This window comes from Dendrobates tinctorius, unplaced genomic scaffold (assembly GCF_039654945.1).
Source record: "Dendrobates tinctorius isolate UK_male_01 unplaced genomic scaffold, ASM3965494v1 ptg000032l, whole genome shotgun sequence".
NCBI lineage: Eukaryota > Metazoa > Chordata > Amphibia > Anura > Dendrobatidae > Dendrobates > Dendrobates tinctorius.
Genome location: NW_027361700.1, coordinates 7,572,472 through 7,644,560, shown reverse-complemented (window position 1 = coordinate 7,644,560; position 72,089 = coordinate 7,572,472). Strand labels below are relative to the sequence as shown.

Below are 72,089 nucleotides of genomic sequence, written 5' to 3'. Positions count from 1 at the left end.
TATACTCATGTATACGCCAAGATGTTACGCCCATTTTTGGGGCTTAAAGTCCCCCTCTTGGCTTATACACGGGTCATCTCCCTGTGGGTCAGAGGGGGAGCAGGGGTGTCACAGATCATCCTGCTGTCATATCTGTAGCCTTGCTCGCTTCTCCACTGTCTCCCTTCCTGTCTTCAGTGGTAACGCTACCATTCCTGAATCTGTGCGTTGCAAGCATAGTGATATCCACCTTTCCTAGGTCCATTGCTGCTCACTGCGGTCTCTGCTGCATCCTCAGTGGGTGCATTGATGTGATAAGTGCGTGTCCCCCTCTGCTGGATGAACAGTCACTGACACAAGAAGTGGCAGACAGGGGCGATGGACCCATAATAGGTTTTTTTCTTTTTTTTTGGCATCATATGGGGGCATATTCTATGGAACAGCATATGGGGCCATAGTGTATGGATTACACACTGGGCTTATACTATAAGTGTTCCCATTTTTTGGGCCGGGGCGGCTTATACACGAGTATATACATAGTAATTTTGCGATGGTTTGTTGTCCAAGCTGCATTTTATAGGGTGGTGAGAGTGGAATTCAGAAAAATCTTATTTTTTACTATTTTTGTTGTTTTGTTTGATTGTAAGAATAAATGTTGCACACAACACAAATCTAAACTACATCGTGCTTTTTTCATGCAGGAACTTGTCCAGAACACTACTGCCAAATCCTAATTTGCAACCCATATTGTAAGTATACAGGCCTGAAAGCTTTGAATATGGTTAGTGTTGTAGGTAACAATTGTTTTCAATTACAGAATTTCAGCCAGACATGTCTTCTTCTGGAAGCCCTCCTTCACATCACCAGCGAAATGAGGTTTTTTTGTTTTTTTTTGCCAGAACATTCTTGGTACACATAACCCTATATATGCATTTTTGTTTAATAGGAAGCTGAACCAGAGGGTCTCTCAGAAGGAGACGGACACAGCGGAGAAATGCCTGGAGTGGGCTCCCCGCATGTAAGTATCTTTGCATTAATTGCACTAAAACATGTTCTTACACATCACTGGACCTAAAAACAAGATCAACATAACAGCATTTAATTTTCCTTTTCTTCTTTTTTTTCATTATAGGCTTCTGAATCTGTGGCTCGTCCGAGAGTTCCTCAAAGTGCCTCCCAGAGTCGTCGGCAACCACGCCGGGGCGGTCGCCATAGAGTAAGGATTTTTTTTTAGGACTTTTATAAGGTTTGTACTTAATGCTGTGATTGTTATGTTTACCTTTTTTGTCTTTAAACAGGCTTCAGAGCGTGCTCACGATTCCGACAGTGAGGATGTAGCTATAGATGTGGACCTCTTAATTGATATGGTGAGAGATCGTGAGCCGCTCTGGAATATGGCGGACTGCTTCCATGCAGATGCTAGTGTTACTAGACGACTCTGGGAGGAAGTGTGCCATGCTGTGGTATCTAACTGGGAGGAACTCCATTCTCGGGCACAGAAAGAACAGCGTAAGTATTCACATTTCAGTAATGTTTCTGGATGTATTGTGCTTGATCCTAACCATTTTGTGTTTTCAATTTTCAGGGGAAAGAGTTCAGTTGCGGTGGCGGTCAATGCGGGATCGCTTCAAGAAGGAGTTCAACAAAGAGATGCAGGCTCCCAGCGGATCAAAAGGACGCAGGAGCCGCTATAAGTATTCTGAGGCCCTGTCATTCCTGAGATCAACTATGGTGACAAGAAGGTAAACATTCCTACCAGAAGTGACTAAATAAAAAATGGTCAAATGTGTAATCTTTTTTTTTGCAGCCAGGGCTAATGAATATCATGATATTAATGTCTATTTTTTTCTACTTTTTCAACAGCACCTTCAGCAGCACGCGGGAGCCTGCATTGAACCCTTCTGGAGCGATCCCCCAGGAGGCCGCCACCATGGACCACAACATACCCAACCCCTCTGCACCCTCCCTGCCTTCCCTTGTGTGTGATCCCTCAGCCCCATCCACCTCTGCTGGAGCATCTGTGCAGGCTTCATTACATGAAGCTGCTGTTGACGAGGTAGGCTTTCCTTTACCTCACCCCTCTGACACAGCTGCCCTCCATAGAACACCTTTGAGTTCTGGGCGGCTGCGTCCGCGGGGTCAGGAAAGGCAGTTTGCTGCAGAGTTTTTAAATCTACATGCATCCTTTCAAAACGCTACGAAAGTAATGACCCAGCAAATGTCTGCTGGGTTCAATCTTGTTAGTAGAGAGGTGCTTGATTTAGGCACGCGTGTTGAAAGGATGCATCTAGATGCAACTAAAGCGCCGCATCATTCTTTTTTCAAAGCTGTAACTGAGCGGCTGGACAACCTAACTCCTGAACAGCAGCTGCATGTAATGCAAGCCTGCCAGGTGGCCTTAGCACAGGTGACATCAGCAGCTCCTCCAACCGGCCCAGTAGTTGCTCCAGGCCTGGTCCTTCCTACCCCTCCTGTACCATACCATTTTCCCCAGTACCAACCTCCTGCCCCTTTCCAGTCTGCTTCCCCGTACCAGTTCCCAAACTGCATCCGTGCCTCCACTCCCTTCCCAACCTACACTCCCTTCCCAACCTACACTCCCTTCCCAACCTACACTCCCTTCCCAATACATCCAGTCTCCTTCCACATCCCAAATTCAACCGTCCTTCACCCACAGTTTAGTTTCCCCCCCGTCTATTGTTTTCTCCACCCCTTCATCAGCTTTATCCACCCCTTCACCTTCTTTCTCCATTCCTATACCTTGTCCTTTGCTATCTGACCCCTCACAAACTACATCCTCCCACAACACCCCTGTTGAAGTGGTCCAAACTGAGAGCCCCTCCAATACTATTTCCGCTACATATTACACCAATCTTTAATGTGTTTTGTTGTTACCAATAAAAAAGTTTTATTACAAAAATATAAAAGAAAAAATTTCAGCTAAAGCTGATAAAAAATAATTTTTTTTTTCAGTCAATCAAATGTTTTTGTTTCTTTTACTGTTAATATAACATGTCGATGTATAAAACTCAATGAGTGCGTGTGTGTGAGTATGTGAGTGTGTGAGTGATTGTGTGAGAGTAGGTGTGTGTGAGTATGTGAATGTATGGGAGTGTGTGTACAAGAACATGTATGAGTAACGTACGTGTATGGCGGTGGGGGGAGGCCTGCTGGTGGGCAGTACTGTGGAAGGTCCTTGGATACCGCTTTATAGCCCCTATATTATTTTCTACACACCACACTACATGATTTAGTAGAAAGTTTTTTACTAAATGATAATTTTTGTTCAATTTTAAAAGAGCTTTGTCAGGAATTTACAAATTGTGAATATTTTGGTACAAAAAAAAGGTAGTAAAACAATATAGAATACTGATACAAAGGTACTAATACTTTACCAAAATTGAAGCTAACAAGGTACAGTAACTAAAACCACAGAAATGATTTGGTACAACAAGGTAAAAAATTGATTTTAACATCTGTATACTATGATTTATTTTGAATGGTTTCAACACTCCAATTAATTAATACCAACTATTGATATAGTTTCAATCAGTTATACTCAGCTCTTTGAACGTTCCTAGAAGGTCATTGAAACTTGTTTCAACGAGATGGTCAAATTGTCCAAGCAGAGCAAATAACTGGCTTACACTTATCTACCAACAAAGGACCTTCGTTGCCATAATTAGATTGGGTGTGTTAACTTTCCCCATGGATTGTCAACTGGTGAAATCTCATCTATTTGGCCTCAGGGGGTCGTCTCACTGGCATCCAAGGATAGATATTGTTTAAAGCCCCCGTTACACACTGCGATATCGCTAGCAATATCGCTGTAAAGTCACCGATTTTGTGACATTGCAGCGATATTACTAGCGATATCGCTGCATGTGATACTTACCTCCGACCGGCTACCCCGCTGGTTATCGCTGATCGCGCGAGAAGCTGCTGGACCATTTCTCGTCGTCAGCTTCCTGTGGAGCTTCCTGCTGTGAGGACGAGCGACGCGTGGAGCCGGGCGGGAGGACGCAGGATCGCCGCGTCTGACAGGTAAGTAGCGATCCCCGTCCCCAGCGATGTCGCTGGTGAGATCTGCCTATGTGGCAGCTCACTAGCGACCACCCAGCGATTCACCAGCGATCCTGACAGCGTCATATCGCTGGTCGGGATCGCTGGTGAGTCGCTAGGTGTAACGGTACCCTAAGTCTCACATTTACTTTGGGACATCAAAGGCTTTGGAGAAGTTTTTACATATAAAAGGAGGGTACTGATTAGCAGGGGAGGAGAGACACAGAGAAAGAGATGGGACAGACCAGAGAGGACACGATGACATGGAGATGAGACTATCTGAATAATGTAACGTATGAATAATGCTTGTTTCTGATTAATGCATATGTATTTATAGTTTTATACTGTTTATTATTTGATCTTATCACTTAAGTAAATCAATTTAGTAAATTCAATTCTTGTGTGAGCATTTTCTTATTCATCACAATCCATTGGAACCCTTACAATACAACATCTCAAACCATGTCATCCTGCCATTCAACTCTACCTTCAGGTGACATAAAGTACTCGGCAAATGTGTCCCTCATTCTGGACACTGCTAGAGTACTTTGCACATTAACACTGCGATAATCATGCAATGTGGTTTCAACATCATTGTCTTCTATAGCAATCTGTTCCTTAGTAATAACCAAATTGTGTAGCACAACACATGCTTTTACCACCTCATCCACATTTTCTGTTTTCAAGTTAATTGCAGTCAACAGTACTCTCCATTTAGCGGTAAGAATTCCAAACGAACACTCCACCATCATCTGTGCTCGTGTCAGGCGATAGTTGAACACTCTTTTTGTTGGTGTCAAGTCTCTGCTTGTGTACGGCTTGAGCAGGTGTTCTGACAGTTGAAATGCTTCATCACCTACACAGACAAATGGTAGTGGTGGCCCAGAAGTTTGAGGAAGTGGTCTTGGAGGTGGGAATTGGAATGTGTTTCCGTACAAATTACGTCGCATTGCTGAAATTTTAAAAACTTGTGAGTCATTGGAACATCCATAGGCCCCAATATCCACCGCAATGAATTTGTACTTGGCGTCTGCAATCGCCATCAGGACTATTGAGAAATATTTTTTATAATTAAAAAACTCAGATCCCGATCCTGCTAGTTTAGTGATCCTGATGTGCTTGCCATCAACTGCACCCAGGCAATTCGGAAACTGACAGATGCTGTAAAATTGGTCAGCTATTTCGAGCCACCTCTCTGTTGTGGGCTGTGGGATAAACTCTTCATGTAGACTGTCCCACAATGTGCGGCATGTGTACTGTGTACTTGATAATACCTGATAATGTTGAAATCCCAATCCTATACTGGTACTGTAGCGACGAAAGGGATTCGCCTGTTGCAAGGAATCTGTGTAAAAAGTAAAAAAAAATAATTAATGCAAAATAACTGCAACAACAGGATCAGACACATTTCCAGTATACTGAAGTCTGCTTTGAAGGATAAAGAATAACAATTGCCTTACCGGAGAGTGACCTTCAAACGCTCCGGTGGTGAGATGGAGAAGCAGCAGTAGGTGTCACGTCTCCGGATCAGTTCTCCAACCCTGTCCAGCAAAAAATCAAAAGTTTCCACTTTCATCCTCGTATAATGAAAAAACTTCTCTGGATTTCCTCGCAACGACAGATATAACGTTGCAAACACTCCCAGTGTCAGCCTCTGTGCAGTTATAGGGTGAATCCAGAAACGACGTCGGCGCAGACGCATGATACGCTGCCTTTGTCACTCCTTCGCCATGGACAATTGCTGCCAAAGAATTGGCCTCAAAAGTGAAATCAATGTAAGCCTGAGCGATGTTCCCAATAATGGCTTCCATCTTGCTCCAAAACAACAACCTCTCAACAGGGTGTATACTAAGGTATATATAGGATTTTCTGTAAATACCAGTAGCCAATGGTGGCTTTTGGGCGTTTTTTAAAAAACGGATCCGGCAAAAAAACGGACAAAACTGATGAAAAACTGATGCACCGGTTCCGTTTTTTTGCCGGATCCGGCATAATCTGTTGGCCGGATCCGGCAAAAAACCGGAACCGGTGCATCAGTTTTTTCACATGTTATGCCGGATCGGCAATGCGGCACGGCGCCGCATCGCGCCTGATGCACAAAAACTGATGTGTGAAAGTAGCCTAAGATATACATTTTCTCCATTACTAGATACTTTATGGGGATTAATGATTAGCGGTGGGCTCATATTTTGTTACATTTATTTCACAGATCAGATCATGGCATCACTATTATTAGTGATAAGGATTCTAAAAGTGGAGAAATGAATAAAAGTAAGTAATAACTTATAGATAACATTTAGGTTAATGTTATTGTAGAGAGAACAATTCTCAGTTTTTCGGGCTGTCTCAGGTCATGGACACTTCCATATTGGCAGATCAATTGACAGTCATGTTGACTTATGGTCCCTTTGGCTTTGCAGAATGTCTTACAGCAGTGCAATAAATTTGCTTGAGTTTTGCTGTAAATCCCATAGACACCAATAGAGACTTTAATAGTTTCATGAAAAAACACCCCATTTATATAAGTAAAGTAAAAACATACAAGTATATCACTACACGGATGGGTATTACAGTGGACATAATAGGACAATCGCAAATTTATATATGAAAAATATGTGAGAAAAAAATCACGAAAAAGGTCCCATACAACAATCTTTACAAAATTACCAAAATGATTTTATTAGGATATAACAGGAATACAGGAAAAAGGTGACCATAAATAGCACAAATAAGAGAAACATGGGGTACACCATAGGTAATGGACAAAGGGATATAGATAATTTTATCAATGCATAGTACAAGAATTAAATATTCAATTTTATCCCATATTGATAAAGAACAACCAGTCGAGGTATACTAGATAAAAGCACAAATATGGCCGTCACAATTGGTGGAACCTGCCACCAATGAGGATGAATACAAGAAATAGTAGTCACACCATATAAGTTCACTGCATAATGTTACCTTTAGATTGGTCGATAGTAAGAGTCCACCTAGGAGTACCGATTGGTCGATAGTAGAAGTCCACCAACTCCACCTACTCCTGTAGGGGAGGGTACTCCTAGGTTTCTTGCCCATGTGCTATTTATGGTCACAATTGATTCTTATACCACCTTTTTCCTGTATTCCTGTTATATCCTAATAAAATCATTTTGGTAATTTTGTAAAGATTGTTGTGTGGGACCTTTTTCGTGATTTTTTTCTCACATATTTTTCACCAATAGAGACTTGTACAAATCATTTTTAGAATGGTTGAGATTGTTGAGGGCCCACACTCCGGCAACGTATGACATGTTCACTTCTAATGTACTGAACACATACATCACATCATTAATAAGGACAGTGTTACTGAGCAGCAGATGGGGTAGATGCCTGCTAAAACCCCTGGGTCCTGTTGTGTTTGGGCCTCATTATAATGTCAGATCCCAATGTAGGATCCTGTGGATCTCTGGTAGATGATGTATTCTCTAGTTTGAACCTATATTTGTAGCTTTATTGACTCTCCAGGCTCCATGTTTCTAGACCCCTCTCTATTGTGGACCTGCATACTGACATGCCTTATCAGCAAAATCATCAGTTTTGAACCTCAAAAATAAAATCTTTTCACTTTTCCATATTTCTGTGCAGATAATGAACCATCTAATATTGAGGAGAGCCCAGACAACCAGGAGAGGTGAGTTGTGTTGTACATAAATATCTTATCTCTATATAAAACCATGAACTAGGTAAGAAATGTTTCCAGTGAATTTACAGATGATTCCTATTTTTTCCCAGTATGTCAATGTGCAAAATCCCTGGATGTTTTCTTGAAGACATTATATCACCAAGTTCCATCTACCTGACAAACTTCCAGGAGAATAAAGAGGAGCTAGCGAAACGTCTGTATCAGCTGTAATCAAACCATCTTCAAGAATCAGGTATTCTATCATCAGTATCTGGGTTATACATCACAAATCCATCCTCTCCCTCCTCCCTCAATTATTTTGAAGAAAAGCAGCTTTAGCTTTCTGGAGAGCACCCGAACACGTTTGTCACTATTTGGTAATTTGGTTATTGAAAATCCCAGGAAAGTCATCATCTTATCTGTTGAATGAGTGGAAACCTTACACGAGCGCCATAGACACAGAGGTTCTCAAACTTTTCCTTGACAATCAAAGGATTTTTACATTTATTAATGAAGCCATCTAGTTGACATTTGGACATTTTATAATCAGCTTATTTCTGTTGTTGCTCTCACAACTTGCCCCATAGAAGGAGACCAGCAATGTACATTACAGATCAGAGTTGGGTACTTTGTTAGATTGGGATCGAAGAGTTTACAGGTTAATGGAATTTGTTTTCTCTTTTTAGCTTCCTGATGAAATGAAAATTGTTTGGAAAATGATGCCTCCCCAATAGCCGGTATATCCTATACCTTGAGAAGGAAAACACAACGTTACTGCAAGATAGAACTTTCAGATAATGTCGTAACTTCTGCCGGTAAGTTTCTCATCACTTCCAGCAGCTTTATACAATAACGTGTATTCATGGGAGCAAGCTGCTACCTGGGTTGTAATACATCTTATATACTCGAACATTCAATCATGAGAAGAACTAAGTACACCCTCATTGAATTCTATGGATTTACATATCAGAACAAAATTAAAAAGAAGCATTTGGTCCTTAGAATGTCTTAAAATTTGCTAAATACAATCTGAGGAAACAACAATTCATGATAAATGTCTCTGTATCATTACCTATTTGACAAAAACTAGGCCAACACGGAAAAGCAATGTGTGAAAAATTAAGTACACATCTGCTGCTTTCATAGGAAATAACAGGGCAGTAGCAGCCATGTGCTGTTAATAATATGGACCTAAAGGAAGCCTGTCTGGTCCAATAATGCTATTAACCTGCAGATATAGTGTTAATGTGCAGGTTACTAGCGTTATGAAGGTAGTACTGAAAGTGCAGCACCCAGGAGAAAATAAACTTTATCCAGGAGCTGCCGGCTTTCAGTGATGCAGTTGTGACCCAAGCAATTAGAGTCACCGGTCACTGAGAGTGATGACTGCAAGCACTCCCCGGCACTGACTGACAGCCAGCTCAACAGTGCACAGTTCAGTGTGGCTCTCAGTCAGCTTCGGGGCATTTTTACAGCCACCGCTTTCAGTGTGCTAAATGGTGACTGTAATTTCTCCCATTACGCCTGTATTTCCCTTACTTGAAGACCTTCTAATGACCATATTTTTTTTTCTTATGTCCTGATATGTAAAGCAAAAATATTCAGATTATACCTATGTCATCTCATGCCTGTATAAATTATTTTATTTTCATAGGGATTACGATCCACACTTGCACACGAGATGTACCATGCTGCCTGCTGGTTAATCAATGCAGAGAGAGTCAATCATGGACCGTTATGGCAGGCTTATGCAAAAGGCGTCACTTCTACCTATGATGAGCTGCCAGAGGTGAAGAAATATAACTATTATAGATCATGAAATAACTTCTACTATCGATGTACTTTATGGATAACAAGTAAGTAAATCTCATGACTCAATGCTTCATGAAACACAATCAGTGTGGAACGACACCAGTGTGGTTCTGTTGGGATTATGCTTTTATATTTTAGTACTATCAGAGTAGACTGACGTCTTGAAGCTGTAGGGCTAAGGATGCTACATATTATATTTTGTCCTCTACAGACAGTTCTTCATATATTGGTTATAATTTGTTCTTTTTCATGCAATCCATGGTACTAACCAACATTCATGCCAGTCTGTTTACCAATATTCCTTCTATCTTTGTAGATTCGGGCCTTTTAGAAAAGTAGCCAAGAATAAATGGTATTGCCGCTGGTGTGGAGGCCGATTACATCAACTGGCACCACGAAAGCCAACAAGAGCAACTCAGGGTGAAGAGACAAGGCGGACAGCTCCTTAAAGGATAGGTTGGTCCGCAGCCATTTTTCCCCGAAGGGGGTTGACAGCTCCACATGGTTGGGCACCCAGCCAAAAGGTTGCTTCAAATGTGGTTGCTGTAAATACTGTACCTCAATTGAAAAAAGCAAAGAATTTTGTAGCAACGTCGCAGGAAAAATTTACCCCATTCAACAGTTTATCAACTGTAGATGAGTAGGGATAGTCTACAAGATGACATGCAGATGTGGTCTAGAAAATGTTGGCAAGACCAAGAGAGCTTAGGGTAAGGGTAAGAGAGCATCATAGAGATACCATCAACAAACGCGATACCCCAATAGCCAATCATATTAACCAGGTCCATAAGGGGGATCTCAAGGCGGCCAGCTTCGTAGGCATTGAAAAAGTCCCTAGGAATCAGAGAGGAGGGGATTGTAATTCATCTGGACCTGGAGACTTGAATTCATTTAGGTTAGCTAAGTGTTTCCTCACTATCTTTCTGTTTATAGATATCCTGGATTCTTCTATTCCCTTAATAGGACAGTGAATAACAGTTGATGTTACATTTCCTTTCTGAGAGAAAACAGATGCAAAATAGGAATTTAGTTCAGCCTTCTCAACATCCTGTCTTACCATTTCATCATTTTCATCCTGTAAAAATCCTATAGCATCTTTGACTTTTCTTTTACTTTTGACATATCCCCAAAATCCTTTATTATTGCTTTTGAGATCTCTTGCAAGCCTCAATTCATTTTCAGCTTTAGTAATCTGATTTGTGCCCTGCAGGTTCTGCAGACAGCATTATATTCTTCTTTAGATATGCCTCCCTCTTTCCATTTTATAAACATTTTTTTTCTTCCTTTTTAGCATGTGCTTAAGTTCTGTGTTCATCCATCCTGGTTTCCTTAAATGCTTCCTATTCTTCCCTCTTTTTGGAATTGTTAACAACTGTGCTTTGAGAATTTCATTTTTCAAGATTTCCCATCCCTCCTGGACATTTTTGTCTTTAAGGATATCCAGCCATTGGATCCCTCCAATTCTCTTTCTGAATCCCTTAAAATCTGCCTTTCTGAAATCTAACCTTGACGTCTGAGTCTTCACAGGTCTTCCGCCTCTAGTTATCCAAAATTCTAAAATAGCATGGTCGCTACCTCCTAAGGTCCCAGCCACTTTTACCTCCTCAACCATTTCCTCCCTGTTTATAAGGATTAGATCCAAGGTAGCAGTTCCCCTTGTTTTCTCCCTTACCTTTTGGAAGATAAAGTTGTCAGCAAGAGAGGATAAGAATTTCCTTGACCTGTTAGTTTTGCCTGAGAGAGATTCCCAACAAATGTCTGGATAGTTGAAATCTCCCATCACAACTATGTCATATTTTTTGGAGAACTTGGCCATTTGATGCATAAAGAGTTGATCCATATCTTCAGCTTGCACAGGCGGCCTGTAGTAAATGCCTACAATGGTGTCCTTTCCATTGTTCTGTCCTTGTATTCTTACCCAAACAGTTTCCACAGAACTCCCAGTCTCTGAAGCTTCAATCTCTGTGCAGATATACGCGTTTCTAACATACAATGCGACACCCCCTCCTCGTTTATCAAGTCTGTTTCTTGCAAATAAGTTGTATCCTTCTAGTCTTGTATTCCAATCATGTGTAGCGTCCCACCAAGTTTCAGTGATTCCAATGACATCATATTTCTTTTCCTGTGTTAGTAGTTCCAATTCTCCTTGTTTGTTGCCCATGCTTTTTGCATTAGTATAGAAACACTTTAGTTTGTGATTGGTTTCTCTTTCTCCAATATTGTTATTAATTAGATTCTTTCGTCTTTGTTCTACCTTTCCACTTCTAATAGCAGAGTTCTTAATAGCATTTGTCAGGTGTATGGCTTTTTCTGGTCTTTTGCTTCCCTTCCCATGTTGTTCTAGTTTAAAGCTCTCCTTACAAGTGTAGCAAGGCGACTTCCAAATACATGCTTTCCAGTCTTCGTAAGGTGCACCCCATCTCTAGCAAGTAGTCCATCGTAAAGGTAACTCACTCCGTGATCCAGAAATCCAAATCGTTGCTGACGGCACCATCGACATAGCCAGTTGTTCACCTGCAGAATCTTATTCCACCTCCTTGTTCCATGGCCATCCACTGGGAGGATGGAAGAGAAGACCACCTGCGCTCCCAGTTCTTTCACTTTCTTGCCTAAGTCTTCAAAGTCTCTGCAGATGTTTTCCAGGTCGTTTCTTGCGGTGTCATTTGTCCCCACATGTAGTAGCAGGAATGGGTAGTCATCTGTAGGTCTGAAGAGTCCTGGTATCCTGTCAGACACATCTTTAAATTTTGCAAATTAACTAAATAATGTACTTTCCTTTTCTTCCTTCTTATAGGGAGGAGAAAATAGGGTTTGTTAATATAGGGAGAGCCGTCGACGAGTGGGGGCGCCACTTGCGCAGGTTTTTAGGGTGCCAACCTCCGCGTGAGGCAGGAAGCAGATAGTGAGGGAATAACGGGGAGAGACCTAGTGAGCACCCTTTCTATCCTTCCAAATATTAAGAAGATCCGTGGTGCCCCTACCAAACATGCAATAATTTAACAGATGATATAGGAAATTGATATCCCCGGCTCCCAAGAAATATGCAATAACACACCAGGTGGTCTGGGAATTTGAGATCCCCGAGTGAAAGTCGCTATGCTGACGTCTTTTTTGTCTTTTTTCCATTTTGGATATGGTTTTTTATAATAAAATAGATATGGAATCCATGCAAAGGTCCAAGTATATGGGTTACTCAGCAAGTTAATTTGTCTGAACTAGCTGAGCTCTACTGATTTTGTTGTACAAGCTTCCGTTAACATAAATAATGAATTTACAGTGATATATGAGGAGTAAGTAAACATTTGCTGAAGCCCGATATGTCTGTTTTGTGCAAGCTTATAGATATGTGGGCAAAGCATAATACAACGTCGGGTTGTCATGGATACATCAGGTCATGTGAGCAGTGCGGTGACGCTGTACTGCAGGGACCGGATGTGACGTTGTCGGTCCTAAGCCGAACCCAGGAAGTGGGGCAAGTAGATAGAGAAGGACCACTGCATATGGAGAAACCGGAAACGCAGTAATCGGCGTCCGGAAACTGACAGGATGATGCTCTGTGCTCATCTATATTTAAGGCAAGTAAAGGTGGAACCTGCGCGCTATGTCTCTAAATGAACTCCATAAACTCCCCTGATGAGTCCTGAATAGATGAAACGCGTTGGGAGATACGGTTTGGGAATAAAGCCATCCAGATGTTTGCAGGCATGAGAATATGCTGAGACTGGGGGCCCCCTTTCAGGAGCGCATACACAGGCATCGGTGTAGAGGACTAATACAATGACATGCTGATGTATCACCATGAGGGCATCAATTATACAGTAATAAGATTGGATGATAATATATCCTGACTTACTGGGCTCCATAGGTGTTTTGCATGTTTCATTAGACCTGTGAATATGTATATTTAGCTTGAGTATCTTGGTGTGGAGTACTAGATACTCATATCTGATTCGCCTTGTCTAAAGAAAAGTAAAGGTAATATATGAAAGAAAAACTTGAGGAATAACCTGTGAATTCCCAAAGAGGACAGTGTAATATCTCTAACAGATTGGGAGAATGTGTAGCTAGCCTACCTGTTTTTTATCAGGGCACATGAATACTCAGTTTGTAAAAGAAAAGATAGTCTTCTTTAATAAGACAATATAAGGCATCTCAGCACGGGTTGCTGTTTTTATTGGCACTATTGCACGGGCACTTTCTTGGCACTATTTGACACTTTATAATTTTTTAATATATTTGAATAAAAGTTAAGTTCTATCTATACCTAAACCAATAGGCTACTTATATTTTGGATTGTATTGGTAAAGTAGACCCTTGCTTATCTTATACTTTTAGAAAAGTAGCCAAGAATAAATGGTATTGCCGCTGGTGTGGAGGCCGATTACAAAAACTGGCACCGCGAAAGACAACAAGAGCAACTCAGGGTGAAGAGACAAGGCGGACAGCTCTCCACGCTACACAAGGCTGAAGAAGCGATGGATGAATCTGCTGTAATAGAAACAACTTGTCTGGTTTTAGTTTGGTAGTTTGGGGCAGCACGGCAGCTCAGTGGTTAGCACTGCAGCCTTGCAGCACTGGGGTCCTGGGCTCCAATCCCAAGGACAACATTTGCAAGGAGTTTGTATGTTCTCCCCGTGTTTGCGTGGGTTTCCTCCGGGTTCTCCGGTTTCCTCCCACACTATAAAAACATATGGATAATAAGTTTAGATTTTGAGCCACAACAACATCAATAATTAGATGGTGAGCCATAACAGTAATTCAAAAACATAATAAAATGTAACTTCTGAGCTGAATAAAGTATTAAATTACCTGATTTATTGCGATCCCACCCATCTCATGATGATTAGAGCTCACCAGCTCCAGATAATAGGTGACAAACAAGAAAACGTATCATTCACAAGTTTCCAAGAAAACAATTTTGTTTTTTTTTTCTGAAAAGGAGAAATGGCCAAAATGAAAAAAAAAACCCAGTGCTTTCAGACCTCAAATAATGCAAAGACAACAAGTTCATAATCATTTAGAAACAACAATACTAATGTTTTTACTCGGGAAGAGTTCAGAAATCAATATTTTGTGGAATAACCATGATTTTTAATCACAGCTTTCATGCGTCTTGGCATGCTTTCCTCCAGTCTTTCACACTGCTTCTGGCGCAAAAATGTAAGCAGTTCTTCTTTGTTTGATGGCTTGTGACTATCCATCATCCTCTTCATTACATTCCAGAGGTTTTCAGTGGGGTTCAGGTCTGGAGAATGGGCTGCTCATGACAGGGTTTTAATGTAATGGTCTCTTAATCTTTGCCAGAGCTGTATATACTGCTCAAAAAAAAATAAAGGGAGCACTAAAAGTTGTAATTTGATTTTGAGTATCATTTCAAATCCAGACCTCCATGGGATATTAATTTTGATTTACATTGATCATTTTTAAGTTTAATCGTTCTCAACACATTCCACTATGTAATGAATAAAGATTTGCAAATGGAATATTTAATTCAGTATTTTTGGTATTTTAGTGTTCCCTTTATTTTTTTGAGCAGTGTATATACTGTATATATATATATATATATAAATCTATATATAGTGTCTTGCGAAAGTATTCGCCCCCCTGAAACTTTTCAACCTTTTCCCATGTATCACGCTTCAAACATAAAGATACCAAATGTCAATTTTTGGTGAAGAATCAGCAACAAGTGGTACACAATTGTGAAGTTGAATGAAATGTGGTATTGGTTATTTTAAATTTTTGTGGAAACACAAAAACTGAAAAGTGGGGCGTGCAATATTTTTCGGCCCCTTTACTTTCAGTGCAGCAAACTCACTCCAGAAGTTCATTGTGGATCTTTGAATGATCCAATGTTGTCCTAAATGACTGATGATAAATATAATCCACCTGAGTGTAATCAAATCTCCGTATAAATGCACCTGCTCTGTGATAGTCTCAGGGTTCTGTTTGAAGCACAGAGAGCATCATGAAGACCAAGGAACACAACAGACAGGTCTGTGATACTGTTGTGGAGAAGTTTAAAGCTGGATTTGGATGCAAAATGATTTCCAAAACTTTAAACATCCCAAGGAGCACTGTGCAAGCGATCATATTGAGATGGAAGGAGTATCATACCACTGCAAATCTACCGAGACCCGGCCATCCCTCTAAACTTTCATCTCAAACAAGAAGACTGATCAGAGATGCAGCCAAGAGGCCCATGATGAACTGCAGTGATCTACAGATGAGGTGGGACAGTCTGTCCATAGGGCAACAATCAGTCATACACTGCACAAATCTGGCCCTTATGGAAGAGTGGCAAGAAGAAAGCCATTTCTCAACGATATCCATAAAAAGTGTCATATAAAGTTTGCAACAAGCGACCTGGGAGACACACCAAACATGTGGAAGAAGGTGCTCTGGTCAGATGAAACCAAAATCAAACTTTTTGGCAACAATTCCAAACAATATGTTTGGCGTAAAGGCAACACAGCTCATCACCCTGAACACATCATCCCCACTGTCAAACATGGTGGTGGCAGCATCATGGTTTGGGCCTGCTTTTCTTCAGCAGGGACAGGGAAGATGGTTAAAATTGATGGGAAGATGGATGGAGCCAAATACAGGACCATTCTTGAAGAAAACCTGTTGAGTCTGCAAAAGACCTGAGACTGGGACGGAGATTTGTCTTCCAACAAGACAATGATCCCAAACATAAAGCAAAATCTACAATGGAATGGTTCACAAATAAACGTATCCAGGTGTTAGAATGGCCAAGTCAAAGTCCAGACCTGAATCCAATCGAGAATCTGTGGAAAGAGCTGAAAACTGCTGTTCACAAACGATCTCCTCAAACCTCACTGAGCGCGAGCTGTTTGCCAAGGAAGAATGGGCAAGAATTTCAGTCTCTCGATGTAAAAAACTGATAGAGACATACCCCAAGCGACTTGCAGCTGTAATTGCAGCAAAAGGTGGTGCAACAAAGTATTAAGTTAAAGGGGCCGAATAATATTGCACTTCCCACTTTTCAGTTTTTGTATTTCCACAAAAATTTAAAATAACCAATAAATTTCGTTCAACTTCACAATTGTGTCCCACTTGTTGTTTATTCTTCACCAAAAATTTACATTTCGTATCTTTATGTTTGAAGCATGATATGTGGGAAAAGGTTGAAAAGTTCCAGGGGGCCGAATACTTTCACAAGGCACTGTATCTCCCTACTGTGGGCAATTGTCTCACTGATATTCAGCGCATGTGAGTAAGGTCGCTTCCTACAGCTGAAAGAATACTAAGGCCTCTTTCACACTTCAGTTTTTTGCATCAGTCATAATCCGCCAAAAGGACGGATGGCGGATCCGTTGTAGTACTGATGACAACGGATGCCACCCGTCCGTTTTTTTGACGGATCCAACAAATGAAGAATTTTAAAGGAATCGCGGCCTGGAAAAGGAGAGAGAGAGATCCGCAAAAAAAACGGATGCAACGGACAGCAATCCGTCACAATCCGCCCATAATGCAAGTCAATGGGGAAAAAAAAATTGCAGATCAGTTTCTTTCAAAACCTGGCGGATTGTGACTGATTGTAAAAAACTGAAGTGTGAAAGAGGCCTAAGCAGGGCCGGGAACGGACAGCGCACATGCAAGACTTCAGCACCTGTCAGAATGATGGAAGCATCAGTCATGGACAAAGAGGATAAATTATAAAACCGCAAACAAGTAACAAGTTGGGTTTCAGATGGGACTAGTTACAGATACTTTCTGCAGCAATATGTTATTAATCTATTGACCAGTCACAAAAAAGTGAAATGTTGGGACAAGAGGTCACAAATTGGCACTTTTCCTTCAAGAAAGGTATTTTGTCACTGTACGTTCAGGAAAGTATCGCTTTGTACTTGTAGTCTTGAAGTGTTCTTTAGGAATCACTCCTTATATGAGGCTAACCTCAATAAATGATTATGATTCCGGTCTCAAGGTGTCCTAGATGCAATGACATTTCTGTTATGTCTTCGGTTTTCTGCCTCAGCATTGGAAAGGAAGAAGAATAAGAGCTTCCATGTGCTGTCTACTTCATGGGTGGAGTCTTTATACCCTGTACTCTTCATGGGTGGAGTCTTTATACCCTGTACTCTTCATGGGTGGAGTCTTTATACCCTGTACTCTTCATGGGTGGAGTCTTTATACCCTGTACTCTTCATGGGTGGAGTCTTTATACCCTGTACTCTTCATGGGTGGAGTCTTTATACCCTGTACTCTTCATGGGTGGAGTCTTTATACCCTGTACTCTTCATGGGTGGAGTCTTTATACCCTGTACTCTTCATGGGTGGAGTCTTTATACCCTGTACTCTTCATGGGTGGAACTGGCAAGGTTCTCTCCTTGGGCATCTCGAGTTATTGTCTGAGACCAGGAAGATTAGATTTTTGAGTAGCCTAAACTGTGAAATTACTGAGCCAGGAAGAGATATCATGTGCTTGATAGCTGCCAACAGAAGGACATCATTTGTAGTGGAAGGGGTCATCACACAGGAAAATGACTGCAATCATACTACAAGTCAGATTACATCAGTAACATTGTGTTCTCACTGACTTCAGGCTTTAAGATAGTTACTAAACAGCTGAGCAAAATGGTATTACTTATTATTAAAGAGGACTTTTCCAGATTTCCAGAATAGCCGTTCTGCAGTCCACCTCTCCTAACCTTCTACTGCATGGTGGATGCGTCAGTGCACTAGACACAGTACTCGTATACTTGTATTTAGTAAGAGATAAATATTATATGAATGTACAACCAGCAATGTCACTTACTAACCTCCAATGTGTACTTAGTACCATCTACGTTCTATAACATTCACTGTATACAGCTCTACTAGTTCGGGTAAGACTGCTCTAGATCATGCTTGCAGATATTAGCCCTTTCTCTTACATACTGTATGTACCACGTTCCATGTGGAATATGGAATAGAATACGCAATATAATTTAAAGTGAAGCTTTGGAACCATTTTATTACGTTAGAAAATCCAGTTTTTAGCAATTACTTACTATCCGAATAGCTCCCTTTACCAGCTGGTGTGGAGCGTGTTGGTTTCACATTAGCGTTTCAGGGCGCAGCGACGGCCTGCGCACGGCCGCCGCTAAGCCCCGCCGCGCCTCCTCCCGTAGCTCCGCCTACCGGTGCATGACGCTGCATGCGTTCTGCATCCCCTATCTTTATCACTGGGGACGACCGCCGCTAAGCCCCGCCCCCTGTTCGGCCTCCTCCCGTAGCTCCGCCTACCGGCGCATGCGTCCTGCGCCCCCTATCTTTATCACTGGGTACGCAGGCCGTGCGCAGTATGCGTTTGGCGGCGCATGCGTCCTTTTGACTGTGCGCCGAGCGCAACCAAATTGCAACAGGTTGCGTTTGGTGCTGGTCAGCGCTCCGTCAAAAGGACGCATACGACGCCAAACGCATACTGCGCACGGCCTGCGTACCCAGTGATAAAGATAGGGGGCGCAGGACGCATGCAGCGTCATGCGCCGGTAGGCGGAGCTGCGGGAGGAGGCGCGACAGGGGGCCGTGCGAAGGCCGTCGCTGCGCTCTGAAACGCTAATGTGAAACCACCCCCTAACTGCACATTTTTGCTATTCAGAGACAGGGCGAGCTGCATTCAGCACTTCTAGCTGTGAGAGCCTATACAGAACAGATTGGGCAATGTGGCCATTACATGGGACGCACAGGCACGCGCAAGGATGGAGCGCGCATGCGCACCGTACACAGCTCATTAGCGCCTTCTATGTGGTGTCTTCTCAGAATTACAGCGAGTACTAACCCCGCCCCTCCTCTTGAACTGCCAGTTTCCGATTGGCTAACAGTAATGCATTGCTAGGTAACGTGTACGCTGCTACCAACATGTACAAACAACAGCAGATTTCTGAGCACAGGACCCGGTGGCGGCGGCGGCGGCGGCAGCAGCAGCATGGCGGAGGAGGCGGAAGGAGAGCAGGGACCACCGCGCAGCAACTTCACCATCTACATGGCGGAGGGGGAGCAGCTCTACCAGAAGGGGGAGTACGACAAAGCCAAAGAGAGCTTCAGTAATGTAAGAAGGGGCATCGGGAAGTACAGGAATACCAGAGAACTGCACAAATGGTAATCCCATAATGTAATGATGGCACAGGAGCATTGAAAGAGCCTGGTAGAACAGAAGCACCATAAACAGCAGCCTCAAATCAGCAGCAGCCTGCACTCTGCGGATATCGCATGTCAGTGGCGGCCTGCACTCTGTGGATGTCAAACATCAGCGGTGACCTGCACACTGTGGATGTCACCCATTAGCGGTAGCCTGCACTCTGTGGATGTCTCAAATCATCAGTGGCCCTCACTCTGTGGATGTCGCCCATCAGTGGCGGCCTGCACTCTGTGTAAGTCGCCCATCAGTGGCGGCCTGCACTCTGTGGATGTCGCGCATCAGGGGCGGCCTGCACTCTGTGGATGTCGCGCATCAGGGGCGGCCTGCACTCTGTGGATGTCGCGCATCAGGGGCGGCCTGCACTCTGTGGATGTCGCGCATCAGGGGCGGCCTGCACTCTGTGGATGTCGCGCATCAGGGGCGGCCTGCACTCTGTGGATGTCGCGCATCAGGGGCGGCCTGCACTCTGTGGATGTCGCGCATCAGGGGCGGCCTGCACTCTGTGGATGTCGCGCATCAGGGGCGGCCTGCACTCTGTGGATGTCGCGCATCAGGGGCGGCCTGCACTCTGTGGATGTCGCGCATCAGGGGCGGCCTGCACTCTGTGGATGTCGCGCATCAGGGGCGGCCTGCACTCTGTGGATGTCGCGCATCAGGGGCGGCCTGCACTCTGTGGATGTCGCGCATCAGGGGCGGCCTGCACTCTGTGGATGTCGCGCATCAGGGGCGGCCTGCACTCTGTGGATGTCGCGCATCAGGGGCGGCCTGCACTCTGTGGATGTCGCGCATCAGGGGCGGCCTGCACTCTGTGGATGTCGCGCATCAGGGGCGGCCTGCACTCTGTGGATGTCGCGCATCAGGGGCGGCCTGCACTCTGTGGATGTCGCGCATCAGGGGCGGCCTGCACTCTGTGGATGTCGCGCATCAGGGGCGGCCTGCACTCTGTGGATGTCGCGCATCAGGGGCGGCCTGCACTCTGTGGATGTCGCGCATCAGGGGCGGCCTGCACTCTGTGGATGTCGCGCATCAGGGGCGGCCTGCACTCTGTGGATGTCGCGCATCAGGGGCGGCCTGCACTCTGTGGATGTCGCGCATCAGGGGCGGCCTGCACTCTGTGGATGTCGCGCTTCAGGGGCGGCCTGCACTCTGTGGATGTCGCGCATCAGGGGCGGCCTGCACTCTGTGGATGTCGCGCATCAGGGGCGGCCTGCACTCTGTGGATGTCGCGCATCAGGGGCGGCCTGCACTCTGTGGATGTCGCGCATCAGGGGCGGCCTGCACTCTGTGGATGTCGCGCATCAGGGGCGGCCTGCACTCTGTGGATGTCGCGCATCAGGGGCGGCCTGCACTCTGTGGATGTCGCGCATCAGGGGCGGCCTGCACTCTGTGGATGTCGCGCATCAGGGGCGGCCTGCACTCTGTGGATGTCGCGCATCAGGGGCGGCCTGCACTCTGTGGATGTCGCGCATCAGGGGCGGCCTGCACTCTGTGGATGTCGCGCATCAGGGGCGGCCTGCACTCTGTGGATGTCGCGCATCAGGGGCGGCCTGCACTCTGTGGATGTCGCGCATCAGGGGCGGCCTGCACTCTGTGGATGTCGCGCATCAGGGGCGGCCTGCACTCTGTGGATGTCGCGCATCAGGGGCGGCCTGCACTCTGTGGATGTCGCGCATCAGGGGCGGCCTGCACTCTGTGGATGTCGCGCATCAGGGGCGGCCTGCACTCTGTGGATGTCGCGCATCAGGGGCGGCCTGCACTCTGTGGATGTCGCGCATCAGGGGCGGCCTGCACTCTGTGGATGTCGCGCATCAGGGGCGGCCTGCACTCTGTGGATGTCGCGCATCAGGGGCGGCCTGCACTCTGTGGATGTCGCGCATCAGGGGCGGCCTGCACTCTGTGGATGTCGCGCATCAGGGGCGGCCTGCACTCTGTGGATGTCGCGCATCAGGGGCGGCCTGCACTCTGTGGATGTCGCGCATCAGGGGCGGCCTGCACTCTGTGGATGTCGCGCATCAGGGGCGGCCTGCACTCTGTGGATGTCGCGCATCAGGGGCGGCCTGCACTCTGTGGATGTCGCGCATCAGGGGCGGCCTGCACTCTGTGGATGTCGCGCATCAGGGGCGGCCTGCACTCTGTGGATGTCGCGCATCAGGGGCGGCCTGCACTCTGTGGATGTCGCGCATCAGGGGCGGCCTGCACTCTGTGGATGTCGCGCATCAGGGGCGGCCTGCACTCTGTGGATGTCGCGCATCAGGGGCGGCCTGCACTCTGTGGATGTCGCGCATCAGGGGCGGCCTGCACTCTGTGGATGTCGCGCATCAGGGGCGGCCTGCACTCTGTGGATGTCGCGCATCAGGGGCGGCCTGCACTCTGTGGATGTCGCGCATCAGGGGCGGCCTGCACTCTGTGGATGTCGCGCATCAGGGGCGGCCTGCACTCTGTGGATGTCGCGCATCAGGGGCGGCCTGCACTCTGTGGATGTCGCGCATCAGGGGCGGCCTGCACTCTGTGGATGTCGCGCATCAGGGGCGGCCTGCACTCTGTGGATGTCGCGCATCAGGGGCGGCCTGCACTCTGTGGATGTCGCGCATCAGGGGCGGCCTGCACTCTGTGGATGTCGCGCATCAGGGGCGGCCTGCACTCTGTGGATGTCGCGCATCAGGGGCGGCCTGCACTCTGTGGATGTCGCGCATCAGGGGCGGCCTGCACTCTGTGGATGTCGCGCATCAGGGGCGGCCTGCACTCTGTGGATGTCGCGCATCAGGGGCGGCCTGCACTCTGTGGATGTCGCGCATCAGGGGCGGCCTGCACTCTGTGGATGTCGCGCATCAGGGGCGGCCTGCACTCTGTGGATGTCGCGCATCAGGGGCGGCCTGCACTCTGTGGATGTCGCGCATCAGGGGCGGCCTGCACTCTGTGGATGTCGCCCATCAGGGGCGGCCTGCACTCTGTGGATGTCGCCCATCAGGGGCGGCCTGCACTCTGTGGATGTCGCCCATCAGGGGCGGCCTGCACTCTGTGGATGTCGCCCATCAGGGGCGGCCTGCACTCTGTGGATGTCGCCCATCAGGGGCGGCCTGCACTCTGTGGATGTCGCCCATCAGGGGCGGCCTGCACTCTGTGGATGTCGCCCATCAGGGGCGGCCTGCACTCTGTGGATGTCGCCCATCAGGGGCGGCCTGCACTCTGTGGATGTCGCCCATCAGGGGCGGCCTGCACTCTGTGGATGTCGCCCATCAGGGGCGGCCTGCACTCTGTGGATGTCGCCCATCAGGGGCGGCCTGCACTCTGTGGATGTCGCCCATCAGGGGCGGCCTGCACTCTGTGGATGTCGCCCATCAGGGGCGGCCTGCACTCTGTGGATGTCGCCCATCAGGGGCGGCCTGCACTCTGTGGATGTCGCCCATCAGTGGCGGCCTGCACTCTGTGGATGTCGCCCATCAGTGGCGGCCTGCACTCTGTGGATGTCGCCCATCAGTGGCGGCCTGCACTCTGTGGATGTCGCCCATCAGTGGCGGCCTGCACTCTGTGGATGTCGCCCATCAGTGGCGGCCTGCACTCTGTGGATGTCGCCCATCAGTGGCGGCCTGCACTCTGTGGATGTCGCCCATCAGTGGCGGCCTGCACTCTGTGGATGTCGCCCATCAGTGGCGGCCTGCACTCTGTGGATGTCGCCCATCAGTGGCGGCCTGCACTCTGTGGATGTCGCCCATCAGTGGCGGCCTGCACTCTGTGGATGTCGCACATCAGTGGCGGCCTGCACTCTGTGGATGTCGCACATCAGTGGCGGCCTGCACTCTGTGGATGTCGCACATCAGTGGCGGCCTGCACTCTGTGGATGTCGCCCATCAGTGGCGGCCTGCACTCTGTGGATGTAGCCCATCAGTGGCGGCCTGCACTCTGTGGATGTCGCACATCAGTGGCGGCCTGCACTCTGTGGATGTCGCACATCAGTGGCGGCCTGCACTCTGTGGATGTCGCACATCAGTGGCGGCCTGCACTCTGTGGATGTCGCACATCAGTGGTGGCCTGCACTCTGTGGATGTTGCACATTATACAGGACAGTGTAAACTTTGAGGTCGTTACCATAACGCAACCATGGAGGACGGTGGTAATTCCTGCCATTAGGCCATGTATTGTACACACTGCCTTATAAGGCTGTGTTCATATGTAGCAAAAAAAACTGCAGGTTTTCTACTACGTATTGGCTTGCAGAAAATCCATTGCCTTTTATAGTCCTAGTATAATGCATGAGAATTCAGGAAATCTCATGATGTTAATAATATTTGCAGCATAAATTGATAAGAACTCCACAGTGTGTCCAGTTATACTGCGGATGTTTGCTATACAGAGTGCAATGTGCGGCTACAGCTCCTTTTTCAAATGCAGTACATACATTACTAGGGAACGTAGCATTAACGGCAATTTTTCAGCAGGTATTGTTATGTATTCTGACAGTAGGGGCAGAGACCATGATTCCAGTGAAGTGTGGTGCAGTTTTGTTAAAATTCCTGATTTCTCTATGACTGCTGAGCTGTGTATACCCCCACTCACAGCCTTGATTGACAGCTTCCTGTGTACACTATACATGGTCAGCAAGCTTCAAATCAGTGGTGGGGCGGGGTTATACTGAGTAGCTGACTGCTGTGCACATGACATCTAGTCCTGCAATGATAATCTCTTGCTGATAAAACACTGATTGTATTAAAACGGCATGCTGCTGAGCAGGTGACACATCCCTGCAATCAGGATCTCTGCCCCTGCATTATGGTGCTCTCCAAATAAATAATAAGAACCTGCTGACAGATTCTCTTTAAGGTTGCATACTGTTCAGATCTATAATATAGCCACGTGCCATGCGGTTGGCATGTATTGTGCCTTTGTGTGCCCTTCATTCTGCCGTAATACCTAGACTTTCTCTTTGGGAATGGCAGATTTGATGTGGATTATCTACTGCAAAATCTGCATTCGTCATATGTGGATCTTGTTGCAGATGTCCTCTGGATTTTAGTCTCTGAGTCGCAAAAGATGAAATCCACAATGAATATCTGCAGGATTTCTGCAATGTTTTGATGAGATTTTTAAAATCTAGTTAGCTGCGGATTTTCCGCCTGCGAATCTGCACCAAATACGGTGTTTTGTGCTTTTACCCTAAAGCTGTGATGAAGAAAAACAGACTCTGTCGTCCTTCTGAAATTTGGGGCTCGGTGAGGTGCAGTCTAGGCCTACACTATGAGCAGCCACTTTCGTACCTCACAAATCTATAATGCCATATGAGCCAATATTATGTCCAGAAGAAAAGGCTGAGGTGAAATTTGGTCACTTATTACTTTCCTTATTAATCCCTTTTGCAGGCTCTGGACCTACAACCGGCTGAGAAGCATTGCCTGGTAGCCCGGTCTAAGTGTTTCCTAAAGCTTGGGGACCCGGGTGCAGCTTTAAGGGATGCAGAGGCCTCTCTACAGGAAGAGAAGGATTTCTTTAGGGTAATTTTATGTTCCAGCTGCACTGTCATATATGATTATATCACTATGTCCTATATGGGGTGGCTTCCCGGCTACAGGTGACGGTCACCATGCCGGATTGGTTTGCTCTTGTATGGTAAATATGTCACCTAAATGGTGGTAGTCTTCCTCTGTATTTTGCAGGGAAAGGTAGTAACCAGCCCTGATGAAACATATTACCAGAAATGAAGTGTAGAGCACGGCCTTGGAAGCACCTCAGTGTCCCTCCTCACCCCAACGCACGTTTCACACCCAGAAGCTCCCGGAAGAAGCTGAATGTGAAACGTGCGTCGGAGTGAGGAGGGACACTGAGGTGCTTCCAGGGCCGTGCTCTACACTTCTATTTCTGGTAATATGTTTCATTTACGTTTATTAACCTTTACAGTACTTTTGCCTTTATTCTACTGAGTAATTCACATTTTTTTTACACTATACCCTTAAGTGATCACTGATATGAATACTGGTTATTATACTATCTTATGGCTTTTGTGCAATTATCCTCTCAGTATTAACTATTGCATAGCAGCACAGCACAGTGTCCCCCCTGGTTAGGGCCCTCAGGATTTTTGTTATATGCACATCTTTTACTTTTTTTGAACTTTTTACTATGTATTAATAAAGTACAGGGTGGGCCTTTTATATGGATACATCTAAATAAAATGGGAATGGTTGGTGATACCAGCTTCCTGTTTGCAGCACATTAGTATATGGGAGGGGGAAAACTTTTCAAGATTGGTGGTGACCATGGCGGCCATTTTGAAGTCGACCATTTTGGATCCAACTTTATAAATGGCCCACCCTGGTGTATCCATATAAATGGCCCACCCTGTATAATAATGTTAGCTTACCATTCTGGTTCTTTTCATTCGGCCCTTCATTTTGATAAGTCTGGAATTTTGTTCCTCCACCCATTTTAGTTGAGCTGAGAGAAGATGCTAAAAGTCTCAAAATTTGAGATGTGCAAAAATTTGGGGATTTTTCAGGGCTAATTACTGCAGAATTCTGGTGAAATTGATTTGATGAATTGTGACCATTCTGTCTGGTTTCCTTAAATGTTATAGGTGATCTGGATCTGGATGCCTTAGCATCAACTAATTTCTTCTGGAGGTTTCAAAGTAGACAGCTCTTTTTAATATTTTTTTATCAGTGTGATGTTAGAGCCAATCTAGTGAAAGGTGTATGGGTGGCTTTCTTTCTAGCGAAGCATCAATCCTCACAACTTCTACAGCAATTTAATTCATTATGGGGCAGAGGGGTCTACATAGTATGCATTTGAGGCTATTCAGGTTAATAGGAGCATAGCGTAAGTGTTAACTCTAGGATTGGCACACTATTACACACTGAAGGCTAATTAAAGGGGTTGTCCACTTTCTTATAGCAAATATATTGGGGACAGGATTCTGTATATATCCATATTTCATAAATTCCTCCCTTTGTGTGTTCTTCTCAGAGGCAGCACAGCTCTGCTGTTCTCATAATGACCGCTGGTGGAGGAGAAGGTGAGCAGATCTGTCCATCAGTCTCCTCCAAATGAAAAACTGCACATGGAAAAGCTGCTTGTCTATTATTGGAGGCTGATGGCCCGGTCTGGCCACATGCTCCTCCACCATCTGCCATTATGAGAACAGCAGAGGAATAGGACATGTAATACCTACACTGTATTACTGTAAGTGTCACAAAATCAGGTCCTCAACCCATCTGTTAAATTAAACATTTAGTAGTCAACCCCTTTAAATGCAGTTGTTAGATTCCTAACTGCTGCTTCCCATCAAGTTAGATATAATGAGAGTTGCACTTGGGGGTCATACTAGTATTATGTTACTGCTTAGGACCAGTACAGTAATCTCCAATATGCCTTTCTTCTCCTTATCTCCTTACAGGGTCTTTACCAGAAAGCAGAAGCCCTCTATGGTATGGGTGACTTTGAATTTGCCCTTGTGTTCTATCATAGAGGGTACAAATTACGCCCTGAACTCCAGGAATTTCGTTTAGGAATCCAGAAGGCTCAAGAAGCTATTGAAAACTCAGTGGGAAGTGAGTATCTTGGTTTTAAGTTGTAGTTGTGTATGTCAAGTGGATTATTGTGTTGTAAGGGCCTCCAGGACACCAATAGAGGAGCACAGCTATTTAAAGGGAATCTGTCAGTAGGATCATCCCTCCTAAGCCGTCTATATGGGCATGAAGGGCACAGGAAGCTGAATAAAATGATACCTTGATATCTATGATCCGATATTTTATTCCAAAGAAATCCACGTTTATCTTATATGTAAATGGGCTGTTCAGGACTATGGGCCAGACACTGATTTGTATGAGAATCTGCCTCCAGAGATTATTGTACCTAAGAGGAGGCATTATCGGTGTGATGTGTAATGACTGACAGTCTACGCTCCTGATCTCATTGGCGAGCTCTGTGCGATTATAGCTGACACTCATGTTCCTCTCATCTTCCATGTCACAGGCAGACAGGGTTGCAATGTTGTTGCAGTACACCAGAGCTGTGAGAGCTGCAGCTGCTAACGTGTTTGTAAGGAGACAAAATTCAGTTCTACTGTTCTGTGTTAGTTACTTGTCTCACACTGGTAACTTCCTTTATATTGAGGCAGATCCTCATGCAGATCAGTGTTCCGCCCATAGTCCTGAATGGCTCATTTGCATGTAAGAAAAATGTGGATTTCTCTGGAATAAGACATTTGATCGCAGATATCATTTTATTCAGCGTCCTATGACTTACATGTCCATATAGACGGCTTAGGAGGGTTTATCCAACTGACAGTCCCTTTAATGTGGTGATACATTTAGGTGGTCTATGGAGCACTATAAAGCTTTACCCATCCCCAGACTTCTTCTAAACATATCATGTAAATTTACCTTTGTATTTGTGTTCAAGGGATGGTGACTTTTCCTGTCAAGTTATTTTTCACACGTATAGGATATTTATCACAATCATTTCTCTATCCTGGTATTGTAGCAATATGATTAAACATTTGAAAGTGATGAAGATTTGGTAGCTAATATAATACGGTCTGCGCATGTTTTTACTTTAGCTCCAGCCTCTGTAAAGCTAGAGAACAAAGAAGGTATGGCGTTTCTTAGCAAGCAAGAGGAGGTGAGTACCTGGGATATTACTTGGTCGGTATGTTGCTCATATGCCTACAAGCAATCTGCTTCTTTTTCCACTTATGAGCCTCTTCTTTCACTGCTGCCTGAACTCAGAATCTACTCTGGAAAAAATCCCAGATCTTATCCCTTTTAGTCAAAGCAAGCCAGACTTCTACCAGAGTAAGGTGTAAGGCTATACAGCATATTAAATTCAATACAGGCGCACGCACTCAGCACCCTGAGAAACCAAGAAGACTCAGGCACATCATGCTGCAGGTTTCATCAAATATATTTCAACTCAGTGCTGGATTTACAGTCACACAGTTCAGTACTGCTGTATAATGTCTTCCTTACTGCTGCTTCTGTCTGTGTGCTGCAGACGAAGAAGAGCGGGCATCCCTTCTTTCTGGTACTGTGTATGTAAGATGACATAGCAGCTTGTCTCTTCTCACTAGCTCAGAGAGAACTGAGACTTAGGAAAAGTCTTTAGAGGGGATAGCTGGTGAGCAGTGTAGGATACAAGTCATATATTAGCCAGTCGAAGTGTTATTCCTTATGTACGCACAAGACTACGGTGGTCTGATTCACTATTTGTTTGCAAGAAGCGTAATCAATGATGGTAAAAAGCCTGTGAAACTATTGCCACCCCCCAACATGTTTCACTGGCAGATCAGCTTCTTCAGGGGCAGAATGGCAATAACCATACAGTATAACGCCCATCAGCGATGATATGTGCTTCCTGGTTGTCATGTTACAAGAGTGGAGGTAAGCTGTCATATAATTAAAGAAAAATATAGAAATCCAATAAAGGGGTCCTTTAAAATAACATCTGTATTGCGTTTCTGACACAACATCCTTCATCATTGCATAATTTGATATCAGGTCTGCAATGATTAAGGACGCTGTGTCAGAAACATTTATGCTATTCCACGACGGATCGTCAATAAAGATTTTATTTTAAAGGACCCCTTTGCTGGATTTTTCCTTTTTTCCTGCAATTGAACTCTTGTCGTCCTACAAAGCTTTATCTGCTCATCAGGGAAGCTTGTTCCGTTAGTGAGTTGATTAATCCCCAGTGCTGAATAATAACCCTTCTAGTATTATTCCATATTTGACATTTATGAACTCTGTAAAACCTCTAATTTTATGCTCAAAAGTTACGAGTCTCCTTTTGTTCTAGACCTGTACTCTGCTTTTGACACAGTTGACCACTGCCTCCTACTACAGATCCTCTCCTCCTTTGGCATCAAAGACCTCGCCCTATCCTGGATCTCCTCATACCTTTCCAACCTCACATTCAGCGTCTCACACTACCTCCTCATCCCACCCTCTCTCTGTTGGAGTCCCCCAAGGCTCTGTTCTAGGACCCTTTCTCTTCTCAATCTATAAACTTGGCCTGGGGCAACTCATAAAGTCCCTTGGATTACAGTACCACCTTTATGCTGATGACACTCAGATCTACCTCTCTGGCCCTGACGTCACCTCTCTGCTGCCCAGAATCCCGGAGTGTCTATCAGCCATATCCTCCTTCTTCTCCTCTCGCTTCCTCAAACTCAATGTGGACAAATCTGAATTCATCATCTTTTCCCCATCTCACAGATCTTCCTTACCTGACCAATCTATCACAATTAACAACATAACGCATTCCCTCCGTACCAGAAGTCCGCTGCCTCGGAGTAACCCTTGACTCTGCCCTGTCCTTCAAACTGCACATCTCCAGCTCAAAAATATCTCCATAATCCGTCCTTTCCTCAATCTGCTAAAATGCTTGTGCATGCCCTCATCATCTCCCGCCTCGACTACTGCAACATCCTTTTCTGTGGCCTCCCTGCTAACACCCTTACACCTCTCCAGGCCATCCTTAACTCTGCTGCCTAATTCATCTCTCTATTTGCTACTTCAAATTACTAATACTGACCTACAAGACCATCTATAACCTGTCTCCCCCATATGTCTCTGAACTAACCTCCCGATACCTTCCCTCACGTAATCTCCGGTCCTCCCAAGACCTCCTTCTCTCCTCCACACTTATTCGCTCCTCACCCAACCACCTCCAAGACTTCTCCCAATTATCCCCCATTCTCTGGAATTCTTTGCCCCAACACGTCCGACTATCAACCACATTCAGATCCTTCAGATGGAACCTGAAAACCCACCTCTTCAGGAAAGCCTACAGCCTGCAATGACCCCGCTGCCTCCTCACCATTACCAGAGCTACCGCCTCACCATCACCGGAGCTGCTGCAACCCCCCAACCTACTGTCTCCTTCCCCACCATCCTGTAGAATATAAGCCCGCAAGGGCAGGGTCCTCTCTTCCCTCTGTATCAGTCTGTCGTTAGTTTGTTTACTGTAAGTGATTTGTATGTAACCCCCTTCTCATGTACAGCACCATGGAATCAGTGGTGCTATATAAATGAATAATAATAATGAATGTGACTTTGATACCTTTTTTTTAATTTCAAAAAACGTTTCAGTTTGGTACAATATAAAAGGCGCCAATGAGTGTAAATTGATTGGTAGCATATTCACAAAGTGACAGATGTCTACTTTCTGAAGATATGCTGGTCTAGGAGAATAATATGTAATGGGTTTGTTATTTAGTTTTATTTTATAATTCAGAATGAGTTTTTTTTGTCAAAAGTGGGCAACTTGTCCGTGCAGCAAAGTTGTTAATGGTCTGTGTATGTTTTCATTTTGCTTTTGTTAATAGAGTAAAAAAGCTAAACAAAAAGCACCAGCAAAAGTACCCAAAAAAGATTTGAAGCAGCAGAAGAAGGTGGACCCTCTGAAAAGCCAAAAGACTGCACGCCAGCTGCTGGGAGAGCTGTACAGTGACATGGAATATCTGGAGACGCTGCTGAAGGATGAAGGTGGTCAGCAGAGAGTTCTTATTATTGTATTGGCATTTTCTGTTTTGGAATACATTTGGACAGACCTTTTTAGGTTTATGAGCAGAGGTCTATATGACCTTTCCCTTTTAAAATAGTTGGCCACTTTACCTCTTTATGACTAGAGTTGAGCGATACCGTCCGATACTTCAAAGTATCGGATTGGAATGGATCGGCCGATCTTAAAAAAAAGTATCGGTATCGCCGATTCCGATACCGGAAGTCCCATTCAAGTCTATGGGACTTCCGGTATCGGAATAAGAAAAACCCTGTTTTTGCCTTGTACAGCCTCTCTGGGGTCTGTACGGGCCTTTCGGGGGGCTGTGCCGGCCTGCCAGGGGGTCTGTGCAGGCTCCGGTGGTCTGTGCCGGCCTGCCGGGGGGCTGTGCCGGCATGCCGGTGGTCTGTGCAGGCTCCGGTGGGCTGTGCCGGCCTGCCGGGGGGCTGTGCCGGCCTGCCGGGGGGCTGTGCAGGCTCCGGGGGGCTGTGCCGGCCTGCCGGTGGTCTGTGCAGGCTTCGGGGGTCTGTGCAGGCATCGTCCGATGGGACTACAAGTCCCATCGGGCGATGCCTGCTACCATGACAGTGATTGACACATTAGCCAATGATGGGACAGTAGTAGTCCCATCATCCGGCTAATGTGTTGAATGTAAAAAAAAAAAAAAAAAAAAAAAATTACATGCTACATACATACAACATGCATACTACATGTAACATACATACTACATGCAACATGCATACTACATACATGCTACATTCATACTACATACATGCTACATTCATACTACATATATACTACATGCAACATACATACTACATATATACTACATGCATGCATACTACATATATACTACATGCTACATACATACTACATATATACTACATGCATGCTACATACATACTACATATATACTACATGCATGCTAGATACTGCATGCTACATACATACTACATGCTACATACATACCACATATACTACATACATACTACATGCATGCTACATGCTACATACATACCACATACATACTACATACTACATGCATGCTACATGCTACATACATAACACATATATACATGCATGCTACATACATACTACATGCTACATACATACCACATACATACTACATACTACATGCATGCTACATACATACCACATACATACTACATACATACTACATACATACATACATACTACATACATACTACATACATACCACATACATACCACATACATACTACATGCATGCTACATGCTACATACATACTACATACATACTGCATGCTACATGCATGCTACATACATACTACATGCTACATACATACCACATATATACTACATACATGCTACATACAATACATTCATACAATACATACATAGACATACAGTACATATAACATAGAGTAACATACTTACCAATACTTGTCACATTGTTCCCCGAAGCCATTGTCTTTTACGGAATAAATATTAACATAACAAACCACAAAAATACTCACCCACGATCCGAAGCAGTCCACGAGTGTGTCCCACGACGATCTTGGGTAGAGAACTGCAGCATCAGCTGATGCTGCCGTTCTCTACGGGCTGCAGGAATCCAATGACGGAAGGTAGGTATCCTTCCGCACTGTATTCCTCCGCCACTTAAAAAAAAAAAAAGTCCCTAGTCTCACTTTATGCCATTGCTGTGTGGGAATTTCCCACGCAGCAATGGCATAAAGTGAGACTAGGGACTTTTTTTTTTAAGTGGCGGAGGAATACAGTGCGGAAGGATACCTACCTTCCGTCATTGGATTCCTGCAGCCCGTAGAGAACGGCAGCATCAGCTGATGCTGCAGTTCTCTACCCAAGATCGTCGTGGGACACACTCGTGGACTGCTTCGGATCGTGGGTGAGTATTTTTGTGGTTTGTTAAGTTAATATTTATTCCGTAAAAGACAATGGCTTCGGGGAACAATGTGACAAGTATTGGTAAGTATGTTACTCTATGTTATATGTACTGTATGTCTATGTATGTATTGTATGTAGCATGCATGTAGTATGTATGTAGTATATATGTGGTATGTATGTAGCATGTAGTATGTATGTAGCATGCATGTAGTATGTATGTAGTATATATGTGGTATGTATGTAGCATGTAGTATGTATGTAGTATGTATGTAGCATGCATGTAGTATGTATGTAGTATGTATGTAGCATGCAGTATGTATGTAGCATGCATGTAGTATATATGTAGTATGTATGTAGCATGTATGTAGTATGTATGTGATATGTATGTAGCATGCATGTAGTATGTATGTAGTATATATGTGGTATGTAGCATGTAGTATGTATGTAGCATGCAGTATGTATGTAGCATGCATGTAGTATATATGTAGTATGTATGTAGCATGTAGTATATATGTAGTATGTATGTAGCATGTAGTATGTATGTAACATGCATGTAGTATATATGTGGTATGTATGTAGCATGTAGTATGTATGTAGCATGCATGTAGTATGTATGTAGTATTTTTTTTTTTTTTTTAACATTTAACACATTAGCCGGATGATGGGACTACTACTGTCCCATCATTGGCTAATGTGTCAATCACTGTCATGGTAGCAGGCATCGCCAGATGGGACTTGTAGTCCCATCGGACGATGCTTGCACAGACCCCCGGACATCAGCACAGCCCCCCGGCAGGCCGGCACAGCCCCCCGGCAGGCCGGTACAGACCCCCACAGGGTGCACAGACCACCGGCAGGCCGGTACAGACCCCGGGCAGTCCACACAGCCCCCCGGCAGGCCGGCACAGCCCCCCGGCAGGCCGGCAGAGACCCCCGGCAGGCCCAAATGACGGCGCATCATGATGCGCACACACCGCGCATCATGATTACGTCATTTCGGCTGTCAATCAACTTTGAACTTCCGATTCCGATGCCGACTTCCGATATTGAAAAAATATCGGAAGTCGGTATCGGAATTCCGATACAGCAAGTATCGGCCGATACCCGATACTTGCGGTATCGGAATGCTCAACACTATTTATGACTAATATTAAAATTACAAATATAATCCTGTCTATAGGTCTGTGCCTTTTTTTTAAGCCACCCTCTATCTCATTTTGCAAGATTTCCATGCCATCAGCGTTGCATTCTTGGCCATAATATGGCATCAGTTAGAGAGGAATGATACCAGATATGTCACTTGGCCTCCTCCTTGAAAACACCATGTGCCTTATCACTCCATGATTTGGATAATCGTGCCACGTGGAATTGGTATGGCTTAAAACCGTGTAAACCTACAGTCAGAGGTATATTAGTCAGGACATTCTGTACATATTAGTCCTGATTAGTGATGAGCGCAATTGCTCGTTATTCAAGTTTGCTGAGGGTGCTTGGGTATGCACCAAGTATCGCGGGTGTGCGAGTGACACGTTAAAGGCCCCGAACCCGTATGTTTCGTGGCTGTCAGACAGCCACAGAACATACGGGTATTGCCTGACATACGTACATGGACAACCCTGCATGTTTTGTGGCTATCTAACAGCTACGAAACTTACGGATGCAAATCCTCGAACATGTCACTCGAGCACTTGCGCTATTCTGTACATACCTGAGCACCCTAGGCAAACTCAGGTAACTAACACTTGCACCCATCACTAATCCCAAATGTCTCCGCCAGTCTGTTTCCCCTTCTACGGTAATCTCCCGCTGTACAGCCACATCCCACTGCAGCTAAGCGCTTGCCTACGCTTTCTCTTGCCATACATACAGGCTATCAAAGGGGTTAACTGGAACTTTTCTTACTTCCCCATTTACTAAGCATCTACAATTTTTGTTGCAGTTTATATAATGAATACAGATTGGTAATTTGCCTAATGTTACTTTGGAACAGGGTTAGTGAAAGGAAACACTAGAAGTGGGTTAAAGCTGCAGGACCTGATCTTGAATGCAATCACCTATCTGGACACAAGAACAGAGTTCTGGAGGCAGCAGAAGCCGATCTATGCCCGGGAAAGGGACCGCAGAATCATGCAACAGAAGTGGAACCGGGATCGGAGTAAACCTGATCGGAACCAGTACATCCTCGAGAGCATGGAAGAGATTGATATGTGTATGTAGTCATCTTTTTAATGGCCAAGTTATTTTCATTAGGATGGATGTGTATCTTGTTTATCTAGTTTGTTTTTTATGTTTATGAATGGCAAAAACATTTGTTTTTTTTAAGCAAAATAATCACCCAGCTACATATAAAAGGCAGGTCAACCACTTTGTCAACTGCGTAGTCTTTAAGACAATGCCTTTATTTTTCATTCTAGGTGCTTTTTTGGGGGATTTATTTTGACAGAATACAGGCTGAACTGGATGGACAAATGTCTTTTTTTTTTCGGCCTTGCTAACTATGTTACTATGTTACTTTATCCCTAATTTCTGAGCTTCCATTATTCAACGATGCAACGTGTTTAGCATTCTGGCTACCCGGATTGCCCAGTCTGATCTATTCCTTTCTCTGCAATCCTCACTGTCTCAGAGAAACTGTCAGAAGACTATGCAATAATTCAGTTCCCCTGCAGAAGTTAGGTGGATGCATAAAGGCAGACGGCTATGCTGATAATGTAGAGTCATTTATGGAGAGACAGTCCAGCATCCTTAGATAAATTAGAAAAAACATCTCACTTTATTTAAATACTTTAAAAGGAGTCTGTCAACACAAAATGACTGTTGAAACCAAGCACAGGAACTTGGTGCACCCTTAGAGGGGACAAACAGTTTAGTGCACCTTCCCACTTACTACATCTGTTTCTGACCCCCTATGGTTCGTTGAAAGCCAGAGCTGTCAAGCAAGGAAAAGTCGGATGGCAGTAGATGGGAAAACAAGTAGGTGGGAAAAGTGCACTGAACTGTTTGTCCACTTCAAGGGTGCACCGAGCTCCTGTGCTTGGTTTGATCATTTTGTGCCGACAAACTCACTTTAAAATCCAAGAAATAAAAGTGGACGTTACAGGCTGTGTTTCTGCCCATTAATAAAGCGAATGTCCGATCCACACAGAAGATGCCGTGCGACCCGGGTAGTCAGACTGCTGGTCTTGTGGCTGAGGACCGGAATAGAGACTTAGAAGATAGGAATAACGCACCCGATAAAAACCGCTACTTTTTACTGGATGTCTGTTGCTATGTGGCCGAAATAAGAAACCTTGGAGTGCTTCTTAGCATCCCTTCCCCACCAAAGGATTTTTGTTTTGTTTTTTTTCTGTTGGTTTTCTTTTGCTTTGCAATTTAGTTTTTCCTTCTATTCCTCAAAAAGTCACAACATTTTTATTTTTCCCATAGCCATACGAGGGCTTGTTTGTTTTTTTGTCTTGTTTGTTTTTTTGCAGAAAGTTGTAGTTTTGAGTGACAACATTCATTTTACCATGTAACTTATCAAAGAACAGGGGAATAAATTCCACATGTGGTGAAATAGTGCAAAAATGCAATTACCTAGTAACATTATTCTTCAGATCTGTGATCATCAATATCAAACTTGTAACTTTTTTTTTTTTATACTATAATGGTAGAAGAAATTTTGATTGTCTTTTATTGCATTTTTTTGTCGGGGAAGTGTGTAAAAGGAAAAACTATAAGCCTGTGGGTTTTTTTAATTTGTTTTGTCGCATATAATGTGGACCTGTCAAATGTGCCGAGTGTTTGTTTATTTTATTCCCGCTCGTCCCCTAAATATATATTGTTTTGTTTTTTTATTCGCCATACGATTTTGGAGATATAGGCCTTTTTATTTATTGCTAATTTCTATGGTCTTTACTAAGGGGGCATGGCTCCCAGAATTCTCTGGGGGGCTGTGTGTTTAGACTGCTGTGCATTATTATCCTTTATGCCCCTTTGTAAAGACCATAAAAGTAGCACTAAATAAAAAGATCCATATCTCTGGAAATGTATAGTGGATTTAAAAAAAAAAAAATCATACACAGGGGAGCAGTGGGAATAAAAATAAGTGCAAAATTTGGCCACTTTTGACCTAGTGACAGGTTCTATTTGACATATGGGCTAGTCGATTTTATATTTTGATAGATCTGACTTTTGCAAACACAAAATGCCAAATATATAAATTTGCATCTGATAAAGTCAGTTCTATCAAAATATAAAATTATGCAAAAAAAACCCCTGTTTGGGAGAGAAGAACAGGCAATTCGCGGCGCCCTAAGTGCGTAAACACAATATTGTAGTCTTTAAAGGGTGCACAATTTTATGCACTCACCTGATAGAATACTAATATAGCTTTGGATTATGTATCCTCAAAAATCCTTCCTTTTGGGATACTTCTCAGAAGACAGGGCTTGCAGCTTGCCTCGGGTGGATCCAAGTGAAAGAGCCAGAGTCAGGCTCACACAGGATGAGTAAATCAAGAAAGGCACATCCAGCCCATGAATGGCAGCGCTTCCCAGGACTCACATCCAAAGATGATATTCCATATTTTTTTTATTTCATAGGTTAAAAAAGAGATACAACACGTTTCGGATACAGTGTATATCCTTCATCAGGTATCATAAAAACACAGTACAAATCCTAATAGTATAAAATTCAGTTACACTTATATATAGTAGCAACCTTTTATCCCAGTCTCAGAAACTTGATTTAGGGTGTGGACCAAGTTCAGGAACACACCCACTGATTGATCCAACCTTGACAACATGGATGCAAGACAGAAAAAAAAAAAAAAAAAACCCAGAGAGAAAAAAAAAAAAAAAAAGCAAGGTTCAAACTCTCTCTATGATATCATTCAATCCATTTGGATATAGTGTTCCCAGACGATATATCCAAAACGTTTCTTTCCGGTTTAAAAGAGCATTCCTATTTGCAACACCAGAGGGTATCTGCTCCACTGGAGTTACTTTTATGTTAAAAATTTTGTTATGTTTAATTAGTAGATGCCTTGAGAGACTATGTTTTAAAAAGCCGTTTTTTGCTCTATTTCTGTGACCATTAATGCGTGACCGCAGTGTCTGCACAGTGCGTCCCACATATTGCAACCCGCAACTGCATGTGATTACATATACAACAAAATCACTGTTACAGCTGAGTCTTTGTGAAATCTCAAACACCTCACCAGTACTATTACATTTGATGGTTTTAGCCCCGTGATCTAGGATCCCACAGGTACAACATTTTTTAGAGGTGCATTTAAAAACTCCGGTTCCTTGAGAAACACCACATAAAATTTGATCCATACTTTTTTATAGTTTATTCCTTTTGAATCCAACTGTTTTTTTAATTTACTGGGGGCCACCAAATTTTTCAAAGTTTTCCCCCTTCTATATGTAATCCCTGGTTTATCAGGGAGATGTTTTCCCAAAACAGGGTCACGCTTCAAGATATACCAATATTTTGAAAGCACAGTTCTTATTACTTTATTTCCCCTATTGAATGTAGTCACAAAATTCAATTTCCAGCGATCATCACTTTTTTCTTTACCAATGGTCAAATTATCCCCCTTCCTATTTTTTCTTTTTAAACATTCCTAGAGCAAAAAACGGCTTTTTAAAACATAGTCTCTCAAGGCATCTACTAATTAAACATAACAAAATTTTTAACATAAAAGTAACTCCGGTGGAGCAGATACCCTCTGGTGTTGCAAATAGGAATGCTCTTTTAAACCGGAAAGAAACATTTTGGATATATCGTCTGGGAACATTATATCCAAATGGATTGAATGATATCATAGAGAGAGTTTGAACCTTGCTTTTTTTTTTTTTTTTTTTTTTTTTTCTGCTTTCTCTCTGGGTTTTTTTTCCTTTTGGGTTTTTTTTTTTTTTTTTTTTCTCTGTCTTGCATCCATGTTGTCAAGGTTGGATCAATCAGTGGGTGTGTTCCTGAACTTGGTCCACACCCTAAATCAAGTTTCTGAGACTGGGATAAAAGGTTGCTACTATATATAAGTGTAACTGAATTTTATACTATTAGGATTTGTACTGTGTTTTTATGATACCTGATGAAGGATATACACTGTATTCGAAACGCGTTGTATCTCTTTTTTAACCTATGAAATAAAAAAATAAGGAATATCCTCTTTGGATGTGAGTCCTGGGAAGCGCTGCCGTTTATGGGCTGGATGTGTTTTTCTTGATTTACTCATCCTGTGTGAGCCTGAACCTGGCTCTTTCACTTGGATCCACCCGAGGCAAGCTGCAAGCCCTGTCTTCTGAGAAGTATCCCAAAAGGAAGGATTTTTGAGGATACATAATACAAAGCTATATTAGTCTTCTATCAGGTGAGTGCATAAAATTGTGCACCCTTTAAAGACTACAATATTGTGTTTACGCACTTAGGGCGCCGCGAATTGTCTGTTCTTCTCTCCCAAACAGGGTTTTTTTTTTGCATATTGTTACCGAAAGGAGCTCTTCCTAATCGGTTGAAGACAGACACCCCAGATAGCAAAGGGGAGCGAGCAGCCTGGAGTGAGAATGGAGTATTATAATAGCAGAATTGAGAGGAGGAAGGAGCTGTTATCATCCATTAAGAACATGACTAATATAAGGTTGGATAATTCCTGCACTGAACCTGTGATTGATATTGGGTCTAAAAGGACCATCACTGGTCTTTTTTTGGACTTTGAAAAACATATGAAGATGGAAATAAGACATCAGATCGATGCAGAATTTCTAGGTATTTGTATTGATCAAAAAATAGTTCCAAATGGTTTGAAGATACATTTTAATAGTATTTTTCTAGATGGCAGTAATTTTACCAATAAGTGGAATAATATTTTAAATGATTGTTCTTATAGTCTTATGAGTTTGTTAGTGGAAAAACGTTCTGAGCTAGCCAGCAAAGCCGCAATGATCTGTGAGAAAAAATTACTTGAACTTGAGAGATTCAAAAGTTTACATTTTTTTTAATTTGGTGAATGATGACATTACTAGGAAACTCAAAGTATTTGAAAATGAACTAGTAGATGTAAAAATAAAAAAATTTTGCAGGGACACTTTTAAAACTAAACCAATGTCAAAGGAACCAATCAGGAATAAAAACCTGATAGGTATCAATGAACCTACAAAGAAAAACCTTGGCAATTTAAGAACAGAAGCCCTGGTCCAACAAGAATTGGGTGTAAAATAAACAAGGATTATAACCAATTTAAATATAAAAAACATACATGATGTTGAAACCACTATCTCTCAAATTAAGTTACCTCTTAATACACCTACCCCTGAAAATCCTCATACTATACTCAATAGAAATGTACAAAAGAAAAAACCTCCACCCTTTGAAAAAACAATTCCACTAGAGCCCAGGATCATTGTAATGAAAAATGCTCCAACATTACCTCCCCCCAATCCAGGACTTCCCCCACTGGAAATTCCAACTGCTCCCCACAGGTTGGAAATTTCCAATGTTGAATTTGATATAAATGAACTAACTATCCATGACAATACAGAATCCTCATCTACATTCACCACAGTAATACAAGTACCTACACCATCTCCATCCTCAGTAATATCCAACATCTCTCTTTTAGAGATCGGTCCCACACGTCCAAGTGTTTCAGAAATAATTTTACCACCACTAATCAGCTCCTCACAAACAGCCCAAATTTTAAGTCCAATACAAAAGAATCACATTACAAATTACTTCGCACCGGCTGTAACATCAAGGTCAAAAAAAAAGAAAAGTAGAGCAAGAGGAAAGGGATCTAGCAGAAATCTGAGAATATATAAAAAAACAAGGAACCCAGAAACTAATAAACAATCAAATCTGCCTCTGGTTAAAATATTTAATTGATCATTCCACATTTTATCCTTTTCAGAAATGGAAATTTTAAGTAGGGGACTAAATTTCTGCCCTGCTCAAGATATGAATGCATTTGATCTTTTTCTCGATTTAAATGCATACACTCGCAAACTCACTCTTAAAAGGCATTTCTTGTTGACTGAAAAAAATGGGGACATTGGGGATCTCAAAAAAAATACTGATCCCAACAGAGACAAACAAAGAAAGTGAATATATCCACAAGGAGGTACACCCAAAATCTCTATTTAATCCTCATCAACACAGAGGACCAAATATAGACACTTTTTTTCATTAGTATCTGAAGAATTTAGGAAGTGGGAAAATAATAATAAAAATAAAATTGAAAAGCATGGAATTGGGAAAAAAAACAAGGTAAAAAAGGAGAACAATATCTCTAAGGCTGGAGTCACACACAGCGAATAAAAAATTGGTCCCATTTTAACGGTACGAAATCGCACAAAGAATTCTTGTCCAGGGATCCGTCTGTCATCCCATTTTCCGGTGTGGAACCGATTTTATTCGCATCTATGCATCAAATTGACATCCAATGCCAATGCCTGATGCTCTTTGCTGTTGACCTAGAGAAGTTGTGCGATTGAATCGCAAGTCACACGTGTGGTGCGTTTTCCATGCGATTTTTAATCGCATCCATAGACTTGCATTGTCGAATCCTATCCGAAAATCGATGACAATCGCAGCATGCTGCGATTGTCTCGGTCCAACGATCGGACGCGATAAAAAAAATCGCATGATGTGAGCTGCCCCATAGAATAACATGGGTTCGAATGCAATGCGATTTTTTTTTATCGCATTGCATTCGTCCGTCTTAATCGCCAGTGTGACTCTGGCCTAAAAGAGAAAAAGTGGCATTGGAGAATTTGAGAAAAAACACAGATATAGTAATAAGACAAGCTGATAAAGGGGGGGGAGTAGTTGTGTAAAACAGATCTGACTATATTGAGGAAGCTTTGAACATATTGTCTGATATGAGATATTACAAAATTTTAAAAGAAGATCCCACACAATGCTTTGTTCGGGACTATCACCATATGATCAAGGAAGCCTATGAGAGAAATATTCTTAATAAAACAGAAAAAAAGTTTTTAACAAATTCTGCGCCAACCATGGCGTTATTTTATCATTTACCAAAACTGCATAAGAACCCTGAAAAACCACCTGGCAGACCGATTATATCAGGAATTGGGTCTTTGACTTGTCACCTTTCTCATTATATTGACTTGTTTTTACAAGATCTGGTAAAGTCTCTTCCTTCATATTTGAGAGATTCCACACAATTAATCGAGGACTGAGGGATATTGAATGGGAAGAAAACTATTCCTTTATCTCGTTGGATGTAAATTCATTATATTCCAACATAGATCACGAAATGGGGGTAAATGCGGTGGGTTTTTATTTAGCAAAGACAGAGATGCTCCCTGAACAAAGAGATTTTCTGTTAAAGGGTCTCAAATTCATTCTTGAACACAATGTGTTCATTTTTGAAGGCATACTGTATCTACAGTTGCTCAGCACCGCAATGGGGACTCGGGTCGCGCCAAGTTTCGCAAACTTATTCATGGGGCGATTCGAGTCCTCATCGGCACTCTCTAAGCCTGTTTTTAATGACAAAATAAGGCTTTATAAGCGCTTCATTGATGATCTGATTATTATATGGAAGGGGACAGAGGAGGAAGCGGCACAGTTAATAAAGGAGCTCAATAATAACACCTGGGGGATTACCTTTACATCACAAATTAATAAAGAAAAAATGGTGTTTCTTGATCTAGAGATCAGCCATAGTGGGAAAAAAATTATTACAAAAACCCACTTCAAAAAGGTGGATTCAAACGGCTTTTTAGATTTTAACAGTGCACATTACAAGAAGTGGAAGGTTAATATACCCCACAGCCAATTTTTTCGTATAAGTAAGAATTGTACGAGAGAATCTGATTATGTAGCTCAGTCTAAAATTCTAAAAAGAAAATTTAAGGAAAAAAGATACCCAAAAAACTTGATAATTAGTGCATATAGGGATAACAAAGTAAAAACACAGGAGGAATGTTTAAAAGGAAAAAATAGGAAGGGGAATAATTTGACCATTGGTAAAGAAAAAAGTGATGATCGCTGGAAATTGAATTTTGTGACTACATTCAATAGGGGAAATAAAGTAATAAGAACTGTGCTTTCAAAATATTGGTATATCTTGAAGCGTGACCCTGTTTTGGGAAAACATCTCCCTGATAAACCAGGGATTACATATAGAAGGGGGAAAACTTTGAAAAATTTGGTGGCCCCCCAGTAAATTTAAAAAAAACAGTTGGATTCAAAAGGAATAAACTATAAAAAAAAAAAGTATGGATCAAATTTTATGTGGTGTTTCTCAAGGAACCGTAGTTTTTAAATGCAGCTCTAAAAAATGTTGTACCTGTGGGATCCTAGATCACGGGGCTAAAACCATCAAATGTAATAGTACTGGTGAGGTGTTTGAGATTTCACAAAGACTCAGCTGTAACAGTGATTTTGTTGTATATGTAATCACATGCAGTTGCGGGTTGCAATATGTGGGACGCACTGTGCAGACACTGCGGTCACGCATTAATGGTCACAGAAATAGAGCAAAAAACGGCTTTTTAAAACATAGTCTCTCAAGGCATCTACTAATTAAACATAACAAAATTTTTAACATAAAAGTAACTCCGGTGGAGCAGATACCCTCTGGTGTTGCAAATAGGAATGCTCTTTTAAACCGGAAAGAAACGTTTTGGATATATCGTCTGGGAACACTATATCCAAATGGATTGAATGATATCATAGAGAGAGTTTGAACCTTGCTTTTTTTTTTTTTTTTTTTCTTCTCTCTGGGTTTTCTTTCCTTTTGGGTTTTCTTTTTTTTTTTTTCTGGCTTGCATCCATGTTGTCAAGGTTGGATCAATCAGTGGGTGTGTTCCTGAACTGTGTTCCTGAACTTGGTCCACACCCTAAATCAAGTTTCTGAGACTGGGATAAAAGGTTGCTACTATATATAAGTGTAACTGAATTTTATACTATTAGGATTTGTACTGTGTTTTTATGATACCTGATGAAGGATATACACTGTATCCGAAACGCGTTGTATCTCTTTTTTAACCTATGAAATAAAAAAATATGGAATATCATCTTTGGATGTGAGTCCTGGGAAGCGCTGCCGTTTATGGGCTGGATGTGTTTTTCTTGAAAATATAAAATTATTTATCCCTTATTTTATATATTTATTTTTTTTACTTTTGAATACAGAAGAGAGGAATGATTTAATCTTTTTATATCTTTATTAGTTTTTTTTTTTCTAAGGGACTTAAACCTGCAATTGTTTGATGCTTTTAATAAATACTGACAATTACTGACCATTTTATAATTACACAGACTGGGTGTTATGGGTAGCAAGAGTGGACCCTCTGGGTCACGGTACCGGGATCCCTGGGGCGAGCTGGCCAGGTGTTGCCGACCCCTATACAGAGGACCGTTAGGAGCAGGCCCAAAGGAGTCGAATACCGTGACAGCTGGTACCAAGAGGGGCGGCTCAGGAACGGGAGAGACAGACAAGGCAGAGGGTCGGGAGAGACTGGAGTCAGGAGCAACAGGGGTCAGGAGCAACAGGGGTCAGGGGCGACTGGAGTCAGGGGCGACCAGATGGGGCCAGAGTACCGTAAGAAAGGCACACGATAATCGGGGCGCCTCCATGAGGGAGGAGCCGCCTGATATACCCTGTGCAGGAGATTGATTGATGCTCCACAGGTGTGATGCAGAAGGGGTTAAGGGGAGAGAAGGGTGCGCGTCCGCAGCCTAAGGCGTATACCTGAGGCAGGAGCAGGACAGGAAGAGGACCCCACGTGCTGAATCCCCTGGGTTGCAGCATGGGAAGATGAAGGAGTAACGCGGCGGCCAGAGCGGTAAGCGGGGACTCGAGGGGGAACCCCGGAAGCAGCAGCGGGACCCGGTGAGATCGGTGACGCTGACCCCGACCTGACAGGCGGCAGCGGCGTGACACTGGGCTTCATAGGGGTACTTGGTAGGTGGTGACTTGGTCCGTTAGTAGGCCCTCAGCTGTCACCGGTATCCGAGACAAACTCATTAAGAAAATCCTAGTTTTCATTTATTCCAAATTTCAAGGTGGATTAATTACAATAAATCTGACCATGTTGGATTTTTTTTTTACATTTTTGCAAATTACCACTACTAACGTATTGCTCAATCATTGTAGTATTCTCCAATGGAAATGCTGAAGAGAGCTACAAGAAAGCCCGCAAAGTGTTGAACAACATCCTTACTTGGAAAGATGACACCCCAAATAAACAGGAATTGATAGGTAACCTGCACAGCTGCATTGGCAATGCCCTTATGGATATGGGGCAGATGGAAGAGGCTCTGCAGAGTCACCAGAAGGACCTCAAAATCGCACATGAAAGGTTTGTTGGCTAACTCTTTTTGATACTGATCACGTCTACCACAAAGTATTCTGCCGCTGTAAGCTATATCCATTGTATTAGTTCAATAGTATCTTACAACTCTGGTCATAAAGTCATGAAATAGATTCAAAGTTGTTTTTCAGCAATTTACCAGAAGCTAAATCCCGAGCACTGGACAATATAGGACGGGTCTATGCACGGATTGGAAAGTTTAAAGATGCTGTAAAAGTGTAAGTGTCTTCTTTATAGAGCTTTAAATGGAAGACTACAGACCCAACTGTCTCAATAGATAGCTCCAGATTCAGGACATTTTTTGTAATATTACCCCCTTCTTTTTCTTTTTAACTAAAGGTGGGAGGAGAAGATTCCTATGGCAGCTTCAAGCTTAGAAAAGACTTGGCTCTTCCATGAAATCGGAAGATGCTATCTGGAGCTTGAATTGTTGGAAGAAGCTAGAGACTATGGTGTGAGATCTCAACATGAAGCCGATGAGGCTGAGGATGTCGAGTGGCAGCTCAATGCGTGTGTCCTAGTCGCACAAGCCCAAGGTAAATCATCTAATATGTAAGAACGCAAAAAAGAATCATTTATTTCTTCAAATGGAACTGTACTTTCAGAAAAGTTTGCATAAATCAATATTATAGGTGACTTTGCCATACATCGGCTCTGAGAATTTTACTTCTTGAGACACTTCTTGCCCTCTTCCCAGCCTCCTGAGTTCACTATGTACTCTAAAACCACAGCTCACCTTCCAAGACGCAGAAAGGTGTTAGGTTATATTTTATATAGAGGCGAGGAGTATAGACGAGCAGAGCGAGAAAACAAGCAGAAGAAGACTGTTTTCTAACAAGCTGTTTATCTCACCCCAGAGCTGGATTCATAGCTACACTGCACAGTACTGAGGTGTTATTTCCTCCATGTTCCTGTTGTTTGTCTGTGTGCTAAATAAGGAATAAAGAGCAGGAATACCTTTCAATGTATTGTGTATATGAGGCATTATTGCAGCTTCTGTCCTCCCATCAGTTCAGAGATGGAGCTTGCAGAGGGGAAAGAGTAGAAAAAATGAAGTACAAATTTTGGCGTGAAATAGTGGCATTTCTCATGTCCACTCCCAAGACTGGATATTCTGAAAGATTATAGGAAATTACAGTTATTATTTTAAAAAGGAATATTTATTAGTACACATTATTATTGCAAAAAGAAAAAGCAAAAACGTTACCATATACTGTAAAGGGTAACATTTTTCATTAGGCACAGGAGGTCTAATGGCCACAAACTGCTTAGCTGGAAACAGCAACTCCTGAGGGTTAGGAATGGATTGATGGGAACAACCCCTTCTCTGTTTTACACTGCCAAAAAGCACAGTGGTTCTTTGGTTCGCAGTGTTTTGGGTCCTGTTATTGAATCTTAGAAGATATTTGGTTTCAATTGAAACTGAACCTACAGTAGTGTGTGTGAAAAATTAGATTGTGAGCCCTATTGGCTCAATCTTTGTGCGGTGCTGTGAAATACACTATAAGGGCAAAATTATTGGTTCACCCCTCTTAATGATTGAATTTGGGGTTTTTTATGCCATCCCATTGCCAAAGGTGTACAAAATCCAGCCCTTCGCCATGCCGTCTGCCTTTACTATTATTCGGAAATGAATGGGTTGCTCTGAAGAGCTCACTGACACCAGCGTGGTCCTGTAATAAGTCACCATTGGAACAAGTCAGTTCATGAGATTTCTTCAGTAATGAATATTCCATATTGTGAGTGATGTTATTGAAACGTCAAAGCATTTAAGAACTAAATCAGCTCAGATCAGAGGGCGGCGTCACCGAGTGTTGGGGGCACATTGTGCACAAAGGTTTACCACTGTTTGCTGACTCAATAACAGTAGAGCTAGAAACAGCCTCTGGCATTACCGAAAGCTGTGCACCGGGGGCATCATGAAGTGGGTTTATAAGAGCAAAGCAGCTAGATGCAAGCCTTACATCACCAAGCTCAATGCCAAGTGTCACATGTAGTGGTATAAAGCGAGGCCATCAGACTGTGGAATGATGAATTGCACTTCTCTATCTGGCAGTCTGATGGCCGAGTCTGGATTAGATGAATTCTGGGAGAACCTGTCTGATTGCATTGTGCCAGCAATAACATTTGGTGGAAGACGGATAATACTATGGTCTTGATTATTCAGGCCTAGGTCCCTTAGTTTTAGTGAAGGGAAATCCTGATGCTTCAGCATACCAAAACATGTTGGACAATTTTATACTTCCAGCTTTGTGGGTCCAGATTGGAGAAGGCCCTTTTCTGTTCCATCATGACTCTGTCCCAGGACACAAAGCAAGGTCCATAAAGACGTCTTCGAAATTTGACAAAAGCTGATGAGTTCCTAAAATATCAGATTTTTATTTTAAATTCATTAACAGTTCATGATATAAGAGGAAGATGAATGCTGACGCGTTTCGACACACAGGTTTCAATTGTAATGTTACGATTAAGACCTGAGTGTCGAAAAACTGTAGGTTACTGCGCCCAATCCTGCTGACAGGTTCCCTTTAAGCTGCAGTGATTGCCACAGGGCCAGGTTTTCTGATCCCCAGTGTGTACAGATTTTAGGCCATTGAATCTTATTCACATGTCCTCTTACAGCAAAACGATATCCTAGAGGGGCGGAAGGGATGGCTTCCCCGGGGTCCCCCTGATCCTGTTCTCCCTCACGGTAATGTTACCATTCATTATAATACTCACCAATGGCATAAAACCAATTCAAGATCATTTTCTCTGTGAAACAAATAGGGTAGAGAGAAATATTTATGAAGGCATTGATTAACTGTAGAGAGTCATCAATTCATTGTAACGGAGTCACGCGACCATAGGAAACATTGATGTTACTTTACCGAATGGTTCCATAACCAGAAAACCCTGAAACATTAGTCGTGGCCGTGGTTCGTGAGACTGGTCCGAGTTGACATATTGACCTTCTGTGATCACAAGTCTTCTTTTATGTTCTTTTAGCTAAATTAAAGGAGTATCAGTCTGCTGTGATCAACTTCGAGAAAGCCTTAGAGAAAGCAAGAGCGGCAGACAATAAGGATGCAGAGCAGGCCATCATTACTGTGAGTATACTTAACCCCTATGGTCCAGTGTAGCCCTCATGTTCCTCTTCACTCCTCAGGGGGATTAATTGAAGCCAGCTTCATAGCCTAATAAGCCTAAAAGGGTAAAGTCAATCTGAGCAGCCAGGGCACGGCCAGTAGCTTGTAGGGCTGTAGTCTGGTGACCCGGTCCTCATCCTTCATGTCTTTTTTTCAGACTTTGTGATGTAATCTTCTATTGTATTGTCCCATCTGTTTCTAACTGGATCAAGTGAGACTAGCAGAGCTTCGGAGTTCAATGAAGACACCCTGCCCTGTAGCCTATTACACCCTAATTGATGATAAATGTCACCAGGTTACTAACTTAGTCTGAGAAAGAGACCCTGATTCTAATGCAGGGTCACATACTGGGCTTCTTGATGTAGTTTTATCTGCTGCTGCTCTTCTTGTCCTCAGTGATGAGCTTCGCTATGCAGTCCTCGATATTCACAAGCTCTGGCTATTCCCCCACCATTGGATGACAGCTTTCTGCCTATGCACTGTGTTAAGCATAATGTGAATTACTGCAGAAATATAATAAATTCAATATTTTTGTACTTTTGTTTAAGGCTCTTGAAAATGCAAAAAGGGGAACTACTGGGGAGAATAAATCAGAAGAGGGAGAGAGGGAAGATGGTCCACCTGGTAGGTGATCAGAAAAAGAGTGTTATATTTAAGATTTCTAGGCCCAGGCATATTGATCCATCTCCTTCCTTTACCTCATTGTGTGTGAATCCTTTGCCTTTTGTTCATCATTTATAAGATTGGAGATTTTGTATAGGTGTTATGGTTAGAGAATGTCTTATCCTGGCTTCTTGGTCAGCTCTTCTATAAGGGCTAATTAAGCCTATAATGCTACCATTGGAGCCACTAAGGGGTCTTAAGCTCTGTAGTTAAGATTCAATATATTTTATACACACTGATGTTCTTTTTCCATATCCTGTGATTGTATTGTGTTTACGTTATTTTTTAAACTTAACAAAAAAAAAAAAAATTTGCTAAAATTACAGTTAGAAAAAAAACAAAAAGATTAGGAGAGCGCTCTAAACAAAACTGATAGTATGTTTTGACAAACGTGTGAGCCAGAAAATCAAAGAACATAATGAAGCAGATTTATCAATACGCTCAGACCGTGCAAACTGACATGACAGATTTATCATAATCACCGATGTATCAATGTTTCTAAGGCCTGTTTCACATTTCAGTTATTTGACGTCAGTCAAAATCCGCCAGGTTGTGAAAAAACGGATCCGTTTCCATTGTGCCACAAATGGATGCCACCGGACCGAGAGAGAGAATTTTTGCAGTCGGTCTCATCCGCCCGGGAGACGCTAAAAGTTTGACAGATCCGTCAAAAAACGGGTGGGACAGACGACCATCAGTCAAGATCCGCCACTAATGTAAGTCTATGGGGGAAAAAAACAGATCCGCCCCTTTTTTGGTGGATCTGTTTTTTTCGAAAATTGGCGGATTTTGACTGACGTCAAAAAACGGAAGTGTGAAACAGGCCTTTTGGGTTATCACTTTACCATAGTACACAATAACTGCATTCATTTTTTTTTTTCCAGGGGAGGAATGAAGAGGAAGAAACCTGACATATTCCCCTAGGACTCGATTCATCCACTAAGAGCAAATTTAACCTGAAATGTACAGAGTACAATTAGTTACATTTTACTTGCAGAACATGTTGCTACTTACCATATATACTTGATACCTTATACCTCAGTATAAGCTGAGGAACCTAATTTTACTACAAAAAACTGGGAAAACTTATTGACTCGAGTATAAGCCGGGTATTCATTGTCTCCTCATCCCTATCCTGGTCTGCATGGCTCCTCATACCTATCGTGGTCTGCATGGCTCCTCATCCATATCCTTGTATGCATGGCTCTTCATTCCTATCCTTGTACGCATGGCTCTTCATCCCTATCCTTGTATGCAAGGCGCCTCATCCCTATCCTGGTATGCATGGCTCTTCATCCCTAGCCTTGTATGATTGGCCCCACCCTGGTATGCATGGCTTCTCATCCCTGTCCTGGTATGCACTGCCCCCTCATCTCTATCCTTGTATGCATGGCTCCTCATCACTCTCCTGGTCTGCATGGCCCACTCATCCCTATCCTTGAATTATTGGCCCCCATCCCCATCTTGGTATGCATGGCATAAACAAAAACATTATGCTTACCTTCCTGGGCTCCCTCGCTTCGTCTTTTTCTGGCGCCAGCAGCTGCTTTATGCTTGTAAGCAGTGCTTGACAGGGGCATCATGCGCTGCTTACAAGAAGAGTACAGCTGTCGGAATATTCGCCTCGCCCCACGCCGGGACTATGTGTGTGGAAGGCAGTGAGTATTCATTGGTATTGAGTAGCGCGCACAGTGCCAGCCGCAGCCGCCGGGCGGTCACATGTGCCCGTTACTTAAGAGAAATGAATATTCACCTCTCTCCACTCCCATGGGAGTGGAGAGAGGTGAATATTCATTCTTCTTAAGTAGTGGGCACACGTGATCGCCCAGCCGCTGCAGGAAGCTAGAGGCTGTGGCTGACACTGTGTGCGCTAATACAGAGCAATGAATATTCACTGCCAGCGCAATGAATATTCATTTCTCTTTAGCAGTGGGCACAGGAGTTAGCTGCAGCAGCCGGCTCCTGCCTCTGTGCCCGGCAGTTGCCGCTCCCCTCCATGTTCTGGACCCTCACTCAAGTATAAGCCGAGGGGGACGTTTTCAGCACAAAAAAATGTGCTGAAAAACTCGGCTTATACTCGATTTTATACAGTATTTAATTAATGGAAATAAAACAGCAATAAAACATTTCCACCTCAGTTCGTATATCTGCGCATTTGTCACTTCCCTACATTTATAATTCTGTATGTGGATAATTTATAAGTGGGGTTTAACATTACTTGTAACTGTTGTATTAAGCAACCAGACAAGAAACATAATGGCTGCAGCAAAAAAGTTGGAGAAATATATGCAACCACAAAATTTGTTTTTAAAAGTGAGCAAATGGCAGGGAATGTTTCTAAAATTAAGAAATAAGCATTAGACTACATTCACACATCCGCGTGCTGTCCATTTTTCTAAGACAGTACACTGACCCTTAATGTTTAATTGAGCTATTCACACACTCGATTTTAAAAAAGGATCCATGTGTCCCATCTGTGAGATTTTGAGCATGTCCTATTCTTATCCGTTTTGCAGATCATACTTGGCCATCAAAGGTTATGGCAATCAGTTTGACAGAGATGAAAACTGGAAGACATACTTTTTAATTCAGTGTTTGGTCCTCTTTTCACTGATCCATTGTTATGAATCAATATATTTTTATTGAAGTTATAATTAACAACTGATGTATTAACATATATCAAAATGACACTGATCCTTTACTGATCCTTTGTTAAAGGGGTTTTCCAAGAATGTAATAAAATGACCAACAATGTAATAAAATGGCCCTCGTCACGTGATTTAAACGTCAACCTCTTCTAGTCACGTATCAGGACATCCTGCGGTCTGAAGAAACATAACTAACAAGACTTGTCTCAACTTATAGACAAGGGTTATTCTAAATACACTTATTGGTGACTTGCCAAAGAACCACTGTGACAGGAGGAGAAATAAATCTTTTCGACTGACTGCAAACATACAAATGAGACTGGCTGAAAAAATCATTTGTGCTCAGTCAGTCAAAGAGAGGACTTATTACTTCCCCTGTCATACATAGCTGCAGCCTTGACCAGATTCACACATCCATGTTTCAGAGTCAAAGGATGGATGGGAATCTTATATATTATACAGTGGTTTGAAAAAGTGTTTGGCCCCTTTGTGATTTCCTGTTCTTTTGCATGTTTGTCACACTTAAATGTTTCAGATCACCAAACAAATTTAAATATTATGTGGTTTATCACATCTTTGGGAAGAGAAGTTCAAATTCCCTAGCCACATCCAGGCCTGATTACTGCCACGCCTGTTCTTAATCAAGAAATAGCTTAAATAGGACCTGCCTGACAAAGTGAAGTTGATTCCTCAAAAACTAGACATCATGCCGCAATCCAAAGAAATTCTGGAACAACTGAGAAACAACGTAATTGAGATCTATCAGTATGGAAAAGATTATAAAGCCATTTCTATAACTTAGGGAAGCCAGATAACCACAGTGAGAGCCATTATTCACAAATGGCGAAAACATGGAACAGTGGTAGACCTGCCCAGGAGTGGCTGGCCAACCAAAATTACCCCAGGAGCACAGCGACCATTGCCAGTTATTAGAAATGCTTGATTGCAGTTGTTGCCAACCAGTTATTAGGTTTACAGGGCAATCACTTTTTCACATAGGGCTCTGTAGGTTTGATTTTTTTTTCCTTAATAATAAAGACCTTCATGTAAAAACTGCATTTTGTGTTTACTTGTGTTATCTTTGTCTAATATTTAAATATGTTGGTTCATCTGTAGCATTTAAGTGTGACAAACAAAAGAATAGGAAATTGGGACGGGGAACACATTTTCACACCACCGTGTGTGTATATGTATAAAGCATTTTATGATGTGAGCTATTAATCCCTTCCTACAATGTCATAAGTAAAAGATGCAGGCAGAACAACTTGGACATTTACACAGGAACAAAGGGCAACTGGCAGCAATAGCGAGATCAGAGAATTGTGAACCTGCCCGTTTAATTCTTTTGATAAAGACTGTAAGATTTATAATGTTAGCACACTCCTAGCTAAGATCCCTCAGAGCTGTATGGTTAGGATGTCTGTTGGCATATCATATACTGAGCTTTTTGTCTGCACATTCTCTGTATACAGAAAACACATGCATATCGGGTATATAATGATGGAAAGTATAAGTTACCTAACTTAAATAATCTATTTTCTTGTTCTGGAAACATGTTTATTATGAGCAAAGTGGAACTTCAGTGTATCCCCAAAGGAAACTTAAAAGGGTTATCCAGGACTATATTATTTTTTTTTAAGGGGGCTTAAGAACTAACAGGCATATAGTTGATAACTACCTGTTGTGCCTGGCACTGATCTCCGCTGACACAGAGTGGTCATTGACTGCTCTTGCCAGCAATTTTGCTGCTTCTGCTGATGTCACGTCGACAGAGTAGATGCTATGTTGATGGCGCGTAATTGCCGATGTTATGCTGATTGACCGCCGGCTGCCCTCTGCATAAGTGTCAGCATCATCAATCAGCATGACATTGGCAGTGACTTTCCATCAACAAAGCAGTCCTGAAGAGGGAGAGCTGCTCTGATGGCGTAGAGAAGCAGAATCACCAGCAGGAGCAGTTAGTTACCGCTCTGAGCCGGCTCTGGACAAAATAGGCAGGTAGTTGATAATTTGTTATTAGAGAGTCTACATCTATATTTTTCCCCAAAAGACCCAGTACACATCTTCTGGAGTCTGGTTCTAGTTTCACTCCAAATATTCTTGCCACAAGACCAATACAGCCTTCCTAGGGCAATTGGATAGGGATTTTTTAATTCAAGTATATAGAAAATAGTTTAGATTATGGCCCTAAATAGATAGGGATTTAGGAGGAAAATGAGTTTGGACTTTCGATCAGTCCTTTAAGTATGTGTGTCACTAGTAACCTAAACATCTTTGTGGTTTATTACCTTAAAGGGGTACTCCCTTATCTTCCATTTATGGTATATCCACAGGGTGCTAGATTAGTAGATGCCAATAGGACCTGCGTCTGTTTTGACAACAAGGAACCAACGCGCACTGCTTTCAATGGAGAGGTGGCGGACTTCCCATACAAATGAATGAGTATTCCAACCGCCTCTCCACTGATAGAGGGGCACATCTAGTCTCAGTTCTTGAGATATATTATAGGACCAATTGGTAAATGTCACATATATATTTATTGTGTATCCTATTGAGTGAATAAAAATTCCCAAAACTATAAATTTCTTTCTGGTCATACAGGAAAGATATATATCTTTGTACCATATTAGCCAGTAGATAGAAAAATATTTAGAATTGAGAGTCCTCAGTGGTTGATACCTTTTAATGGCTAACTGAAAAGATGGTAACACATCGCAAGCTTTTGAGTCTACTCAGGTCTCTTCATCAGGCATTGACTAATACAACATCTGAAGAATCACATATTTATGCACAAAACAGCACAGAAGATCTGAAGAGCAAATTCATCAATTGATGTATGAAGACATAAATCCATGTGACACATTCATTCCTGCACCACATGAAATCCAGAAAAAATGTAAAACCTGTCCATTTATAATGACCACGGACAAGATAAAGATCCCCGACTCACATCAGGACTACAAGATCCCAGGTACTTTCAGCTGCATCACATCTAATGTGTAGTTAATTATTTGTACTAAATGTCCAACTGGGGGTCTGTATGTGGGGGAGACAGGGAAAAAGCTTAGAACAAGGATGAATTCTCATCGTCACACAATAAGAGAAAAAAGATTGGCTCTACCTGTGACCAAACATTTTTGTATGCCTGATCACAGCACCATGGACATGAAATTCCTGGTATTGAAAGGTAACTTCACATAGAATTTCTACTCCAGCCCACCCTCAGGATTCCTACTGGAATTCCTACTCCATCCCACCCTTAATTACTCCCCCTTCTATCCACTCTACTTCTCTATCTAACTTTTATTCTTTCTACTCAGTTAAAAGTTTTTATTTTGTTACGACTGATGTGTACATCTTTTCCAGGGACCTACGTCAAAGATTTTGTCTGTGACTCATGAGTTTAAGCAATAAAACTTAGACGGATACTACCTGGTTTACTGCATAGCAACAAGTATCAAGCAGTAATATATGAGATGTGAATATATGATTAGTAAGATCAAACTGGAAATGTAAGAAACTAATAATGCTTGATCATATCAGTCACATGTAATGTTATTTCTCTTTGTTAAACCAATAAAAAGATGTTTAAAATGAAAAAAAATGAAAGATAACTTCAAAACACAGAGATACAGGAGGGTCTGGGAGTATAAACTTATGACAACCTTTTGACACACTCAGTAAAGGAATGAATGTGTCACATGGATTTGTGTCTTTTTACGTTAATTAAGGAATTTGCTCTTCAGACCATGGGGCATCACAACACTGTACCAGACCCCAATCAGAGGACAATAAAGCATCCAGACTCCTTATCTATGAACTTTTCCAATATTTGTTTATCCCTCTCCCATAATGACAATTCTGCTTCATGTCACTTGTGCTATTTATTGCGTTATTTCTGTGCTGTTATGTGAATAAATATGTGATTCTTCAGATGTATTAGTCTTCGCCTGATGAAGAGACCTGAGTAATCTTGAAAGCTTGCAATGTGTTACCATCTTTTCAGTTAGGGCTCATACCCATTTACGAGAAAAAAAAACAGTCTGATTTCCGACCGAAAGAACGGACGAGTGCTATAAGAGTGTAATGCGATTTTCGTGCGATTTTTTTCTCGGAACATCTGTATGACATGCGTATGCAATGTGATTTTAACATGAGGTTTTACATAGAGCAGTTCTCTATATGTAAAAGCTCGTTAAAATAGCGTTGTAAAAAAAAACTACACATCGTTTAAAAACAAAATAATCTTCAAAACACACACACACATATGTGTGTGTATATGTAGGTTACTAGCAGGTGCGTAGGATGCAGTGACGAGCAGGAGGCAGAGCAAGTGTTAATGGGTGTTTTTATATAACAAGAGAAAAAGATGACAACGATTTCTCCACGCAGGGAGTTGATATATACAAGATGCACAGAAGTATTACGTGGGCAGATATGTGAAAGTACAGTATAATGTTCCAGCTAATGAGGAGGAGGGATCCGGTCTCAAGGCCGCAGCCGCGGCTGTAGAGTTGAAGTCTCTGAAGGGGGCTGTGCTGTTGTGAGTTAATTTTCCCCTTCACATTGAGGTCTCATGAACTCCCTCTTCAGGTGAAGGAATGTAGTGAGGCTGATTACCAAGCACCTGAGCAGGATGATGATGACTGGGTGACTGGAATTGCTGACTGGATATAAGGCAGCCGACGCCCTTCTGCCTTGCTGGTGATTTCTCAGAGGGATGCTAGGAGACCAGTCTGATTCCTGCTCCTCAAAAGCTAAGTTTTCTGCTCTGCTTTTTGCATTTGTGTTTTGGTTTTGTTTTTGCCTTGTTTTTCTGGATTTCTGCCATTCCCTGCTGGGGTGAGCTAAATTCCTTTTTGCTCTGTCTTCAGAAAATACCTGAGTACTGATATAGTCTTTTTGAAGCCTAGCGTATTCAGGGCTTTTTTCATTATCAGTCTGTTGGCTCTTGTTTTGATAGGGTTTTGGCGGATTGCAGACAGCAGCTTTTCTATCCTTTCCTATTTAGTTAGCTTGGGCCCCATCATTTGCTCTGCCTATCTTTCTATCTTTGTGAGTGTTTTTTCATCTTGCTTCACCGTCATTATATGTTGGGGGCTGCCTATTGCTTTGGGGTCTGCTCTGGGGCAGTTTAGATTTCCCTTTCTGTCTTTAGGCTATTTAGTTCTCCGGCTGTGATCGAGGGGTCTAGGGCACCGTAGGAACCCCCCACGGCTACTGCTAGTTGTTGATAGGTTCAGGGGTCTGCAATCCGATAGCTGCCAACTTCTCTGGTTTTCTGGACTTAGCTAGTATTTCTGTTTTTGCCTCCTACGGTGACTCATTCATAACACTGTGCACCCTATGCTGTCAGCGGTCAAGTGTTGCGCAGTACGGTCAGCGTTTCCTGCCTGCGGTTGCGTAGGGTCGGCGTCCTACAGCGGTAAGCAGTCACTGGCGCTGTTGATGGAAGCTGGGAAATAAACACTCAAGCGTAGTCTGCCGTCTGTTGGATCACCCGCAGGGAGGGAGCAAACCACCTGCCGCACCTCCTGTCCTCCCGCCAAAAGTCCAGGGTTCCCGTGCCCAGCCCCTTTTATAGCAGACCCGCTCTTGGCAGCAGGGGTCACAGGTCTGTCAGGTTCTCTGTCCCCCTGCAACAGTAGTGGCAGTCCCAATGGTTCCGGCCCAGAAGCACCGCAGCGTCTACCGCTGATGTTACTGAGGCTGCGTTGACTCCCCGCCTGACCCGCGGTGAACTGACAGTGTGGGAAAATGTTCAGAAACTTTCCCACGCTAATCAGTTCATCTCCAGTCAGGCGGGGAGGCTGTGCAGGCAGCTTTTCCTTCATTCCTGTGTGGTTTACAGCCGGGCTGGATGCATTAGCACCACTCCCGGTTGTAAACTATTTATCCCCTTAAGATGGATTGCAGCGTGGGACATGACTGTACGGCGGACAAGTATGGGATATTGCTTTTTTTTTATTTTGGATTCATTACAGGAGAACGATGACTTCGATTGGATTGGGAGTTAACTAAAGATGGAAAAAACGTGTTTATTTCATTAAAACTCTTTATTCTTAATGTAACATAGTAACATAGTTATTAAGGTTGAAGGAAGACTTTAAGTCCATCTAGTTCAACCCATATCCTATCCTAACTTGCCCTAACATGTTGATCCAGACGAAGGCAAAAAAAACCCATGCAGTAAGCTTCACATTGGGGAAAAAAATTCCGTCCCGACTCCACATACGGCAATCAGACTAGCTCCCTGGATCAACGCAATATCAAGGAAACTAGTGTATATACCCTGTAACATTATACTTTTCAAGAAAGGCATCCAGTCCCTTCTTAAATTTTAGTAGGGAATCACTCATTACAACATCACATGGCAGAGAGTTCCATAGTCTCATTGCTCTTACAGTAAAGAATCCGCATCTGTGATTATGATTAAACCTTCTTTCCTCCAGATGTAGAGGATGCCCCCTTGTCCCCCTCACAGGTCTAAAGGTACTGTCACACTTAGCGATGTACCAGCGATCCCGACCAGCGATATGACGCGGTCAGGATCGCTGGTACATCGCTAAGTGGTCGCTAGTGAGCTGCCACACAGGCAGATCTCACCAGCGACTTCGCTGGGGACGGGGGTCACTACTTACGTGTCACACTAGGCAATCCTGACGTCCTCCCGCCCGGCTCCACGCTCGTCGCTCGTCTCTCCACAGGAAGCTGACGACGAGAAACAGTCCAGGACGTTCTCGCGCGATCAGCGATAACCAGCGGGGGAGCGGGTCGTTGGTAAGTATCAGACACAGCGATATCGCTAGCAATATCGCTATAACGTCACAAGTTATAGCGATATTGCTAGCGATATCACTTAGTGTGACAGTACCTTTAGAGTAAAATGATCATAAGAAAGGTCATTGTACTGTCCCCGCATATGTTTATACATTGTAATAAGATCACCCCTAAGCCTTCGATTTTCCAAACTAAATAACCCCAAGTGTAATAACCTGTCTTGGTTTTGCAGACCCCCAGTTCTCTAATAACCTTGGTTGCTCTTCTCTGCACCTGCCCCAGTTCAGCTATGTCTTTCTTATACACCGGAGACCAGAACTGTGCACAGTATTCTAAGTGTGGTCGCACTAGTGACTTATATAGAGGTAAAATTATGTTCTCCTCAGGAGCATCTATGCCTCTTTTAATGCATCCCATTGTTTTATTTGCCTTTGCAGCAGCTGCCTGACACTGGCCACTAAATCTGAGTTTGTCGTCAACCCATACACCCAGGTCTTTTTCAGTGACAGTTTTGCCCAGTGTTTTTCAATTAAGCACATAATTATACATCTTGTTTGTTATACCCAAGTACATGACCTTACATTTATCCCCATTAAAGCTCATTTGCCATTTATCAGCCCAAGCTTCCAGTTTACATAAATCCTCCTGTAATATAAAATTGTCCTCCTCTGTATTGATTACCCTGCAGAGTTTAGTGTCATCTGCAAATATTGAAATTCTACTCTCTATACCCCCTGCAAGGTCATTAATAAATATGTTAAAAAGAAGAAGTGGGCCCAATACTGACCCCTGTGGTACCCCACTGCTAAATGTGACCCAGTCTGAGTGTGCCCCATTAATTACCATCCTTTGTTTCCTATCCCTGAGCCAGCTCTTAACCCACATGTGTGTGTGTGTGTGTGTGTGTGTGTGTTTTAACCCTTTCAGACTAGTGGATTAGTAATAGATAGGTGTCTTATTGACACCTCTCCATTATTAACCAGGCTTAATGTCACCTTACAATAGCAAGGTGAAATTAACCCCTTATTACCCCATATGCCAACGGCTACAGGGCAATGAGAAGAAGAGAGGGTAAGTGCCGGAATTGGTGCATCTTACAGATGTGCCTTTTCTGGGATGGCTGGGGGCAGATTTTTTTAGTTGGGGCCAATAACATGCTAATAGCATGCTTGAGAAAGGTTCACACTTATTGAACCGAAACGTTGCTGCATGGGCACATAGCCATATGGGCTATTAAAAAAACACTTTATTGAAAACCAACATGGTGTGCTGCCTTCTTTTTTGATGGACTATTTGGAGGTTTGGTATGTACCTGGAGGGCCTGCATCCGAACCTTATTTCTATTTTTTTTGTTTTTTAAATTTTGTGCTATATATTGTAAGGTAGCGCTGTCATTCAAGGTTGGGGACACTCGCTTTGCAGCCAATAAATCACATCTGGCACAGGTTTCTTAACATAACTCCAACAGCCCATGCAGTTTATTAGGCATCATAAACCAGAAACAGCAACAGAAAGTTCATATAAACAGCATAGCGTCCATGACAGACCTTCACTCTGCTTATCCTGTGCTCACACAGGTTGTGCAATGTCCAGTACACAGGCTCTCTAGCCTCAGAGTTATAGCCCCTGTCCGGGTTTACCTCATGGCTGCTTCTCAGTGCAGACATTCATTCCCTCCAGGGAACTCTCGCGCACACGTCTCACATGTACAGGAAGGCAGACCCATCTTCCTTCAGTCAGTCGTCAGCCCAGATGAGACCTTTCATACGGACCAACCGGGTCCCAGCTTTCACTCATGTGACCTACCCTGGCCACCTTATATGGTCCGTAGCCACGCCCACCGGGTCACGTGGCTAGGACCTCATCGCAGGTCCGTCACACTCACATAGTCTTTTACTACCAGCGTTTTCAGACACACCCCTGGGTGGATTTGTAGGTAGCTGGTTCCGCCCATCTCTCCAGTTACCTGAAGACTTCCCTAAGACATTGACAAGGAACCTCAGCAGCATCACTGCTGATCAACACATACACAAGTCTTCGTCTCAAGGCCACCCACCTTGAGATACATTACGATCATTCAGCATCCTACTCCTATCAGGACACTGGAAATGCTTATATGCCTGTCCTGGACTACCCACACAGCACCCCCTAGCGGACACAGTGGTCACTCCACCACATACCTCCCCCCTCTGTTCAAACTTGTGGGGTTGAACACACAACATTACCCCGGGATCTCGAGACCGGGCACTCATTACACCTTGCCCCACAGGTCGAGAGAACTGTCTCCGTCTGTCATCCAGCCTCATCTCTACATTAGGCTTCCCCCACCCCCAGCGGTCAGAATATCGGCCCTGATCTTTAGCCCTCTAGTCATAGTCTGTCTGCGTCATCAGACACTGTTTTGTCTCACAGGGCCTAAGGTCTCTCAGCCTTGTATCACCCGTCGCACTGCCACTTGCTGACATTCTTCGGCCATCTGCCATGTTACTACTTGGAGGAACCCTTCGGGTCCTTACATCTTGGGTTGCAGGCGGCTGCCACCTGGTGTTCCATACCTCTTTATTGATCCGCAGACGGTCCAGTCTCAACTGCTCAATCTCTTGCAGGTACCCCACTCGATACTCCAAGAGCATCCGAAAGTTTCTCAGGCTTTCCACGGAGCCAACCACCATGATGGGCACCATGGCCTCTTTACTGGATACCTGGTCTTCATCAGCAGGAGGGATCCTCACCACACCGGAGATATTTACAACGTCTTGCATTACCTTCCCGAGTCTTCCAATGATTCTCACAATCAGACCTTTGGGTACCGGAATCACATCTTTCCGCAAACCCAGCCGATCCATAGCCTACCTTACTAACTCTAGGCGTCAAGCAGCTTTCATATTACTCCACCTGATCAACTGTTTGGCGTGGAGACATTGCAAATGTATCTCTTTCAGGACAGCTACCCAGTTTGCTGTATCTTCCCTGGCTGATATTATCACCAACTGCCGAGTCGCAGGTGCCCAGTGCACCCTTACACGCCTTGACCGCCTCTTAGAAAGACCCATGCACTCCTTCCTCAGCACAGGCTTCTTGCACATCTTCGGGTACCTCGATCACAGATTTGAAGGTCGTGGTCTTGCTCTCTTCCTGGACAGAAAGCTATGGCTTTACCACGGACACTTCCCTTACTCCAGTTGACCCAACCGGTTGACTGTCTTCTTCAGCTCTTTGCTCACCAACTTCACGAGATTTTATCTCTTCACGACCCTTTGCCAAGATGGGCACTGGCAGTTCCGTCTTATTATCAGTCGGGTCCGGCCGCTGTAAATCTTTGTCCAAGCTCTTCTCCCGCAGAAGACCTTTTACTACTCTTCTGAGTTCTTCCATCTCTTCCCTAAGGGTCTTGTTCACACTTTGCCACGTTGACAGGTGACCTTTGAGCTCAGAGACTTCTTTCTCTAGCTCTTCAACCCTGTGCTCGGCCATTTGTCTCAGGACCCTTTCTCGTTCGAGATGTTCTTCCACTGTATCTCATGATCTTGTTCTCTTTTGGCCAGCACGTGTCGCACCACTACCTCTTTAATTATATTGTCAAAGGGTACCACTGGGTCAATCCCGTTACTGTCTACCCGTGTTTTTACCCCAGTTCTCTCAGCAGTCAGGTCACCATCCGTCATGTCATGAGACGTTAGGTCCGTAAGTTGGGCAGATGTACCTCTTCTTCCGGTCAGTTCTACCTCTGACCTGTCCACTTTAGGAGGCGTCACTGTCTCAGTGTCTGCTGGCCCCACAGTCGAAACGTCTCCATCGTCCGACCATACGTCATCAAACAAAACAAAGTCCCGGCCCCTCTTCAAGGCATACACTAAGTCACGTGGTACCCCGCCCCCTTGGCACTCACCACCTTTGGTCCACTCAAACATTACTCTGTCTACTGCATAGTCCACCGTGACCCCGTGTTTACAGCAAATCCTGATGTTTTTCTCGGTCAGAGAGAAAACGAGAGGAGTTCCTGTCAGAGTCACTTGACTCTTTGAGTCCAACCATCCAGAGACTCCTTCTCGGTGCAACATCACGGTACACACCTGCGGCCCGTCATTATCCAGAAAGACTGTCCCCGATTCTTTAAAAGTCATACACACACACTGCGGTTCCCAGACATACCCACTGAGGCAACCAGTGCTGCCATTTCCTGAACCACCCCGATTTGGGTCGCCGCCCCCCCGGGACTCCACCCCTTTTTGGGTTACCACCCCAATTTGGGTCACCGCCCCCTCTTGGACTCCACCTGTTTTTGGGCTACCACCCCAATTTGGGTCACCGCCCCCCTTTGGGACTCCACCCCTTTTTGGGTTACCACCCCGGTTTGGGTCACCGCCCCCTTTTGAGATTTCCCCATGTCCTCTCTACAGGTCTCCTTAGACCACAGTTCACACAACACAGTTTATGTCTCTTTTATGATACAACACAAGTCCTTGCTGGCACCACCACAGCTCCTGCTGTCACCGATCTCCAAAACCTCCGGCTGCCGCTCACACACAGCTGCTGGTCTCACCTTCGTAACCCCACCAAGTTAAAGGAAGCCGCTTGTCACCTTCGTAACATCGCCGAGTTACAGCAAGCAGCTTGTCACCTTCTTGACCCCCCCACTGAGCCACCGTAGGCTGACTTGAAAGGGAAAAGAAAATAAAAAAAAAAACACATGCAACACAAACCTCACGTGTCCTGTCTTTGTGCTCTTCAGGACATCTGTCTCCTCTCCTGAGACCGTCCAACACACAGGGCGCACCGGGTGCTATTCAGAGAGCCGACCCTCCTCCCGAGGTTTCCCAATACACCGGCCTCAACAGGTCCAGGAGCTCAGCGGGTGCTATTCAGGACATCCTTGATAGGAGTGGTGGAATGCACTAAATAAAATTATAAATAAAGTGCGTTCACCGCTCAGGGTCCACCGTGCGGTAGATGGTAAGACCGCTACTAGATGGTGGCAGAAGGTATCTGGCGGTAGAGTGCACAGGGTTCATACTTCACCCAGGTGCACTGAGCAAGCTCTGTTGCACTCACAGAGCTGTAAGGATAAGCACATGAACAGATAACGCTGGAGCAAGCTCTGTTACACTCACAGAGCTGCAAGCATATACACATGTGCAATAACGCTGAGTCTGTTTAAATGTCACAGGAGCTCAGCGACACAGACGCGGTATCTGGTCACAGGAGTGGCCCTAGCTGACGGCACCAACTCCGTCTAGACCTACCGTGGACGTCTGGAAAATAGGGCGTTGCACGTGTGAACGCACCTAGTGCTGCAACTGCAGCGCGGCGATAACTAAGCCGCTGAAGAAACGCCGCTGTCAAGCAGGCGCAAGCTGACGCTAGCTGCTGAGCGCTGGAGCAAAGGCGCACTGGCGCTAGTACTGGCTCTAACTCAAACTCTCACACATTCGTAATAACCAAGGAATGGGGGTTTCAAATGAGTCATTTGTTGGGAATCTCTCTCAGGCAAAACTAACAGGTCAAGGAAATTCTTATCCTCTCTTGCTGACAACTTTATCTTCCAAAAGGTAAGGGAGAAAACAAGGGGAACTGCTACCTTGGATCTAATCCTTATAAACAGGGAGGAAATGGTTGAGGAGGTAAAAGTGGCCGGGACCCTAGGAGGTAGCGACCATGCTATTTTAGAATTTTGGATAACTAGAGGCGGAAGACCTGTGAAGACTCAGACGTTAAGGTTAGATTTCAGAAAGGCAGATTTTAAGGGATTCAGAAAGAGAATTGGAGGGATCCAATGGCTGGATATCCTTAAAGACAAAAATGTCCAGAAAGGATGGGAAATCTTGAAAAATGAAATTCTCAAAGCACAGTTGTTAACAATTCCGAAAAGAGGGAAGAATAGGAAGCATTTAAGGAAACCAGGATGGATGAACACAGAACTTAAGCACATGCTAAAAAGGAAGAAAAAAATGTTTATAAAATGGAAAGAAGGAGGCATATCTAAAGAAGAATATAATGCTGTCTGCAGAACCTGCAGGGCACAAATCAGATTATCTAAAGCTGAAAATGAATTGAGGCTTGCAAGAGATGTCAAAAGCAATAATAAAGGATTTGGGGGATATGTCAAAAGTAAAAGAAAAGTCAAAGATTCTATAGGATTTTTACAGGATGAAAATGATGAAATGGTAAGACAGGATGTTGAGAAGGCTGAACTTCTAAATTCCTATTTTGCATCTGTTTTCTCTCAGAAAGGAAATGTAACATCAACTGTTATTCACTGTCCTATTAAGGGAATAGAAGAATCCAGGATATCTATAAACAGAAAGATAGTGAGGAAACACTTAGCTAACCTAAATGTATTCAAGTCTCCAGGTCCAGATGAATTACACCCCAGAGTACTGAAGGAGATAGCAGAAGAAATTTTTGAACCCCTCTCCATAATCTTTGAAAATTCTTGGAGAACAGGAGAAGTGCCAGAAGACTGGAGAAGAGCAAATGTTGTTCCTATCTTCAAAAAGGGGAAGAAGGTGGACCCAGGCAACTATAGGCCGGTGAGTCTGACTTCTATACCAGGAAAGATCTTTGAACAAATTATTAAACAACATGTATGTCAATACCTGGATAAGAATGAAGTGATTAAACAGAGTCAGCATGGGTTTGTAACTAATAAGTCATGTCAGACTAATTTAATTTCCTTCTATGATGGTATTACTGATTGGGTGGATCAAGGAAATGCTGTAGATATAGTATATCTTGACTTCAGCAAAGCATTTGACAAAGTCTCTCATACAATCCTTATTGAAAAAATGACTAAGTATGGAATGGACAAGGCAACTGTTAGGTGGATTCATAACTGGCTTAGTGATCGGACCCAAAGAGTGGTCGTAAATGGCTGCACATCCAGTTGGAAGAATGTCTCAAGTGGGGTACCACAGGGCTCTGTCCTGGGCCCTGTATTATTCAACATCTTTATCAACGATTTAGATGAAGGAATTGAGGGTAAACTGATTAAATTTGCTGATGACACAAAGCTAGGAGGCATAGCTAATACTAGAGAAGAGAGAGAGAGGATTCAAAAAGATTTAAATAAACTGGAGAAGTGGGCAGCAACTAACAGAATGGTTTTTAACAGGGAGAAATGCAAAGTACTACATCTGGGCAATAAAAATGAAAAAAGCATATATAGAATGGGAGGAATAGGGCTAAGTGACAGCACATGTGAAAAAGACTTGGGTATACTAATAGATCACAGACTGAATATGAGTCAACAGTGTGATGCAGCAGCAAAAAAGGCAAATGCAGTTCTAGGATGTATTAACAGAAGCATACAGTCTAGATCACGTGAAGTAATTATTTCCCTCTACTCCTCTTTGGTCAGACCTCATCTGGAATATTGTGTCCAATTTTGGGCACCACATTTTAAAAAAGACATCAACAAACTGGAGCAAGTTCAGAAAAGAGCGACCAGAATGGTGACCGGTCTGCAAACCCTGTCTTATGAGGAAAGGTTGCAGGATTTGGGAATGTTTAGTTTGCAAAAGAGAAGACTGAGAGGAGACTTAATAGCTGTCTACAAATATCTAAAGGGCTGTCACATTGTAGAAGGATCAACTTTATTCTCATTTGCACAAGGAAAGACTAGAAACAATGGGATGAAACTGAATGGGAGGAGACACAGATTAGATATTAGAAAAAACTTTTTGACAGTTAGAGTGATCAATGAGTGGAACAGGCTGCCACGAGAAGTGGTGAGTTCTCCTTCAATGGAAGTCTTCAAACAGAGGCTGGACAGACATCTAACTGGGATGATTTAGCGAATCCTGCTTTGAGCAGGGGGTTGGACCAGATGGCCCAGGAGGTCCCATCCAACTCTACGATTCTATGATTCTATGATTCTATGAGTCATTCACCAGTCCATGCATCCATCAACAAACATACAGCAGCAAGTATGACTATACTAGCGCATGGCGGAACAGCCATGCGCGCTTTTTATAGCGTACGGGACCTGCCGGAAATCTCCAGAACTCCAATAGGAGCCAATAGGATTCAGAGCAGGACCTGAGCACCTGACTCCCAAACTCCAATAGGAGCTCGTCCTGTGAGCATGCTCAGAAGCTGGCACAAAGGACTTAGCCTCTGGAGATAAATGTGAGGACCTTGGCTTCTGCATAGGTATGTCAGAACTCAGATTCCTAACATTACCCCCCCTCCTAAGGCCCCCCCCCCTGAGCCTTCCGACCCACAAGCCTGTGCCCCACAGTGGCATAGGTCTTAGACTCGTCCGAAGGCGAGGCTGGTGTCCTGGTAGGTGGCACGATAACCCGGGACACGTGGAAAGCATCGGTGGAGGCAAGATCACCAGGTCTCAGAAGGCTATGAAAAGGAGGATGAATGAACTCATGGAGATCAACATCCGACACTGCGGAGACACCATCACGTGTTTCTCAACGCAGTGATTCTAGAGCACTGCCCCCATCCCTTATGGGAAATATGTAAAACATGCAAAACAGAAGCCGCGGAGACACCATCACGTGTTTCTCAACGCAAGCAATGACCAGCCAGGTCTTTGCCCGGGAAGGAACAACCACGGGAAGGGCAGTCTCCAATGAAGGAAACCACCTATGCCAAAACATGGTATCCATCCACATACAGCTGTTTCGGGGTATTGCCCCTCATCAGTGTGGAGTAGGAAACTGGCTGGTAGGAGCAATGCCTATTAAAAAGACTATGAAAAGGAGGATGAATGAACTCATGGAGATCAACATCCGACACTGCGGAGACACCATCACGTGTTTCTCAACGCAGTGATTCTAGAGCACTGCCCCCATCCCTTATGGGAAATATGTAAAACATGCAAAACAGAAGCCGCGGAGACACCATCACGTGTTTCTCAACGCAAGCAATGACCAGCCAGGTCTTTGCCCGGGAAGGAACAACCACGGGAAGGGCAGTCTCCAATGAAGGAAACCACCTATGCCAAAACATGGTATCGATCCACATACAGCTGTTTCGGGGTATTGCCCCTCATCAGTGTGGAGTACTAGGCATTGCTCCTACCAGCCAGTTTCCTACTCCACACTGATGAGGGGCAATACCCCGAAACAGCTGTATGTGGATGGATACCAAGTTTTGGCATAGGTGGTTTCCTTCATTGGAGACTGCCCTTCCCGTGGTTGTTCCTTCCCGGGCAAAGACCTGGCTGGTCATTGCTTGCGTTGAGAAACACGTGATGGTGTCTCCGCGGCTTCTGTTTTGCAGGTCTCAGAAGGGACACCTGGGAGATGGCAGGAGCGGGAGTGACAGTGGGACACCGCCATCTGTCGACGGTCGTCGCCACACTCTGCCTAGGAAGGCTATGCTGAGCACATGAGGTGCATGCCTGAATGTACCTCTTAACGTCCCGAGCCCTGTGTGGCCACCAATACGCACCAGCCAACAGCTTCGTGGTTTGCATATATCCACGATGGTTGTGCACATTGGACGCATGTGCCCACGCGAGAATCTTAGGCCGGAGATGAGGAGGGACAAAGGTCTCATCGTCCGGCACGGATTCCGAGCATTGCGGGGCGCTGTCTTCCTGGGAAGCAGCGTATAAACGGTGACAACCGCAAACGGACTCCTGAGCCGAAGGTGTATTAAACGTGGCACGAGACACCGCAATGGGCTCTGGGGGTAGAACCTCTGGTTTAGGCAATTCCAGAGGCAGAAAAAATTCGGGAGCCGGAGTACCTCTCCGTTTGGAGTGGGCACACTCCAAACCGCGCTCAGAAAAACGGAGGTCAATGCGTGAGGAGATCGATATTAACTCCTCCAGGCTAGTAGGGATCTCTCTTGTAGAGAGAGCATTCTTGACATGCTCCGCTAATCCCCTCCAAAATACAGGGATGAGGGCCCTATCAGACCACTCCAACTCGGACGCCAGTGTCCAAAAACGTACGGCATACTGGCTCACCGAGAGGGATCCCTGAGTGAGTGCGAGTAGTTGTAGAGAGATGTCGTGCGTGACCCGAGGAACACCTGCTTGATAGCGATAAGCATGTGAGCTGCGGTCCGAATATCGGGATCGCCACGCTCCCACAAAGGCGTAGCCCATTCCAGAGCCTTGCCCGACAGTAGGGATATAATAAATGCCACCTTGGCCCGTTCCGAAGGGAATTGTTCAGCCAGCAGCTCCAGATGGATTGAGCACTGGCTGATAAAACCCCTGCAGGAGGTGCCATCGCCGGAAAACTTATCGGGCAACGGGAGGCGGGTAACTGTCGGCGCAAGGGTGGACACGGACAGACGCGCTACCGCATCGGTTAAAACCTGGACAGCAGCATCAGTGGCTTGAGCAGCAGAGAGAGACTTCTCAAGAGCGGCCACCCGGTCGCCAAGCTACTTAATGCACTGCAGGAGCAGCTGCTGTTCTGCCATCACTAGCCAGACCCTGGCGCTAGTATAATGTTAGGAGTGGTGGAACGCACTAAATAAAATTATAAATAAAGTGCGTTCACCGCTCAGGGTCCACCGTGCGGTAGATGGTATGACCGCTGCTAGGTGGTGGCAGAAGGTATCTGGCGGTAGAGTGCACAGGGTTCAGACTTCACCCAGGCGCACTGAGCAAGCTCTGTTGCACTCACAGAGCTGTAAGGATAAGCTCATGAACAGATAACGCTGGAGCAAGCTCTGTTACACTCACAGAGCTGCAAGCATATACACATGTGCAATAATGCTGAGTCTGTTTAAATGTCACAGGAGCTTAGCGACACAGACGCGGTATCTGGTCACAGGAGTGGCCCTAGCTGATGGCACCAACTCCGTCTAGACCTACCGTGGACGTCTGGAAAATAGGGCGTTGCACATGTGAATGCACCTAGTGCTGCAACTGCAGCGCGGCGATAACTAAGCCGCTAAAGAAACGCCGCTGTCAAGCAGGCACAAGCTGACGCTAGCTGCTGAGCGCTGGAGCAAAGGCGCGCTGGCACTGGCACTAGTACTGGCTCTAACTCAAACTCTCACACATTCGTAATAACCAACGAATGGGGGTTTCAAATGAGTCATTCACTAGTCCATGCATCCATCAACAAACATACAGCAGCAAGTATGACTATACTAGCGCATGGCGGAACAGTCATGCGCGCTTTTTATAGCGTAAGGGACCTGCCGGAAATCTCCAGAACTCCAATAGGAGCCAATAGGATTCAGAGCAGGACCTGAGCACCTGACTCCCGAACTCCAATAGGAGCTCGTCCTGTGAGCATGCGCAGAAGCTGGCACAAAGGACAGCCTCTGGAGATAAATGTGATGACCTGGGTTTCTGCATAGGTATGGCAGAACTCAGATTCCTAACATTCCGTCTCCGCCTGAGACTGCCCAACACTCACGCCTCACCAGGTCCAAGGTCACATATGCTCCAGGGATCCGATTCTTCTCCCAGAACCTCCCAACACTGACCCTCCAGGACCTCTGCACACTGAACCCTCCAGGTACACAGTCTTTCTCACTGACCCAGGTCAGTACAACACGAACACCTGTCTGTTACCTGTGTCGGCCACACAGGTTCTCTGGTACCTCATATCCACAGAGGCACCCTATCACAATCCACAGTCTCTTTCTCTGACCCCGGTCAGCACATCACACGGTTTTCATGACCGTCACCTGCCGGCCTCACAGGTTCTCGGACCCCTCTACAGCAGAGGTGTCCTATAAGTCTTTTCCACTGACCCCGGTCAGTATATCACACGGCTTTCAAGACCATCAGCCCTCCTGGCTCAGCGTTGCCAGCACTGCACATGTGCTTTTGGAAACCATTGCCCTTAGCAACTGAATATTGCAGTCCTCTTCCATTGCTCCTAGCAACAAGGCTACAACACTGCCCATAGCATTCTCCACCAATTGTAAGGTAGCGCTGTCATTCAAAGTTGGGGACACTCGCTTGGCAGCCAATAAATCACACCTGGCACAGGTTTCTTAACATAACTCCAACAGTCCATGTGGTTTATTAGGCATCATAAACCAGGAACAGCAACAGAAAGTTCATATAAACAGCATAGCGTCCATGACAGAGCTTCACTCTGCTTATCCTGTGGTCACACAGGTTGTGCAATGTCCAGTACACAGGCTCTCTAGCCTCAGAGTTATAGCCCCTGTCCGGGTTTACCTTATGGATGCTTCTCAGACATTCATTCCCTCCAGGGAACTCACACACACGTCTCACGTGTACAGGAAGGCAGACCCATCTTCCTTCAGTCAGTCTCACGTCAGCCCAGACGAGACCTTTCATACGAACCAACCGGGTCCCAGCATTCACTCATGTGACCTACCCTGGCCACGTTATATGGTCCATAGCCACGCCCACTGGGTCACATGGCTATGACCTCATCACAGGTCCTTCACACTCACATAGTCTTTTACTACCAGCGTTTTCAGACACACCCCTGGGTGGATTTGTAGGTAGCTGGCCGTCCGTCTCTCCAGTTACCTGAAGACTTCCCTAAGACATTGACACGGAACCTCAGCAGTACCACTGCTGATCAACACATACACAAGTCTTCATCTCAAGGCCACCCACCTTGAGATACATTACGATCAATCAGCATCCTACTCCTATCAGGACACTGGAAATGCTTAAACGCCTGTCCTGGACCACCCACACAGCACCCCCTAGTGGACACAGTGGTCACTACACCACAATATATATATATATATATATATACATATACACATGTATTCTATCTTTTATATTATAACATGTCAGTGTGATTTTACTGTATAGCTGCATATGAATTGCCAGCTCTTTTTGTCTATATTGTGCAGTTTTTGCAGCTTGCACGTGTTCACATTAGGAGGTGCTGGTCATTTTTTTTTTTCTATTTAGTTTCTGGATGCTAGCTGCTTCCAGTCTGATCTTGCACCCCTCCCATTGGCCTTGCAGGTGGCCGCAATCAGCTCTACCTGCCCATAAATTGTAGGCTTAGCCCGGTAGTGACATGTTTGTCCAAAATTGTAGGCTGGTGGCCCAGAAGTGGCTTATGTACGGTAGAGCAGGGACCCATCAGGGGGAGGTCACCTTGCCGTGGTTGATGGGCTTACATGAATTGGCCAATTTGTGCACTAAGAACCTTCATTTTCATCTTACTGTAAGTTTTAAAAAAAAATTTTGAAAAAAATATTTGAAGATTATTATCCAAATTGAGTGGTTTTAATGTGTTTCTGTGTTTTCACATGGCCTAGATAAATGCACATGTGCTGCTGTTTTCTTTTTGTCTATATTGTGCAGTTTTTGCAGCTTGCACGTGTTCACATTAGGAGGTGCAGGTTGTTTTTTATTTTTCTCTATTTAGCTGCTGGATGCTAGCTGCCATGTGCTGCTGTATTCTTTTTGTATATGTATTATATATATATATATATATATATATATATATATATATATATATATATATATATATATATATATATATACATTCCATCTTTTATATTATAACATGTCAGTGTGATTTTACTGTATAGCCGCATATGAATTGCCAGCTT

The 72,089-nt window shown here is 43.9% G+C and overlaps 2 protein-coding genes across 3 annotated transcripts; both read left to right on the top strand.

Annotated features, from left to right (window-relative positions):
• Positions 1 to 1,237: 1,237 nt before the first annotated feature.
• LOC141086339 (uncharacterized) lies at positions 1,238 to 7,936 on the top strand. Its single transcript, XM_073572278.1, has 5 exons — positions 1,238 to 1,488; positions 1,565 to 1,721; positions 1,843 to 2,117; positions 7,669 to 7,714; positions 7,816 to 7,936. The coding sequence occupies exons 1-5, from the start codon at positions 1,251 to 1,253 to the stop codon at positions 7,934 to 7,936; spliced, it is 837 nt and encodes a 278-aa protein (XP_073428379.1). The 5' UTR covers positions 1,238 to 1,250.
• An 11,446-nt stretch (positions 7,937 to 19,382) lies between these two features.
• ODAD4 (outer dynein arm docking complex subunit 4) lies at positions 19,383 to 51,307 on the top strand. Of its 2 annotated transcripts, none has more exons than XM_073572371.1 (12): positions 19,383 to 19,577; positions 25,022 to 25,153; positions 27,052 to 27,205; positions 28,216 to 28,277; positions 30,982 to 31,144; positions 35,035 to 35,253; positions 45,163 to 45,367; positions 45,511 to 45,597; positions 45,719 to 45,915; positions 48,368 to 48,468; positions 49,056 to 49,131; positions 50,055 to 51,307. In XM_073572371.1, exons 1-12 carry the CDS (start codon positions 19,455 to 19,457, stop codon positions 50,063 to 50,065), a joined length of 1,530 nt encoding a protein of 509 aa, XP_073428472.1. In that variant the 5' UTR covers positions 19,383 to 19,454; the 3' UTR covers positions 50,066 to 51,307. The 2 variants fall into 2 exon arrangements, with proteins under 2 accessions (XP_073428472.1, XP_073428473.1); XM_073572372.1 differs by having other exon boundaries at positions 19,385 to 19,577; positions 30,982 to 31,141.
• Positions 51,308 to 72,089: the final 20,782 nt, after the last annotated feature.

Excerpts from the sequence above, each read along its gene's own strand:
- ODAD4 (XM_073572371.1), top strand. The coding sequence starts at position 19,455 with ATGGCGGAGGAGGCGGAAGGAGAGCAGGGACCACCGCGCAGCAACTTC. Across the intron at positions 35,254-45,162 it reads CATGGAAGAGATTGATATGT|TATTCTCCAATGGAAATGCT; the intron begins GTATGTAGTCAT and ends CAATCATTGTAG. Across the intron at positions 45,598-45,718 it reads TTTAAAGATGCTGTAAAAGT|GTGGGAGGAGAAGATTCCTA; the intron begins GTAAGTGTCTTC and ends TTTTAACTAAAG.
- LOC141086339 (XM_073572278.1), top strand. The coding sequence starts at position 1,251 with ATGTTTACCTTTTTTGTCTTTAAACAGGCTTCAGAGCGTGCTCACGAT. Across the intron at positions 2,118-7,668 it reads TGGGCGGCTGCGTCCGCGGG|ATAATGAACCATCTAATATT; the intron begins GTCAGGAAAGGC and ends ATTTCTGTGCAG. Across the intron at positions 7,715-7,815 it reads AGCCCAGACAACCAGGAGAG|TATGTCAATGTGCAAAATCC; the intron begins GTGAGTTGTGTT and ends ATTTTTTCCCAG.